Below are 72,089 nucleotides of genomic sequence, written 5' to 3'. Positions count from 1 at the left end.
GTAGTGTTTATCTTTTTGTTATGATCATATAATACTAAAATATTTTTATTTGTTTCTTATATAGGTTTTCACAATTTCAGTGGGCAATGCATCAGCAAATGATTCTTGTATTAAGCTATTGAAGGAAATTTTGTAACAAATGGAAGACTGCTTTGCAATGGAAAATATTTTATGTTCGTTGTTGTGAGCATATTCTTAACATAATGGGTACAACATGGTCTCCAAAAAGTGCAAAGCATTATTGAGAAGGTTCATGACAGGGTTGATTTCTTGAATGCAAGGGATGTGCGACTCAAATGGTTTGGTGTGGTTGTTAATCAATACAATGTGCAAGATCGAAAATTGATTCTTGAATGCAAGACACATTCGAATGCAACATACGCCACGTTGGATTGTGCTATCAAGTTTAGAAATATATTTCTTAGATATGTTTTGCATGATCATTCTTATAAGCATTGTACTGATGATGATGATGAGTGGGAAAAAATTAAAACTGCTTGAAACTTTGAAAAAGTTTAAAAGTCACTACTAACATTATATCAGGATCTGAATAACCAACTTCTAACATGTTTCTTGGAGAGGTTTAAATAATTAAAGAGCTTTTGGATGCCAAATTTGAGTCTTATGATGATTTTGTTAAGAGTATGGTTGATAATATGAAAGAGAGATTTCACAAGTATTGAGGTGAATGCAATTTTTTAATCGCAGTCCTAGATTGAAAATAAAGGCATTGGAGATTGCATTTCCCAAAATATTTCCATAACCTTTAGTTAGGGAGAACATTAGTAAGGTCAAAGACATCATGTATCAACTTCTTGATGAATATTTGAGGATGTATTTTTCATATTGTAACGTGGAAGAAAACGGAGAATGTGTATTTTCTATAGATGTTCATGGAGGCGATGTTACATCTAGTGGTTTGTATGAGCTTTAAAGATGTTTTTAGTGGGAAAACATTTGTACCGTGTGTGAAATTTGAATTTGACTCGTATTTGGATGAGGGTGCGTCTTTAGTCAAGATGCTAAATTTGATTTGATTGCTTGGTGGATGGAGAAGTCAAGCAAATTTCGCATTTTATCTATGATGGCAGTAAATGTATTAGTTGTTCCTATTACTGTTGTGGTTTTTGAGCCCACATTTAGTGCTAGAAGTCGTGTTATATATCCTTATAGGTATTCTCTTACTCTAGAAAGAGTGCAAATGTTGATGTGTGCAGGTGATTGGTGTAGATCCCTTCATGGATTAAAAAGAAAGAATACAGTAAATGTATTTTCTTATAATAAAGTTTGTTTTTCTAAATATATTGAAAAATATTTGAGTTTTTTAATTATTTCATAATAAGGAAAAGCAACCGAAAAAACTATTATCCTAGTACCTTAAAAAAATCGATAATGTGACGAATTAAAATGTTTAATATTTGAATTTGTTAATCTTATATTTTTTTACTCCATAGTTATAATGATTTCATGCTCTTTTATAGAATAATTTATTATTACTCATTATCTTTTACTCTTTTTTAACAGGTGCTATGTATGGAATTGTGGTTTATGGACATATTGTCATCTTTTGTAAACTTGGACATATTGCTTCCATTTTTTTGTAAATTTGGGCATGTTGCTACCATCTTTTGTAAACTTGGATATGATGACATATTTTTAAAGTAAACTTGACATGTTGTCATCTTTTGTAAGTAAACTTAACATGCTGTTGTAATTTTTGTAAGTAAACTTAATTTGTTGCTGTCATTTTTTGTAAGTAAACTTAACATGCAACTGACATCTTTTGTAAGTAAACTTGATCATGACATTGTTATTTTTTGAAAGGAAAATGTTGTCATCTTCTGTAAATTTGGATATAGTGCCATATTTGTCATCTTTTATAAATTTATATGTGTTGCTATATTTTGTAAACTTTTAATACATTTGATGTTTTAAAAACTTCAAAACTTATATTAATATTCCTAAATGTCTTTTAATTCTATTTTTAATTTTTAGATTTTTTATAGCTCATGCATTCGTATTATAATCTATAATTTTTTGTTGATTAAAATAAAAAATATTTATATGTTTTTAAATGCAATATAAGCTTTTATGTAGGTTCATATTCGAGCTCGAGTTCGAGCTTGAAATGTGCTCAAAATTGAGCTTCACTCGAGTTCCTAATAAAGCTTCGAGTGCAAGCCTTTTAGAGTTTGAGTTCAAGTCGAGTTTTAATATTTTATTTGGAGTTGAGCTTGATAATTTTTAGCTAGCGAGTTTTCGAGTTGAGCCTAATTTTAAACTGTTTGAGTTCGAGTCAAGCTCAGCAATACTAGAGCTCGACTCAACTCGTTTACAACCCTAGTCATATTCTTTCTATTATAACACACTTTTGAGCTCATTGTCTATCTTGCTAAATGTGATTTGAGCGAGATATTATTGATTGCAAACATATTTCCCTTGTGAGTTTTTCTCCTTGTGAAAATATCTATTGTCGATTGCTTCCACACCACAAATTTTAAAGTCCAATTCACCCCCTCTCGACATATTTCAGTTGTTCGTTGGAGATAAGAATTTGTATCAAAGCGGGTCCCTATGGATTGTTTAAAAACCTTGAAAAGATCGTAGGAAATCACTATCAACTTCTACATTCAATCGAGAAAGATGGCTTCAACCTTTGGCTTTTACTACATTAAAGATTCACAATAGGTCAATAGGCCACCAATTTCATTGAGGCAAATTACGTCTATTAGAAGAATAAGATGAAGCTCTTCATTCAAACAAATGATCTAGAGATTGGAACTCTATCTTGAGGGGGGTTTTCTACCCCAACCAATGGTATGGACGATTGGAATGAAGAAGAAAAAAATAAGTTCCAACTCAATGTCAAGGTCATGCACATTTTGTTTTGTGCACTAGACTCGGATGAATATGAAAGAGTCTCTTCTTATTCCAAAGCCAAGGAAATTTGGGATAAAATTGAAGTTAGTCATTAAGAAACCAAAGAGGTTAGAAAAATTAAAATTAGTCTTCTCAATCATAATTACGAAAACTTCAATATGAGACTATATGAAGATATCAAAGTTATGGCCAATAGATTTTCGATTATCGTCAATGATCTCATGGTATTTGGAGAGGTAATCTCAAATGAAAATATTTTTGATAAGATGGTTTATAGTTTTCCTAAATCATGGCAATCCAAGAAGATTGTCATTTTTGAAGGAAAAATCTAAATACTCTTACTCTAGATGAGCCTATTGGGTCTTTTCTTACTCGTGAAATGAAGGGTGAAGGTGAAGGAAGAAGAAGAAGAAAGAAAAAGGTAGAAGGAAAGAAGGAAACTAAGAAGAAAAATGACGTTGTAATTGCCCTTATGTTCACCAATAACATTGAAGATGGTTCTAGTGAAGAGGTGAATGATGAAGAAGACATGGACAAACTTTTCATGAGATTCAAGAAATTCATGTCATCTAAACAGAAAGATGTGAAACATGAATCAAATAAGAATCCCGCATATGCTATAATTTCCAAAAACTAGGATATGTCAAGTATGATTGTCAATTATTGAAAAAGAATGGATCAAGAAAGTCAAAGAAAAAGACATTTGTTTCTACTTGGGGTGATGAGGGCATCACCAATGATGATGAAGATGATGAACTAGCCAATCTTTTTCTCATGACCACCCAAGATGATTCGAATGTATCTTCTAACTCAAATGAATTAAATTCATATTCTTTTGATGAGTTACATGATGCTTATGATGAATTGATTTTTGAATTTGAGACCATGAATTCCAAATATAAGAAAATAATTTATAAGTTTAAAATTGAAAATGACTCTTTTTTAAAAGAAAAATTAGATTTTGAAAATCAAAATGAAACTTTGAAAAGGGATTTAGATTTTTCAAAAATGAGAATTGAAGAATTGGAAAAAAGAAAATCTTGATTTGAAAAACAAGCTTGAAAGTTTAAGAAAAGAAAAAGAAATTATTTATAATGATTCATCAAATTCAATAATGAAAATGTTCACATTATCATTATCATGGTCGTAATTCTAATACTTATCCTATAAAGAAAATTAATTTTATAAAATAAGACAATTATGAGTTTCTAAGGGAACTATAGACATTGAAATTAACACTCAGAGACTCAAAGTATTTTGGGTAACAAAATTCAAGTAAGTGGCTCTTGTAGGTGTGTAGGGGAAATAGTCAGCAACGACAATCAATTTGGAAGCTCTAGACACACTAAGGAAGGACACTTGAAGAAAGAAATACTTAATCACTCAACCTTTATTCAAGTGGTAAAAAAATTTTGTTTCATGCAATTTCATGTTGATGTGGTCTTATATCTTGATATGCATGATTGAGTTTCCCCACATAGTGTTAAATTGAAATTAGTTAGGGGGAGTTAATATTGCACGACTTGCATATTTTTAGCCTAATATGCTTATGTTGATGATTTTTTTCCCTTAAATTGCATTTTTTTCGGTATATTGATAAAACTTATGTTCCTTTCCAAATTGTAGTTTTCTTGATATAAAATATGATATATCTTTTAATAGGTATGATTTGGACCTTGCTTGATCAAGCTTGTTAACTCTATTCAAAAAGTCTATAATATATACTTTAGTAAAGTACCTAGTAAAATACACTAAAATAGTACAACTTCTTAATATTTAGTGTCTTAATATGTTTCCAGTGCAAGCCACAGTCATAGAATCGATAGGGACTTTTTTTTTCAAGTGTTTGAGGGTTTAATACGAAAAAATTGTAATTTCCAGGCGTTTGGTTTCAATATCGCTTGGTTGGTATCAAAATAAAAAAAATTCTAGTAGTCATTTTCATTATCAATAATGTTTCCCAGTATTGATATCGATTATTGGGTTTCAATACTAGATGTCTCGATATCGAGGCCAAGGTCATGTTCTATGTCAAAATGGGCTGTTTTAACCATAATATGTCATTCTATCATTTTATTTCAAACCCTAACTGACCCTTTAAAACACACTCTCAACTCAACCTCGTTTTCACTCAAAAATCGCATGAAAATCCTTCCCCTTTCTTCATCTATTGTGGGTTTTCATCACGATTTCTTCAACATTCATTGTCATTTTATAAAATGTCAAGGTAAATTTAGTATGAACCATAATCCTTAATTTTCAAAATTTTTGTTCTTAATTGGGTTGAATCATGTTTACTAAAATTATTTCTATATCTTTTAAACACTTAATTATAACTTTTAGCCCATGATTCCTCTAAAAAAATCAAAAAAAAAATTATATAGGGTTTCAAAAAAAATTAAAATTTTTAGAAAATTCGAACATATGTGATGCAATTGGGTTGAATGTTTGTGTTGAATTTATATGTGTTTTTTTTTGTAGGAGGTTAGCCTATTCGTCAATTTTTCTTAGAACTTTCATTTTTAGGTTTACCCACCACATGTTTGAAAATAATTCTCAAACAAAAAATGTTATTCCTTAGACAAAAAATGTTATTCCTTAGACATTTTTTTTGCACTCAAAATGCATCCTAGAACAAACCTTAAGCGTCTTAGAACTGGTAGTTAAAAGTAGAATTTAATAATATCCATTAATAAAACAGGTTTCATACTCGGATATAAAAACAGAATACAACCTACATGCCTCCTAATCACTTGTACCGTACTCTACAAGCAACAAAGGTGGAACTCCTTTATTGATGTCGGTAGTTGCACTGGTTCGATTCTTTTAACCTGAAACGGTGAGTACAAATGTGAGCTTTGGGAAGCTCAGTAATACAGAACTACCAAGTGATGTTGAAGGACATGTAGATAATACGCAAGCATAAAAAATTCATCATCGATTCAGACGTCTACATGTTATCGGGATGAGTTATGGTTCCACTGATATTTCTTCGATTAAAAGACATGAAGATTTCAGTTAAGAGGAAACATTCAAATAACCAAGTTCAAAAGATCGAAATAGGATGTCTAGTGTATTCCAAAAAAATAGGGTAATGTATATATATCCTTTAAAAATGTTAGTAGTTTAAAACATATTTTAAAACCACAATAATACCCTCCAACCAATATGACGCCAGACAGAATAGTGATTATCCTGTAGGCTAGCTCCGACAGACGATTCACAAGAGAAAATTCGCCCAAAAACCAGAGAAAAAAGTCTCTAGGGTTTAATAAAATATTATAAAATCAAACAATGCCAAAAAGCAGTCCACAAGCCTGACTGTTATAGCCAAAAATCGTCTTTATTCAAATTTTGCCAAAAATAGAAAAATCCCGAAAATCACTCTAAATTGAAATTCGAAATAAAATAAGCAATCTCCCAAAAATCCGGCCTAAATCGGATTTAAATTGACTTCATAATTAATAATCGAAATATTACCATAAATAGTAAAAAATAACTAAATCTAGTGATCCGGAGGGGAAAACGGTAGAATTTGAGGTTGAAAAAAAGGTCACATGGATATTAGGATCATTATTGATCAGTTATTGATAAGACGAATAGGTATTCCATTGGTATTTATTTCATTTCTATATTGTAATAGTATAAAACATTGTCCGACGACTTGGGTCGTGCTCCATAACCTTTAGGGGCAGTACATCATTTAGGTTCATTGGTGTTCCCATATTCTATCCAAAGACATTCACTTAATCCAAGCCATAAAGGTATTTAGGTCGTCTCGATATTCGAGGTTATTTTAGTCATTTTAGGGTTCAAGTACATTAGTTATTTCAAAACTTGAGGATAATCCATCATTTAAATGTTTCAGTGATATGTTGCACTTCTAGTAATCTAGTCTTCAAATGATTATTAAAAAAAAGGAGATCACCGTATTAAGAATTCCAAATGTAGAAGTTTATTTTTTTGGGGTTTCAAATAGGTTGAGAATTTAATCAGTGATTTCAAGGTTCAAGTGGATCAAAATATGAGTTCTCAGGTAGTCTTCATTATCATAGCCATCCATAGTCCTTTTTACACTTTAAGGGTATTATCATCATTCTATTCAATTCTGTCAGTGGCAATACTTTCGATAATTAGGCTTTAAGTATTTATTCAAGAATCATAATTTATAGGTCTTGTGTTTTTTCGGAGGTTAAATACTGATTATAAGTTATTTTCCCAATAAATTAGGAATTAATAGGTGCGTCATTAATTTTGTCGGGTCAAAATACATATTCTCAGGGTAATTCCACTATCATGGTCAATACATACCATTTTTACAACTTAAGGGTATTTTTGTAAGTTCTTATGTATGTATATACGACATTTAACCTTTAACGAAAATAATCAAAGTTTAAGGATATTAATTTCAATTGATTTACTGATTAATCATTGAACTTGAATTTACTTCTTATCTATCTTCTAATTTCTTATCTGAGTCATGCGAGGCTTATATGATTTACTAATTTCTTATCATAATCATACCGGGTATCCTTCATTTAACGGTATCTATAAGATCAATCGAACTCATTCATGCATTTACCAACTATCAATATGTACCATACAACATACAAAGGTAGTAGAGTATTACCTTGATTTTTGTGCTCTACTGATCAAACATTTAAACTCTATTCGATCACTCTCAATCTTGAATCCAATGTCCAATAATATCTTAGTACATATAAACAAATATTACATCAGAAACGTGGCCTAATTGCAGAAAACATATCAAATTGGAAGGTAAAATACTGAAAAACAACTTACCGGGTTGGAATTTGGATAAACAAACTTCAGATTCGGACTCAGGATGTCTAAAAACATAAAATATGACTTTTCAAAAAAATTAACTTTTTGGGTCAATGTTAACTATCAGATCGGTCAACACTCAGACCGGTTTGGGTTGAGCATACCCAATTCAGACGGGGTCAGACCGATTCTGTCTACCTGAATTGGTTTTAGAAGGTTTCCTTAGCTGGGAAAGAGCACCACACGCATGTGGCGGTGCGTGGTGGCATGTGGAGGCCGTGACAGTTTAGGGGACGACTGGCGATTACTCCCTGTTCAAGCACTCACCATAATCAACCAAAAACATATAAAAAAACCTAGCCAAACCACAGTAAATCGGATGAAGGAAATAGTCGGAGCACTTACCACGATGAACTACGAATAAATGATGATCGGGGAATGGGGCCAATTGGGTTTTTCTCAGAACTGATCAGAGAACATAGTGGTTGAGAATGTGAGGTCAACAGAGCTCGAGTTTGGTTGGAATTCATGAAGAACATAGGTGTATGGTATGTTTACGCTGAAGCTTCGATCGATGATTTGTGACGAATGATGAGGCTTTACGATGATAGGCCGGCTAGGTTCTGGTCGCGGGATCATGGCAGTCACAGTGGTACTGGCGATGTACTACACGGTGGTCGGGGAAGGGTGGCGATGAGCGATGGACGACAATGAGAAAATGGTTCAAGTGATCTGGGGACTTGGGGATTCAAATTTATAGGGATTTCGATTTAATTCAGGGGTTTAATATTTATATTTTGTATAAAAAATGAATAGTGCCCTAACCTAAATGGCTAAGGCATGCTCACCCTTATCCCTAGGTCACGGGTTCAATTCACTATAGTGACCTGATTCTAATTTTTTTCTACAGACCTATCATGGTCAAATCAGGGAATGAGTCCCTGAACTCTCAAGATTTCCGAAAACTACCTTAGAATTTTTTTAAGATCTTATAAAATGGTCCTCAAAAATTATTAAATTAAAATTAATAAAAATAATAATTAAAAAAAATCAAGGTGTGATAGAAAATGATTTTTAAATCGTATTTACTATATTTCATATTATTTTGCTAAATGATATTTAATGATGTAGGGTGTGAACTACCCAATGCAATACTATATGATATTTTGATATATTTGTATCTATGTATACTTTGATATGTGAATGGTACATGGATTTAAATATAAAGCTCATTGTATGTGCATTGAGAGTTATTGGTACAATTGGCATGCCATAAGGTGGAGTGTTTATTGATCTATCATATATTGATACATTCGTGTATATCATAGTGACATGACACATTTTATGACATGTATATGATATTTGTACCTACACATATATGATGTTGGTGCGATGTATTCATGATTATAAGTACAATGATGTTGTGTTCTACAGTACTTGTACACCCATATGACACACCTATGGTGAAAATGAGTTATATGGCACTAAAAGTGCAATTTGTTCACAAGGTAGTTAAATTGCATATAGTATACTCGTATATGACTCACGTTCTATGTATTCTCATTCATCATACAATTGGGCTATGAAATAAAATGATATGGAAACATACAGGTTTGATTGAATTGAAAGTAAAGTTTTCATTTAGAACTTGAGATTGGCTTTGAATGCCTTATATGTGAATTTTTTATTTATAGATAAATTTTATATGGTGATTTGTTACACATATGTTTTATTATTTTATTATTTTATTATCATTGTTATTATTATTATTAGTAATTTAGTGCATCACTAAGTATATAGTTAGCGTGTGATGATTTTCACGCATAGGTACAAGAAATCGAGTGGAGTAAGGAGCTTAGTTTGGTATCATGTATAAAGAAGTATCTATTGGTATTAGTAATGACATCCTACTGTTGTTTTGATTTTCTAGTTGATATGTATTTTTATATATCGTGATGCTCTGATATGTCTATGATATAAAAAGGTTTGTATAAGTTATATGTGTGGATTTCAATAAGTAAAATATGATGTGAATATGTTTGAAACTAGTTTAAAATGGATAATACTTGTTATAATTACCAGTTATAAAAATAGTATACTACATAGTATTTTAGTAAATTTGAATTTATTTTCTATCAAAGTAAATTTTGTTTTAGGCAATTTTACTCTTTGTATAAAACAGTATTGAACTACCATGTTGATGTTTAAAAATGAACTTTAATTAAATATTAAAATATAATATTTTAATGTTACACGATTCAATAATTTTTTATTCTTTGACATTATTTAAATGATTTTAGAAAAAAAACAAATTTCACTTATTTTCGAATAAGGAATGATTTAAAAATATCATGTAACATCTCGGACTCGTATTCGACAATGTATACGGGAAATGGATATTACATTTATTGGTATCAGAGCTGCAGGTTTAGTCAATTCTATGCCTAAACCGAGTCTATTTCGAATATAAAAATGTGTACATGCCACTCGGATGTCAATATTATTGATCTAATATTTATATGATTTGATTGATGCCACTTCTTACTAATGTAAGTTGAGATGAATATGTGTTTGTATTAGATATTGGAAGAAGAAAGATCATCCCAAACGATCAATTCTGAGCTTCAGGGTGAAGCTAAGAGGAAAGATAAGGAAGTTGAAAACTTTAACAAGAAAATCAAGATTTTTATTGACCCAAACAGACCAGAAAAGACTTTAGTATTTCGCCCTAGAAAGGTTAATGTGATAAGAGATTTTCCTCCATTTTGTGGAATGAATGCCCCACCTCTTAATGAAGAAGAAGCTGAGATGTGGTAACAACTTACTCATGAGAAATTCAAGGATATCATTTCAAAGAAATTTATTATTATGTCTCAAGAATATGCAAATGACCTTGAGAGTGAAAATGATCCTAAGATAGAGGATGACCCAAACAGTTTTTAATATGTAGATGATCCAGAGATCACTGCAGATACATGTTATTTTTTTAATAAACTTGTATCTATATTGATTGAACTTAGTTCTACTAACTTATATATATAGGCACTAAGTTAATTCGAGAGAAAAGAATCTTGTTAGAATCGATCACAAGTGATATAGTTGTGAATAACCCTTTAGGATAGAGTGCGAAAGTGGATCATATTTGTAGAAACTTTCCATTAAAGATTTAAAGAGTTTAGTTTCCAGCTAATCTGATGGAATTATCTTTGAAGAAATTGAGAGAATCTTGGGTATGTATTGGTTATTTCCCTACCATGTCATTGTGAATTATCGCTTAAAGCAATTGATTTTGAAGGACTCGAAAGGTTCCGAGATCCTAGTGATTAGTAAAAGAGTAAATCTATTATTTAATGTGATTTAAGCAATAACTGCTAAGAAATTATTCTACAAGGTTGTCAAGCTTTCCTAACTAATGTGGTAGATTCTCAAACCTTGAAGACTAAGTTGGAAAATATCCTGGCTATCTGTGAAAATCCAATCCAAATGTAATTCTTGAGAATTACTAGGTTTATCTCTAGATCGAGAGGTAGAATTTAAAATTTTAATTATTATCGGGTACTGTACCTATATCCATAGCCTCGTATAGAATGGCTCCTACTAAACTTAGAGAGTTAAAGGGAAAAATACATGAATTATTAAATCCAAGTTTTATAAAACCAAATGTGTCATCTTGGGGAACACCAGTATTTTTGTGAAAAGGAAAGATGAATATATGCGATTATGCATATACAATCGTTAGTTGAATAAAGTGACATGAAAGAATAAGTATCCTCTCCTAAGGATCGATGATATTTTGCTCTATTCTAAAACAAAAGAAAAATTCGATCATGATGCACATCTTCACATTGTTCTTCAGATTCTTTGGGAGAAAAAACTATATGTTAAGCTATTAAAGTGTGAATTTTGGTTGTCCGAAGTTGCTTTTCTTGGCCATGTAGTTTCAGTAAAGGGGACTAGAGTGGATCCCAAGAGAGTTCAAGTTTTTTTTGAATGGAAAACTCATAAGAATGTCTTTGAAGTACGGAGTGTATCATTTGTTGGTGATAAATACCAAGAAATGCTTTGAGCACTTAAAAGATATTAATGGAAGCCATTGTGCTAATGCAATCAGAATCGAGAAAGGACTATGTGGTCTATAGCGATGCATCATATAATCATTTAGGGTGTATATTAATGCAAAAAGGAAGATTCGTGGCTTATTCTTTGAGGCAACATAAGACAGATGAATGGAATTATCCTACTTATGATTTAAAATTTGCAGCAGTCGTGTTTACTTTGAAAATATGGCACCATTATCAATATAGTCAAAGATATTATGTATATACTGATAATAAAAGTTTGAAGTATTTGTTAACACGACTGTAGTTGAACTTGAGACAAAGAATATGGATTGAGCTCCTTAAGGATTATGATGTGATCATTAATTACCATCCATTAAAAGATGGCGTAGTAGCTAATTCTTTAAAAAGAAAAACATCTTCAGCCTTACGAGCTTTGGATGCATGATTTTCATTAAAAGAGAATTGTGTGTTAATTTCGGAGTTGAGATTAAAGCCTACTTTATTGGAGTGAATAAAGGATCTTCAAAGAAAGGATGAAAGATGCATGTCAAGAATCAAGAAAGTAGAAAAAGGTGAAACCAAAGACTTCAAAGTTAAGTCTAATGGATGCTTGTATTATCGAGGAAGAGTTTGTATTACAAACGATGAGGAATTGAAATAATAACTCATCTCTGAGGTGCACTATAGTTCTTTGACGATGTATCCTAGATGAAACAAGATGTATCATGACTTGAAGAGTCGATATTGGTGGCCAGTATGAAAAGGGCTATAACTAAGTTTGTTTCTAAATATTTGACCTGCAAACAAGTGAAAGCAGAACAAAATGTGCCATCTGGATAGTTGCATCCTATTTCCATTCCTCAATGGAAATGGTAAAGAGTTACAATGGACTTCGTGATGAGACAACCTTTTTCACCCAATAAAAAGGATTCAATCTGAGTGATTATGGATAAATTGACTAAGTCAGCATACTTAATTCTATTTCAAGTTGAATACTCTATGGATACGTATGTTGAATTGTATGTTAAGGAAATTGTTCGGCTACATGGTGTACGTGTCTCGATCGTGTCTGATAGAGATCCATGGTTCACTTCAAGATTTTGGAAGTCTTTACATAAGGCCTTGGGAACTCAACTTAACTTTAGCAATGTTTTTCATCCTCAGACTGATGGATAGTTAGAGTGAACTATTTAAATTTTGGAAGATATTTTGAGGGCGTGCATAATTGAATTTAAAGGATCATGGGCAAGGTATCTATCTTTAGCAGAGTTTACTTATAATAATAGTTATCATTCAAGTATTAAGATTGCTCCTTATGAAGCCTTATATGAAAGAAAATGTTGAATGCTTTTGAACTGGTATGAACTCAAGGATCGAGATATGGTTGGACCTGATCTAATTAAGAAAGTAGAAGACAAAGTAAAGATTATATAAGATAATCTTAAGATTGTGGCCGATCGAAAGAAATCTTATTCAGATTTAAAAAGAAAAGAAATTGAGTAGCAGGTCAGTGCCAATGTATTTCTCAAAGTATCACCTTGGAAAAAGGATTCTATAATTGGATGAAAAGGAAAACTAAGTATAAGATTCTTTGGTCCATATTAAATTATGGAAAGAGTTGTCCCAGTGGCTTATCAACTAGTGTTAGCTCTAGAAATGGAATAAAATTCATAATGTATTTCATGTATTGATACTTTGAAGATATCATTTGGATCCTTCACATATTATTACTCCAAATGAGATCGAGATTCAATCGGATTTAACTTATGAGGAAGAACCAGTAAAGATACTAGAACATGGAACTAGAGAATTAAGGAATTAAACAATTCCACTTGTCAAGGTTCCTTGGAGAAATCATAAAGTTGAGGAAGCTAAGTGGGAAATAGAAGAAGAGACGGGCAAGCAGTATTCTTATCTTTTTGTATCATGTACGTAATGAAAATTCGAGGACGAATTTTTTAAGGGGGATAATTGTAATACCCCAAAATTTTGCTGGTAACCAAATTGAATAAATTGAAAATTTAGTGGCCAAATTATAAATATGGGAAAAGTTTAGGGATTAAAATGTTTTTTATAAAAAGTTATGTAATCTGGTCCCGTAAATGAATACTTTAACCCCAAGAATGACATTCTCGTGGGTTTTAATTTTTTTGTACGGAGTTTGTATTAAAAGCTCTGGAGCGATAAAGTTCGGGGAAAATTCGGATAATCGGATTGAATCATATTTTTGAGATATTTTGGAGGATGGTAAGGCAAGGTTAATAATTTCATTTCCATGTCTTAATTTGGAAGGTTTTAATATAGGTCATTAGATTTAAGTTAATTTTCCATGTTAAATCTAAGTCATTGGATGAAAAATAGCAAGATTGTAATTTTAGAAATTTTCAAGGGAAAAGTTGTAACTACTAACTTATTGTTTTAATTTTGACCATTGGATGAAAAAATTGACATCTGACAAGTTTTGGAGCTTTAGATTTCAAGGGAAAAATGGCCATTTAGCATTAAATAAATGTTTAATTCATTTTATCATTAAAAATATGACAAATAAGCCTAACATTTTTGTTTAGAAAAATCAAGAACTTGTTCATCTTCTCCAAGCTTGGTTTGAGCCTCCAAGGTAAGGGGTAAATATTTTCTTCTAAGTTTTCAAGCCAATTTATTAGGAATTCGGATGAAAAAATGAAATACAAAATTGATCTACATGAAATTTCTATCATTTGGTACCATTAGTTCATGTTTTTCATGCTTGAAACCTTAAGTTCTTGAATTGGATGGATGAAGAGGATGTTAGTTTTTTCATGTATTAAGGATGGATTATGATGTAGTTGATGTTGTAGAATTATTTCCATGCTTGATTGGTGATTGAAACCACTTGGAAATGATTATGTAAGATTCGACCATGACTAGGGTTTATGTTGAAATTAGAAGTTTGAATTGGTTTTGATATGGGATTGATTGTAAATGTCTAGAAATGATGTTTCTAAGTGGAATTCATGCTTGAATCAATTTGGCAATCATGCCTAATTTACTATATTAGGTTCGACCACAAGGAGGAAAATAGGGAAATATTTGGAAAATTATTTTGAGGTTAGGCATGATGAATGGATGGTTATGCAAGCTTTACAATGTTGTTTGGACCAATTTGGAAGTTTATAAAGGTAAAGGGACAAAATCATATAAAGTAGGAAATGTGAGTTTGAAATGGAAATTGGTATGAAGCTGGTGAGTAAGGTTTAAATATATTGTTGGGATGCTTGATCATGTCATTAGATGCTTGAATTTGAAGTTAAATGGAAAGGGAACATTTTGAATATTTTGGAAATCTTAGGATGAATTCTAAAAGAATTCATTTTGATGATATGATTGTGAAATTTGGAAATAATAATGTGAATTATTCATTGAGTGGAATATTATGAGAATTAAAGTTGTATTTTGAAGTGTTAAGGTCGATATGAATTATATGAAATGGATTTAGTATTGATTAAGTATCGAAATAATTATTTTAGAAATTTTTATGCTAATGTGTGCCTATGTTCATGTTAGTAAGATACTAACATGTACATTAAAAATATATGTGTTGTATAAATGATGTACATGTAGACCGTGATCAAAATCGAGATCAAAGAAAGCTTAAAGCTAAAGAAAAAGTTCAGAAGTGAAGCTTGAATCGCTAAGTAAGGTTTACTAGTGAGGCATTACCAGGTGAATGCATTCTTACTTATACTATTATTAATATGATATGATGAAGACTTGTGATGAGTCAACCTCGAATGATTTGAAAAGAAAATCATTTTTAAATCGCATTTACTATATTTCATATTATTTTGCTAAATGATATTTATTGATTTAGGGCGTGAATTGCCCAATGCAATATTATATAATATTTTTCTATATTCGTATCCGTGGTTACTTTGATATGTGAATGGTACATGGATTTAAATATAAAGCCCATTGTATGTTCATTGAGAGTTATTGGTACAATTGGCATGCCATGAGGTGGAGTGTTTATTGATCAATCATATATTGGTACATTTGTGTACATCATAGTGACATTATAAATTTTATGGCACATATATGGCATTGATACCTGCATGTATATGATGTTCGTGTGATGTATTCTTTATTATAGGTACAGTGATTGACAACTGTCGTTTTGATGTCAAATAAATTCCTTTTTCTCAATTAATAAATAAGGAAATACGTAGTATAGAGAAATAAGAGCCGAATCCTCAAAGACTTAGAAAATCACAATTTTTATGTTTGAATAGTTCTAACTAGGCATGAATAGTAAAAAAGGGTGTTTGTAATATGAGATTTAAATAGTAAAAAAATGATTAAATAAATAAAAGCAATTTAAGTAAAACTAACAGAGTAAAGATTGCGAATAAATACGATAAAAATAGCCTCAAGCTTTGCTTTGACTCAATTTACTTTAGATCATCGAATAAGATTTTCCCTCCGGGATTCATGTCGGTTACTTTGTCTACAAGGGCTATCCCCGTGACTCTATCTTGTATATCGAATACCCAAGGAAATCTTTGATTTCAGCTTTGGGAATTGATTCTATCATCATCAATTGTCGTAGATCAATTACCGTTTAAGTTCGTGGCGACCGACTCGGGTTGTTGCTTCAATAACCGTTAATTCCGATCTCAATTCCCTCTTGGCGAAGCTATCTCACCAAGTGTGTTCCTAGGAGGTCGAATTTACTTTCTATAAGCCGAATCTTCCTCCCACACATTTAATCACAATAACCTCTTGACCAAAGTCAATATTTGATTTTGAAAACTGTTTTGATTTTGAAAAATAAGAGCAGAGATTGAGAGAGATATTCCGAAGATATTAAGGGCATGTTTCAATTCTCCCGTTGGAATTGAGTCATCGCTTCAGCTCTCGGCTTATGAAAATTTTAGCTAAGCATGACAAAAGTCATACTTAGCATATTTAAAACAAACTTGAAAATAAAAGAAAAATGAAAAGAACTTGATAAGTAAAAAGAGAAAGCTTTTAATAAAACTAGAGAGAAAAGAAGATTGTAATTTGAGTAATGAGTTTAGGCTTACCCCAAGTGGGTATTTATAGCCTCTCAAAGCCTAAGGATAAACAAATAAAAATAAAATAAAATAATCCTAAAGATAATTGTTTAATTTAAAATCAAACTTAAAACTAGTCTCCAAATATAACTCTGCTTGTCCATCTTCCAGAAGGCGTGAGGAGGAAGTCTTCTAGAAACCGTTGCTGATTGGACCTTCTAGAAAGTGCCATGTTAGACCACGTCGTGCCCATGTCTCCAGCCGTGACCAAATAATAAAAAAATATAGAATGCACCCGTTTTCTCACTAATTCTGGAAAGTAAGGACCTGCGCAAAAAACAAGAATAACATGGCCAATTAAACAACAATAATTCCACAAAATCGAAGAAATAATGAGCAAAGATTTACGATTCTGAACACTCATCAAATTCCCCCTCACTTATCTCATGCTTTTCCTTAAGTATAATACAATCAAATTTGTCAAAAACACCATTTATTGTTCTTTGTCAAGTTTCACATTCAAAGAAAGCAAGGTAGAGACCACAATAACCATTCAAGTCAAGAAATCAATCAATTGAACATCATCAATTGGAACAAGTCAAGTGCAATTGTAATATCCATTCATTCATTAATCTCAATGCTTATAACTCAACACCTTACCGGGATTCACTCAATGTGTTTGGAGTAAAGAAACACTCTATGTCAGAATTGACACGATATTACCATAGACCTACAAGAAAATAAAATCTCCACTACTAATAAGAACAAGATGCATAAATCAAAGGGTCTTTTATTGGTTGTAACAAGGCTCGGGTAAAGGTGGGGGAAAAGGCTAAATATTCAAGGCAAGGAACTAGCAAATAATGATCTCAACTCCATCAAAACATTAAGCACAACAAGATAAAAAAACAACATGTCAAACAACAAATTTCTTTTCGAAGTGCATTTTTTCTTCTCTTTGTTGTTGTTCCATTTTTTTCACGTCTTTTTTTTCTTTTTTTTTCCTTTCGAACAACATCCCTTTTTTTCTTTTTTTGAACTACTATTTTTTTTCGATAGAGCATATAATGGATTAACGATTCACTTTCCCTGAAAATAGGTAGAAAAGAGGGATAAAATAAAAGGCTCGGGTTTATAAATCTGGTGAGAAAAAAGAAGCGGGAAAAGTCTCAAAAGTGGTTAACTAGGGGAAAATATATGGTAGGCAATTTAGTGGGGAAACAGAATGGTTAATCCTAAGGTGCCCAAATCATCTTTAAACATCATGTTCATGTGTAATCTCGATAGTATTTAACATGCAGGTTCTAGAATACCAATGCCAAATTCGACACACTCAATCCAACAAAATGAGAGCGAAAATGATATGCTCATAAAGGCTCAAATCTCACCAAATTGTTTCATGCATTGAGCTAATCACATTTCAACCAACGAAATCATGGAATATCACAAAAACACCAACTTATCACAATTCATACTATTCGGCATCAAGAACATCGTAACTTAAAAATTTATGTGTTCCCAAACAAGCATAGCATTCCAAAAAAAATCAACAAGACAAAGACAATGAAATTTCCGACAAATCCAACCAACACATACATGCATCGAAACATAAAGATAAGCAAAGGGAAATTCAATCCTACACTCTACTCCCTAGATGTAATGTCGATCCTGATAATGGCCTCGGTCGCGGTGGGATGCGCTAGGACGTAGATAGGAGAGAATCTCAGTGATGTTCGTCTCTATGGAATGGAGGCGATTGTGGACGTTATCCATATGAGATTGCATATCCGGGCGGAGAATTGCAGGTGGCGGTGCCGGTGTATTACGATGCATGAAGACTCGCTCGCTATGAGCAGTGAGGACACCCGATGGAATGAAGTATGGTACGCTCGGGGTTCCAACAAGTAGGCCCATCGAATCCAAGCATCGCTCATCTAAGGCATCTGTAGAAAAAACATAAGTAAATCATGTTACATCAAAATTAGCTATGCGATAAGCTAAATGAGTAATGTAAGGGCCAAGGATAAGTGGGTGATTAGATCGAATAATGATCTCAAAGGCTCGAACAAACCAAAATCCCAAGTTCATACGTTCGCCGACAAATATGCACCATAAAAAGATAGCTCAACTTGGTTTAAGGAGGAGGACGAGTCGTTCCAGCCGGAATAGTTGTAGGAGAGGAAGTGATGGATGTAGCGCAAGGATGGGTCATGGATAAGATGGGCTCGAGTCGAGCGAGCGTTGAACATGTGGCCGGCTAAACCGGTAAGCGCCTCATAGGCCATGCTGGCATCAAAATTCTCTAAAATCTCAAGTAAAACAGTTAAATACGTATGATTTGTGACATCCGTCATGAACCCCATAACAAGATTAAATTCCGATATAGACATTGAAAAATAACTTCCACATAGTCGAAATGTAATAACATCAGGCGAATTAACATTAAGAAGATGTTACTGGGAAAAATTAAAAGTGGCATAGAATTCAAACACAAGTTCATAAAATGTTCCACAGTTAATCATCGGGTATAAATTCAAGCCAATGTCAGCGAAATGTGCGTGAACAGACTCATGTAAATGCAATGTTTCTAAAGTACGAGTCGGAATGTACTTAGCTACACGAAAAGGACGATGTCTTACCGACTTGAAACGTACCAGTTCATCATTAGAAAATTGCAAATACCCATACATTGTCTCCTTGGGAGGGACAACGTATGACCGACCCCTTCAGTTGCGCTCCGTGTTTTCATGGGCGGGCGGTGGGCTGTCAGGAGCATCACCCGGGCTATGCGAACGATTCGATGAAGCATCACGTGGGGGTTGCTGCCGTGAGCTCGATATTTCAAGCAATGGATCCGGAGGCTGAAAAGCAGCAGTGAGGTCCTCTATAAAACCATAGATAGGGTGGTACATTAGCAAAGGTTGAATTGAAATAGGACTAGAGTTTACCTCGGCAGTGTTGTCCAATGCCGCCGAATGCATTGAGTATGACGGGAATGTCGTCCGTCTTGAGCGTGATGACGTTGCTTTGGTCGACATTGAGTGGAAAGACGGAGTTAGAGATCGTGAAGGTGACGGACGTCGAGATGTGCTCGGCCTGGGGTGGAAGGAGGTGGTCGGCACAAATACCAAATGATACAGCGATGTTGGGGCTTGGGCACAACCTTGCGTCGGTTGAACTGGGGGAGGTGGTGGAATAGAGTCGGAGTCGTTTGGCAGCTCGATGAACGCCAGCACATTTGAGCAGCGACGTCCTCCTATGACGGTGGGCGGAGGAGCATTGGTGTTGTTGGGTCGGTTTCGTATGTGCACTATAATCGATTAGGGAGAAGCGGGTGGTCGTGAACACGTTGAAGCGAGTAAAGTTTACTGGTGATGTTGCTGGTGGTGAGGAGAAGAAGGGGCATCGGTTTTGCGTTTGTTTGGGGACGGCTATCGAGTTAGAGAAGATGAAAGGGGGTGGGTTTAAGTTTGGTTTCTGCCGTGGGGTGTTATAATTGGAAGTAAATAGGGATTTTTTGTAGATAAAGGTGAGTTTAAAATTGAAAAGTGGATTGATAGAGATTTGGGTTTGATTTTTTTTATGATAATAGGTGTTGAAAATTGAAAAAGTATAGTGATAATAGGGTTGGGGTCCATGGCAAAGTAAAGAAGAGAGGATTGGGGAGTATGGGTGGTAGAAAAGAAACAAAAGGTGGGAAATTTTTTTTAGGTTTTGCTAACGTCCGTCGTTAATGAAATGGTGCACACAGCTAGGCTTCTCCCTTTTTTCTTCTTTGTTTGATTGTGTACTGTACTGTAGGTACCAAAATTGGCAATGTTCGAAAGAAATTTCTGCAATTCTTTGTCGTTTAAGTTTGAATAAAAATAATCAGTTCCTGTAAAATAAAAGTATAAATTAAATTAAACATGCTCGATGAAACAAAAACAAAATAAAAATAAAAAATATAGCGGAATCGAAAACAATGGGTTGCCTCCCATGAAGTACTTTTGTTTAACGGAGTTAGCTCGACGACCTGATTCAGACTACAGGTTCTTCTAAGTCGAGATCTTCAATTAAGCAAGCTTCGCTATTCACATAATACGTTTAATTATGTGTCCATTGACTTTAAATCGAATGTCCGAATCATCTTCAATTTCGACTGCGCCATGAGAAAATATTTCAGTTACTATATAAGGTCCACTCCACTTTGATCGAAGTTTACCTGCAAAAAGTTTTAATTTTGAATTAAAAAGAACTTTTTGTCCGAAAGAAAAAGATTTAAAAACAATTTTTCGATCATGGAATTCTTTTGTTTTTTCCTTATATATTTTAGCGTTGTCGTAAGCATCTCTTCGGATTTCCTCAAGTTCCTGTATATGCAATTTTTGTGTTTCGCCAACCGCTTCTAACTCCATATTGCATTGTTTTATGGCTCAATATGCCTTGTGTTCCAGCTCAACATGTAAATGGCATGGCTTACCGAATATAAGGTGATATGGCGACATACCGATAGGTCCTTTATATGCAGTTTGATAAGTCCACAAAGTGCCAATTAACTTCAAGCTCCAATCCATGAGATTTGGCTTAACTATTTTCTCAAGAATAGTCTTTACTTTATGGTTTGAAATTTCTGCTTGTCCGTTCGTTTGCGGATGATAAGCCGTGGTAATTCTGTGATTCACTCCATGCTTTTTCATAAGTACGTCAATTACCCAATCGATGAAGTGTGTGATGCGGTCACTTATTATAGCTCTTGGTGTACTAAACCTAGAAAAATACAATTCTATAAGAATTGAATAGTAGTTTTGGCATCATTGTTTCGAGTGGCTTTAGCTTCTACCCACTTCGAAACATAATCAACCGCAAGAATTATATAACAATTGCCAAAAGAAGAAACAAAAAGACCCATATAGTCAAGTCCTCAAACATCAAATATTTCGCATATATGTATAGGATTAAGGGGTATTTCGTTTCTTCGACTCAAATTACTAGCACGTTGACAATTATCACAAGACTTATAAAATAAGTAAGCATTACGGAAAATATGAGGCCAAAAGAATCCGCATTCCAAAATTTTATAAGTTGTTCTCTTCGGTCCAAGGTGTCCACCACATGAATAATAATGAAAAAAATTTTAAATTGAGCTTACCTCGTTTTCAGGAACACATCGTCGAATTATCTTGTCTAAACAATGCTTCCAAAGATACGTATCATCCCAAATAAAGAAACGAGATTCTCTTTTAATGCGGTTTACTTCAGAACTCGTTAAATCAGATGGCAATTTACCTGTAACTAAGTAATTAACTATATCTGCGAACTAAGGTATTGACTTTTGCGCCATCATCAAGCTTTCATCCGGGAATTCTTCATGAACGGGAGGATCAACTGTAGTGATTGGAAGCTGGCTTAAGTGATCGGCTACTAATTTCTCATATCCTTTTTTATCCTTGATTTCCAAATCAAACTCTTGGAGGAGTAAGATCCAATGGATTAGTTGTGGTTTCGCTTCTTTTTTGCTGAGCAAGTACTTCAAGGCTGCATGATCAGAGAAAACAACATCTTTAGTACCGAAAAGATATGATCTAAATTTATCTAATGCAAAAATAATAGCGAATAATTCTTTTTCAGTTGTTGAATAATTTCGTTGTGCGGAGTCTAAGGTACGGGATGCATAAGCAATAACGTGAGGTTCTTTCCCAATTTTATTTCCGAGCAGAGCTCCAACACTTCCATCCAAAGCATCATACATAACTTCAAAAGGAAAGTCCAAATTTGGAGGTTGGACTATGGGTGTCGAAACCAACTTTTCCTTTAATATGTCAAATGATTCTTGGCATTATTGATCAAAATTTAGAGAAATCCTTAATGAATTTACGGTAAAAACCTGCATGACCAAGGAAAGAACGAATTTCCTCACTGTAGTGGGGTAAGGAAGTGAACGTATTATATCGGTTTTCACCTTATCTACCGCAATTCCATTAGATGAAACAATATGTCCTAGAATTAAACCTTTATCAACTATAAAGTGACACTTTTCATAATTCAAAACAAGGTTAAATTCTAGGCACCGACGTAACACATTTTTCAAGTTTAATAGACACTCATTGAATGAATTACTGTAAACAGTGAAGTCGTCCATGAAGACTTCAATACCTTCCTCAATAAAATCAAAAAAATACTAATCATACCCTTTGGAATATGGCGGGTGCATTACAAAGTCCGAAAGGTATACGTCAGTAAGCGAAGGTGCTGAAGGGGCATGTGAATGTCGTCTTTTCTTGATCTTCATGTGCTATTGGAATCTGGAAGAAACCTGAAAATCCATCAAGAAAACAATAGTGAGATTTATCGGCTAATCGTTCTATCATCTGATCTATGAATGGAAGAGGAAAATGGTCTTTTCGAGTTAAAGAATTCAACTTCCTGTAATCGATGTAGACTTTTCATCCATTCTGAACTCGTGTTGGTACAAGTTCTCTTTTATAATTTTCGATCACAGTAACTCCTATTTTTTAGAAACTACATGTATCAGACTTACCATTTGTTATCCAAAATTGGATATAATATATGCATCTAGAAGTTTTTGCATATCCTTTTTTACCACTTCCATCATTGATGGATTTAGCCAGTGTTGACCTTCCCGTGTTGGTTTTACGCCTTCTTTGGTTTTAATTTTATGCATACAAGTAGACGGACTCAACCCTTTTATGTCAGCGACGGTCCATCCTATAGGCTCTTTGTATTGGCGCAAAACAGTGATGAAGTCCTTTTTCTCCTCCTCGGATAATTCTTTTGATATGATTACTGGCAGAGTGTTATTTGCTTCGAGGAAGGCGTAATTCAAGTGATCAGACAACGATTTAAGTTCAATTTCGGGCGCTTGCAAAATAGAAGGTAAGAATTTAGTCTTAGAAGAAATCAAATTCAATTCGATATTATCAGAATTCACGTTTTCATCATGATCCTCTAGTTCCCTGCATAGATCAAAGAAAAAATTAGTCCTTAAAAATCCATCAGCCAAATGATCAATTAAATCGATAGAATTTAAACTTTCCACTTTATCAGGATATCTCATTACCTTATATACGTCAAATTTAACGATCTCACTGTCAAATTCCATTGTTAAAATTATGCTTCTCACATCAATTTTTGTGTGTGCAGTGCTTAGGAAAGGTGCCCTAGTAGGATATCAGATGATGTGCTTGTGCGATCATTCTCCATGTCGATTATATAAAAATCGGCGGGAAATATCAAGTCGTTTACCTCCACTAATACATTCTCTAAGAGTTCTTCTCGATAGATCATTGACCCTGTCAGCAAGCTATATCGAAATCTTTGTATCCTTTAAAGGATCGTTAGTAATCAATTTATAAATAGATAGAGGCATTACAACAATTGATACGACAAGATCGCACATGGCTCATTTTATCTCAACCTTACCAATTTTACAAGGGATTGTGAACATACCTTGGTCTTTTAGTTTAGGTGGTAACTTCCGTTGGAAAACGGCTGAGACGTGCTCTCCTAAGTTTACTTTCTCGATCCCAGTAAGCTTCCTTTTAGTCGTACAGAGATCTTTCAAAAATCGGGCATACCTTGGAACCTTCCAAATAACCTCAAGGAGAGGTATGTTAACTTCCACTTTCTGAAGTACGTATAATATTTCCTTTTCTCAACTTTTTTTATCCTTTTTCACTAACCTCGATGGAATTGGTGGTGCCACGTCATAGGGAGATGGCATCGGGTCATCTATTTGGTTTTTGTTATTCTCTTTCTTGGATCTTGAATCATCAGTCTTCTTATCTTTTTGGACTGCTTCGTCTGATGGAACAAGTGGCGCCACTACCGTACCGCTCTGAAGAGTGATGGCGCTAACGTTCTCCCTCAAGTTTACTTCAATTTGAAATGGAAGCTTACCTTGTGATTCCAAGCGGCCTACGGTTTGAGCTAGTTGGCTCATCTGATTGTCTATCTCTTGTAAGTGGGCTTCAGTACGATTCTAGAATTTTTCCTAGGAAAGTGTTAACCTCTAGACAATCGACTCTAATGATGTCTTCTGCGGCTGTTGTGGTGGTGGAGGTGGCCTCGCTTGATAACCTTGATTCGGTCTTGAGTTCTGAACATAACTGAAGTTCGGATGATCCCTCCATCCTGGGTTGTAAGTATTGCCGTAGGGATTATAAGCTCTTTGGGGAAGTCCCAAAAAATTCCCGACTGCATTGACTTGAGTTGTTGTGTCATCTTGAATCAGTGGACAACCGTCTGTCGGATGATCAAATAATGCACATATTCCACATAATCGGTTTTGTCCCGTCTTTCCTGCAACAAGAGAGTTTATGACTTCAATTAACTTATCTATTTTATTTTCTAAGGGATATGAACTTATCTCATGAACCCTTCGAGAAGGTTCATTATTTGTGCGGAACTGTTGGGAATTTGCGGCCATCGTGGATTTCCAGGGGAGATAATCCTTCATAAAAGTATTGAAGGAGTGTTTGTTCAGTTAACCCGTGTTGTGGGTAACTAGAACATAACTTTTTAAACCGCTCCCAGTAGTTGTAAAGTGACTCTCCATCAAGCTGCTTGATTCCAAGTATTCTCCTTCATAGTTCACTTACTTTTGCCGCAGGGAAAAACCTGTCAAGAAAAATACGAGTCATTTGAGCCCATGTAGTGATAGAATTAGGAGGAAGATAAAATAACCACTTCATAGCCGAATCGGCTAAGGAAAAGCTCTAAGTTTGATTTGGTCCTCGGTTACTCCCTGTGGTCTCATGCTGGAGCAGACCATGTGAAATTCCTTGAGATGTTTGTGTGGGTCCTCTTTTAGCAATCCGCGGAATGTAGGGAGGATATGAATAAGGCAAGTTTTCAACTGATACGGAGTTTCGCCTTGGGGAAAAGCAATGCACATAGGCCCTTCTTCAGTGGGTGCTACGGCTAACTCCCGGATAGTAGGATCGGTCATTGGAATTGTATTAACGGATTCACCTGAATTTGATTCTTCTTCTAGATTTAATTGTTGTCTACTTCTTTCCCGAAGCGTTTGTGCGTGCAGTCTCCTAGCTTTGGATTCGATCTCCGGGTCATACTCCACTAATGTACCCGGATTAGTCCTAGTCATAAATCAAAAGCAAACAAAAAAATTAGTAACTTTGGCGAAGTCCCCGGCAACGATGCCAATTTGACAACTGTCGTTTCAATGTCAAATAAATTCATTTTTCTCAATTAATAAATAAGGAAATGCGTAGTATAGAGAAATAAGGGTCGAATCCTCAGGGACTTAGAAAATCACAATTTTATGTTTGAATGGTTCTAACCAGGCGAAAATAGTAAAAAATAGGGTTTTTAATGTGAGATTTAAATAGTAAAAAAATGATTAAATAAATAAAATCAATTTAAGTAAAAATAAGAGAATAAAGATTGTGAATAAATACAGTAAAAATAGCCTCAAGCTTCGCTTTGACTCAATTTTCTTTAGATCATCGAATAAGATTTTCCCTCCGGGATTCACGTCAGTTACTTTGTCTACAAGGCCTATCCCCGTGACTCTATCTTGTATACCGAATACCCAAGGCAATCTTTGATTCCGGCTTCGGGAATTGATTCTATCAACATCAATTGTCGTAGATCAATTAACATTTAAGTTCGCGGCGACCAACTCAAATTGTTGCTTCAATAACCGCCAATTCCGATCTCAATTCCCTTTTGACGAAGCCATCTCACCAAGTGTGTTCCCAAGAAGTTGAATTTGTTTACTATAAGTCGAATCTTCCTCCCACACATTTAATCGCAAAAGAGTCATTCTTTGATTTTGAAAACTGTTTTGATTTTGAAAAATAAGCGCATATATTGAGAGAGATATTCTGAAGATATTAAGGGATTGTATCAATTCTCCCGTTGGAATTGAGTCATTGCTTCAGCTCTCGGCTTATAAAAAAATTTAGCTAAGCATGACAAAAGTCATACTTAGCATATTTAAAACAAAACTTGAAAATAAAAGAAAAATGAAAAGAACTTGAAAAGTAAAAAGAGAAAGTTTTTAATAAAACTAGAGAGAAAAGAAGATTGTAATTTGAGTGATGAGTTTAGGCTTACCCCAAGTGGGTATTTATAGCCTCTCAAAGCCTAAGGATAAACAAAGAAAAATAAATTAAAATAATCCTAAAGATAATTCTTAAATTTAAAATAAAACTTAAAACTAGTCTTCTAATGCAACTATGCTCGTCCATCTTCCAGAAGGTGTGCATAGGAAGTCTTCTAGAAACCGTTACTGACTGGACCTTCTAGAAAGCGCCACATCAGACCGCGTCGTGCCCATGTCTCTAGCCGTGACCAAATAATAAAAAATGCAGAATGCACCTGTTTTGTCACTAATTCTGGAAAGTAAGGACTTGCACAAAAACAAGCATAACACGACCAATTCAGCAGCAATAATTCCACAAAATCGAAGAAATAACGAGAAAAGATTAATAATTATGAACTCTCATCAGTGATGCTATGTTCTACAGTACATGTACACTCATATGGCACCAATGGTGCAAATGAGTTATATGGCACTAAAAGCAATTTATTCACAAGGCATTTAAATTGCATATAGTACACTCGTATATGACTCACGTATCATGCATTCTCATTCATCATACAATTGAGTTGTGAAATGAAATGATATGGAAATATATAGGTTTGATTAAATTGAAAGTCAAGTTTTCATCGGGAACATTAGTTTGGCGTTGAATGCCTTATATGTGAATTGTCGAGTTATAGATAAATTTTATATGGTGATTTGTTACACATATGTTTTATTATTTTTATTACTATTATTAGTAACTTAATGTCTCATTAAGTATATACTTAGTGTGTGATGATTTTCACGCGTAGTTATAGAAAATCGAGTAGATTAAGGAGCTTAGTTTGGCATCACTTATCAAGAAATCTTTATCGGTATCAGTAATGACATCCTACTGTTGTTTTAATTTTATAGTTGGCATGTATTTTTATATGTCATGATGCTCTGATATGTCTATGATATAAAAAGGTTTGTAAAAGTTATATGTGTGGATTTCAGTAAGTAAAATATGATATTAATACGTTTGAAACTAGTATAAAATGGATAATACTTGTTATAATTACCAGTTATAAAAATAGTATACTAGATAGTATTTTAGTAAATTTGATTTTATTTGCTATCAAATTAAATTTTGTTTTAGGCCGTTTTACTCTTTGTATAAAACAATATTGAACTGTCATATTGATGTCTGAAAAATGGACATGTATTAAATACACGATTTAGTAATTTTGGATTCTTTGACATTATTTAAATGATTTTAGAAAGAAACAAATTTCATTGATTTTTTGAATAAAGAATGTTTTAAAAGTATCATGTAACATCTTGGACTCGTATTCGACAACGTATACGGGAAATGGGTGTTACAGTCACCCCGATAAGAAATGTTGAGGTTTACAAAGAGTTCACAGCTAGGGGTGTTCTCGATCAATTAACCATAAAATTTAACATAAACAATTTGGTTAACCATTATAATGGTTTTTCAATTTTACTAATTGTAACCTAACTGTTAAGAAACAATTAAAAAAGAAACTACCTCTACAATAAATATTATATCAAAATTTTTAGGAATAAATATTATATATATATATATAATATATATATATATATATATATATATATATATATATATATATATATATATAATAAATTATCCGCATCTTCAATTAAAAAAATTATATCTATAAAAAATGAAAAATACTTTAATCCATTTTAATAAATTTCTGATTTTGCCCCTGGACACGAGTTTGCAATTGGATTTTGTTGTTGGGTAATGCATCATCGTAGCAGGCTTTGTTGAGTAATAGATCATTGTAGTGGGTTTTGTTGGATAAAATATAATTTTATAAATGTTTTTTTTGGGTTAATTTAGATTTGGACTTTTAATTGGATTGTGATTTGGGACAATTATTTTTCAGAATTGTTCTCTCTTTTCTTAACATATGTGGTTTTATAACAATTTTTTGAATTATGTGAAATCAAACATATTTATTTGTGGAATTTTAAATGACTTCATTAGTAAAAAAGAATATTGTTCTTCTTAAAAATTTTGGATGTATGTTGTGAGCAACTAAGAAAAAATTATAAACAAATACTACTTTACAATCATTTCTAACTATTAGAAAATATATTTATTTATGTAAGAAAATTTAAGATAAATTCAAAATTAATTAAGAATATTAATCTAATTAAAATACAATTAACTATTTGTCTTAGTAAACGAATCTTTATCCTGTTTTTTTATTATTGAATCTTTTATCGTTTGTATCAAATAATTATTTAGGTAAAGTACATAAATGATCTCCAATTATAGGATACGATTTTGTTAAGTTAACGATTATTAAAAGTTATAAAATATTTCTTCAACTATAGAGTGTTGTTTTATTGAGTCCCTCGACTATTAAAAGTTACAAAATGGTCACCTATGTTTCAAACTCATCCTTTTTCATTAAAAGATTGAAGACAATCTAAACTGGATGTTAACATGCTGATTAGGATATGATAAAATCTGATCCCAAAATCTAAACGACTATCATATTTCAATTAGCATGTTAAAATCTAACTCAGACGATCGTCAAGTTTTAAACGAAAAAAGATGAGTTTGAAAAATATAAATAATCGAGTAATCATTCTGTAACTTTTAACAATAAATAGATTCAATAAAACAACACCATGTAATAGAAGGATGATCTTGGTCGGGCATGATTGGGGTGCGAGCATCGCTTGGTATTTTTGCCAGTTGAGGCCTGATAAAGTCAAAGCTCTGGTCAACATGAGCGTCGCTTATCGTCCTCGGCACCCCAAGGTGAAGCCAGTGGACGGAATGAGAGCTCTGTTTGGTGATGATTTTTACATTTGCAGGTTTCAGGTAATCTTTTAATTCCCTTTCTGAATTGATGAGGGAATTGCTTGAATTATTGGGAATTTGGTCTTCTTGTTGGCAGTTAAGAAGCATTGAATTTCTGATTTTGGAATAATTGGGCTCCCCAATCTGTTTCTGGGTAATGGAGTTTTTAGCATTTAAGTGATCCTACGCAGCTCCAATTAATTTTGCCTACCAACTTGAGTTTTCGGAATAATTGCTTAATTTAACATGATATCAACAACTTTCAGTTAACTGAATCTTGGTTCAGTTGACGATTGGTGTCATTTTCGTTGTAATAATTTGGAAGTGATTGCTTGCATTTGTTAGGGGACTTGCTGAAACTTGAATATGAATGTAAAGAAACGATCCACCGTTGTTTAAATGATTCAAAACCACCCTTAGTAAAAGTGATAACAGTTTGGTTCGGATCAACTTTGGGAAAAAAAAATGCAGTTCGAATGCTGTACTTTGGTTTTAGGAAACCTATCTGAATCGAATCGAATTCCATAAAGCCAAACTAACACTGTGGTTCGAACCAGTTTTCGATGTTCTAGCACTGCTCTGATGGATACTGCAAAACTTTTCCAGTTAACCCTCGGATCTCGCGATCATCTTCCGCCTTGTATACCTAAAGAAATAGGGTTTAGAGGGATTCCTGTTCCTCCATTGCCCTCTTGGCTTTCAGAAGATGACATCAATTACTTTGCCTCCAAATTTAATTACAAGGGATTTACGGGACCACTGAACTACTATCGAGCTTTGAATCTGTACGTGCAAATTGTGCAGCCTATGATTGTTGAACTCTTTTACTTCTGTTTCTTTTCCTTTTAATCTATACTTGAAGGTAGCGAAGATAATCTGATATTTGTTGTGGAAACTGGGAACTGATGGCACCATGGAGTGGAGTACAAATCCAAGTACCGGTTAAGTTCATTGTGGCAACCTGGACATCACCTACCACCTCCCCGGCATGAAGGAATACATACTCAACGGTGGGTTCAAGCAAGATGTGCCTTTCTTGCATGAAGTAGTTGTGATGGAAGGAGTAGCCCATTTTATCAACCAATAAAAACCTGAGGAGATTAGCATGCACATTTATGACTTCTTTAAGAAATTCTGACTACTATACGGTAGAGTAAGGAGAAGTTATTTCATGAACACTGTTTATTACGTCATCCATGGTCTCAATTAGTAAAAATCACCTCCCATTATTTTTCCTTCAAATAACTAATCTACTCATAATTAACTTTCAAATAACCATCCTCTTCCATATTTACTTGGAAAAAAGTGAAGACCTTATGAAAAAATGGCATAAAGGGGAAAAATGATGAGGTGAGTGATTTTTAGTGGTTGAGACTATGGACGACGTTATGAGGAAGTTGAGGAAGTTTCCTATAATAATTTATTTTTCCATTGCAGGGGACTACTTTAGCTACATTTGATGCTTTCCATGCTTTCCTTGAATTAACATTTCTGCAATGCTTTGTTTATGCTTATGGAACCCAATGTTTAGTACTTCAACTATTACTTTTATTCTATTTTTGTTACTCAACTAATTTTTTTATTTAAAATCATACCAACATTATGTTTTGGTCTCATTTTAGTCAATTGTCGTTAAAAAACTAACAACAGTGTTAACACGTCACCGTAAGATAATACCACATCTTCAATAGATAATAATAATAATTAAGTAATCGAAATGAAATAAAATTGATAATTGAAGTCGTATAGTTTACCCAAAAAGATCTAGCTTTAGTTTATAAAATATGAAAATCGTTCTTCCCAAAATTAAATTCTCCGGAAAATAGTCATTTCCCATCTTTCCAAGCATTCCTAGATTGAAAGTGTAGTAGTGACAAACCATGCATAGATACATCAACTCATCATTACATGATTCAGTGCAGTAATGAGGCAATTCAATCCCTTTGATATTTAATCTTCATAGATATCCAACAACAAAAACCCACGTCCAATCACTCACTCTAAATATCCTAAAATTACAAAAGTTTATACATATAATATATATAATACATAATTTTTGAAAACATAGTTTAAAAGCATTTTTCGAAAATATGTATAACATATAGTTTTGAAAACTTTTTTTTGAAAACATATATGATATATAGTTTTAATATATATATATATATTAAAAAATGTTTTTTGTGAAAATATATATAATATATAATTTTAAAAACATTTTTCGAAAACATATATAATATATATTTTTTGAAAAACATATTATATAGCTTTTGAAAATATGATACATGTATATATGTTAACATATTATATATTATATTGTACATATATTATATTATATATATTATATATTATATTATAATATGTTTTCATTTTATTTATTATATTTTTATATTTTCCCTTTTTGTGTTATTCGGTCCAACAGGGAGTCCAAGTCCAGAACAAGGGTATGTTGGGGCCTAAAGCGTAGTACCCAATAAGCAAACCCACCCATGTGCGCCCAGACGCGTTTAGGGTTCTACCCTTTTGATATCAGCGATGTATCATCAGATCCGTTAAATCTGAACCAATCCTATGGTCTACATGTGCAAGATCCGAGGGTTTTACCCTTTTGATATAAGTGTCGCATCATCAGATCAGTTGGATCTGAACCAATCTAACGGTCTAAATGTGTAAGATTTTAGGGTTTTAATGTCGTACGTCTCTCATTCAAGGATGAACAGTCGGTCAGTTTGAGGACACTTGAGGATTCCTCATTCCAGAAACAACAACCCACCTCCCCGAATTATCCGGCGCACAATAGAAGTCAAGCCAAAAACAGGAAAAACAAATTAGTTATTCAGTCCAGCTAGGATTCTAAATCTAAATCTATAAATCCATGCAAAGAAAAATGTAAACACACTATACGAAAGCAAGAGATGTTAGATCAAAGCCAAAAGCACTTGTAAACTTTGAAAAGAAATGCAATAAAAAGGTAAAAAAAAATTACCTTTCTCGATAGCTCACTTGCATGTTGGTATTAGGTTTGTTTTGTTTTCTTTCTAACTCGAAAAAACCACAAAAGAAGACAAGTCAATGATCGAGGGGAGGGTTTTCGATAAGTCTTTCTCAGATCTAGCTCTCCCCGAGGCTTTTTTTGAAAACAAATGGGATTTTCGAAGAGATAAGATCAATGGCTTTCGAAAGGTACAAGTTTTTTTAGGTTTCACCGTCGATGAACGGCGGCCGATGCCGTTTTACGACGGCCGGTGAGGTAGAGCACGGTCAGATTCTGGATTTTCTATGAACACTCGTCGTGTGTTCTTTATCTGCGAAGAACATTGCAGAGCTTTTTCTAAAAACTGTTTTGATTGATTTTGAGGGAGGGAGGAGAAATGAATTGTGTTTATGATTTTTAAGGTTTTTATAGTGAACCGATGACCCGACCGGATCCCCTAGGATCCGCGTGTTTTCTCGAGGATAATGGTCCAATTATCTGGTTAGTCCCCAAGGTTTTATTGCAACTCAATTTCATGATTTTATTTAATTCTTAGCCATGATTTTCCTTTTAATTAATTTTACCCTAATCTTTATTTTATTTTTAATTTGGTCCTTGTTTTTATATTCCACTTTTCATCTAATTATATTTAAAATACTACCACGCCTTACGAGTTATGGATCCGAAAATAATCATTTTTTATTTTTTATTTTTTTTAATTTAATTAATTTTTGTCTTCATTTGTACTGAATCTTGCAATTGGTAATTTTTTCTTTTTAGTTCAATTGACCTTTTTTCTTTACATAACATTTTTTATCACTTTGTGTTTTCAATATGTGTTATCTGTAGTTGTTCTATTTATTTCTATTTCTCATTCTGTTAACTTTATTTCTATTTATTTTTCAGCATGTATGTATGTATTTCTTTTTTCTGTTTAAAGTATTATAATTTGACCTTTGTTTTTTTCTTTTGATCAATTCAATACTTTTATTTTACAAATCTAACATCTTTTTTACCTTTTAGGGGTACTTTTTAATCGATCGGAGGTAAGTAATTTGGATCAAATTTTTACTTCTAATTTAACTTGCAAATTTCCTAATTAAGACAACTATAAATTAAATTAGTACCGAAAGGGCAGTACAAGGGTGCTAATCCTTCCTTGAATGTAACCAACTTCCGAACCCGACATACTTTTGGTAAGTCGCAGATCAAGTAAGAGAATAAACCGAGGTGTCCGATCAACCTAAATTTTTATAAATGATCAGTGGCATCTCTAGCACATTTATTTAAGTCGAAGCCCGATTCTGAGCCCACCCGAAGGACGGTAAGGACAGTTTGGCGACTCCGATAGGGAAAGGTAAGTGAGTCAGACTAAGGCTAATTTCCGGTTGTCTTCTTAAGTGAAAATTGTAAGTTTAAATTTTAATTTAATTTTTTGATCTTTATTACTTACCTTTGATTATTTTTTAAATAAATAGTTGTATTGACGTTTTTTTAATGATTTCAGCTTATTAAACATTTTCATCTCAGGCTCTATACCCGAGATCCAAACCTTTTTTAAGTGGAGATAAAAATGATGCCTTCGTGGGAATTTATTCTCCGTATAGGCCTAGCAAGTAACCTTCGGGATTCATATACCTTATGTCTTCGTGTGAATTTATTCTCTTTATAGACATAAGGGAATGTATCATCTCGAGTTTAACTTGGTCCACATAGGCTTGTAATGGGCTTAGGACTGAGGGTCTAGCAAGCCCAAGGGGGCACCAGCAAGGATAACTCATGTACCTTCTTTAGAACTTAAACCGATAGACTACAGAGAATTAGAGCCCACCCCGAAACTCTATTTCAAAACCTAGGATGTTTGAATTATTTTTTGTTTTACTTCCTGTTCAAAGCATGCAGTTTATGTGATCATTTTTTTACTTTTAATATTATTATATTATTTATATCTTACTAATTGGTTTTTCTTTCATGTTTGTTCTTTTTTTATCATTTGCATCATAAAAAGAGGTGATTGATCCATATAAAAGTGTTCGTTACACACAAATAATATGCATTAACGGACAAAGGGGTTGTAATGTAAGAGGTGAAAAACACCGAGGTCCGACTGTGGGTCCAAAAAGACTCAGAATGATAAGAGAGACAGTCTGCAAGGAAAATTGAGATCTGGTTGGCTATGCTTCTATCAGCCTAAAGCAGAATGATGTTCAATAACTACGGAGCACTTGGGACAGCTGAAAAGGTGACCATAAATAGAGGTTCTGCTAACGGTATGGTGATATTGCACTTCTACTCTATGTCAAGACAGATAAGTCCCTAATTCGAGCCCTAGTACAATTCTAGAATCTGGGGTACAATTGTTTCACATTTAACCAAGAGGACATGGTACCCACAATTGAAGAATATACCACTTTGCTGCATTACGAAGGAATAAGAATGGATCATGTTTACATCAAGCACATCAAAAGTCAGCATTTCAAGAACATGCTGGCAAAACCTACGGGGGTAGATGAGAAATGGGTAATTAACCGAATTCAGCACAAAGGTAATGGGGAAGGAATTGCTTGGACCCATATCAAGCAACTAATGAAGAATCATCCCGATGAATAGAAGACGATAGACCTTTTTCTCGCTGGGCCTTTATGGTTTGTTTATCTTCCCAAAGACTTTGGGATACATTAAGGCGGATGTGGTGGAACTGTTCGAACAACTCCCGAAGCGAGTAAATCCAGCACCGACGATATTAGCTGAAACTTTTAGCTCTCTCAACCACTGCAGAAAGACTGACGGAGGAATATTTATAAGGTGCACATAGCTTCTTTAGGTTTGGATCCATAGCCATTTCTGGAAGACTAACGAGATCTCTTACCGCCGATTTAGAACCATTTATTCTCTTTTAGGGGTATTCCTTACCGTGAAATGGCAAGAAGGCGTCCCAAAAAGAAAAGTGGATAAAAGTATTCACACACCTTCAGGATATGAATATTGTCTAGAGAGGCCCTTGGTTAACCTATAGTGACATTTTTTTCCAATATGGAGACTCTGAAACCATAACATTACTTGGGTTATGGGGCAGAGTCAGGTATTCTCCTCTTTTTGCATTTCGGTAGTATGGGGCATGCCGGTTTGTCCCAACTACACACAGAATATTTGGATCGAAATTTGCGTACCACGGGGATAACTACAAGAAAAAGGTTAAAGAGATGGCTGAGTCATGGAAGAAAATATTTTGTATGGATGTTGTGGTTGATAAAGACATCTTTACTCTAGATTATTTGGAATAATAGACGTTAAGAAAATATGACACCATCCCCATGCAGATCATGAAGACACTCAGACCATGGACGAATATCTTAAGTCTGTTCCCTCTGAGCTAGAAATACAAAAGAAGGAATTTGAAGCTGAAAAAAAAAGTTGAAATATAGGTTAAGGGAACTTGAGGGTAAAAGATTCCAGGGGAAGTTAGACGTCGATACTCAGACGGATCGAGCATACAAGTTAGAGAGGGAACAAAAGAAAATATGTTTTGAGCTCGAAGACTTGAGAAAAGGATATCAAGAACAAATCCATAGCAATTCCAATCTGAAAAAATCTTCTGAGTACTAGAAAAGTGAAGCTAGTAGCATGAAAAGGAAGTTTGAGGGACAGGATGAAAGAGAGTCCCTGAAAGAACAGCTAAAGACTTTCTAGAGATGTTTGTTATATAACAAGCACCAGAACAAGCATTTGAGGATCCAGATAACTGATTTAGATAAGTCTCTTCACAAACATCAAGAACGGGATGACAAAACCATAGCTGAGTTGGAGGCCATTGTGGACGGGTTCAAGAAACAAGCAAGTGAGCTTCAGATAGTTCCCTTCGATGGAGGATTTTAGTGGCGTTTTTGTTAGGAATAGGGCTCAGCAAAGGGTGAAAGCTAGAGATGCAGTCATCCGAGATTTCTTGGAACAAGTACAAAAAGTAGCTCGTCACTTGTAGGTTTAGCAAAAGAAGTCGGAGTAGTCTGATAGGGTATTCAACCTGTAACAGATGAAGGAAGAAGACTTGTCAACTTGATAGATACGGTTTGGGGTTTAGAGGACTTAGTCAGAATGTACCTTTAAGATATTTTTGTCTCTTAAAAAAATAAAACACTTTTGTCTAAATAAAGATTATTTATAATAACAGACACGTTTCTAGATCAATGCCTCTAATTCTCATGCATTGTTTTTCATACCTTGCATTTTATTTTTATTTTCCATGTTTTTATATTCACATTAACTAACAAAAAAATGTCTCATCAGAAGAGGGAACAAACACCGGGTTTACCTCCACAAGCTTTGGACACACATCATCCTCAGAACACCCGCACAAAGAAAAGAAAAATTGAAGCCAAAATTGCTCAACTCGAAGAGAACATGTTGAGGCTGTAAAGGGAGTTGGAAGAAAAAAATAAGTCAGAATAATCAAAGTACTCTAAAAACGATCACTAAGAGCCAAAAGTCTTTGGTCGATCAAATTTTTTCCAAAGTATCTTGCTTAAATCAAGCAAGTGCGCCTGGGGTAGGTTCATTTGAAGGGGTAGTTATGCCACCTACCCCGCAGGTGGTTATCTCACCCAGAATCTTACCAGGACTTCAAGGGGACTCGTCCGCTGTAAAAGTGAAGGCCTCATCTACTGTAATGGTACAAACTTCTATATCCAATCTTGAGAATAATCCGGATGATTACCATATACCGGATTTTGATGAAGAAGACAATGCAAAGAAAATGGAAGAAAAACTCAAGCTACTAGAAGACCAAATGAAGGTGGTTAAGAGGAACCATGATTACTATGGAGACGATGCCTTAAAGCTAAGCCTAGTCCAGGATTTGGTGCTTCTACAAAAATTCAAAGTGCTAGAGTTCGAGAAATTCGATGGGAACAGTTGCCCTTCAGCTCACATTACCATGTTCTATCAAAAGATGACATGATATGTAGGAAATGATCAACTTCTGATTCATTGCTTCCAGGAGAGTTTATCTGGTTTAACCATCCGATGGTACAACCAGCTGAACCGATCTCATATCAAGACTTGGAAAGATCTAGCCAAGTCATTCTCATAACAATACAAGCATATAAACGATATGAGACCAGATCGAGTATGGAGAAGAAGCATAACGAAAGTTTTAGACAATATGTACATAGATGAAGGGATTTAGTTGTGCAAGTTCATCTACCCTTGGATGAGAAGGAAACCATGAAACTCTTCGTGCAAACCCTGAAGGCTCCTTACTTCAGGAACCTGGTTACAATCACATCTGGAAATTTTTTTGACTTAGTTATGGCTAGGGATATGATAGAAATGTCCATAAAACAAGGCAAGATCTAGTGAAGGGAATCAAGCAAGAAACCTCCTATGAAGAAGAGGGATGTAGAGATTAATAACATCAACACCTACAACACCAATAAAGGTGTTACAATCTCTAACTCAAAAACAATTGCACCTATACCATCAGGTACTTCTAGACAAAATCTGAGGGAACCTAGGAAAGAAAGAGAAAATGAGCATTTCGATCCTATTCCCATGACGTACAAAGAATTTTATCAATAACTCTTTGACACTCATATAGTGTCATCATACTTGGTGGAACCTATGAAGCCCCCATACCGCAGGTGGTATGATGAGAATGCTCACTGCGAATATCATGGTGGTGTGTCGGGCCACACTATTTAAAATTGCCTCGCATTGAAGAGGATCGTGCAAAGAATGCGCAAAAAAAATTAGATCCACTTCAAATCAAGACCACCAAATATTTCACAAAATCCTTTCCCTAATCATCAAGAGACTGGATTAATGCAGTCACTAAAGATAAAGGCAGGAAAGTTAAAACTGGTGTTTCTGAAATAAAGTTTCCTTTGGCTTGGTTATGAAGACAGATGGTGAAAGCAGGATTCCTTACACCACATTATAATGCATCAAGGTGTGAAGCTGGTAACAACTGTTGTTACCACAATGAAGAAGTGTATGATGTGCAAGATTGCTCAGAGTTTAAAGCTTTGATTCAACTCATTATGGATAGGAAGGAGCTAGAATTCTATAAAGAAGTCCGACTCTCTAGAAGCAGATGTTTGTGCTACTGGAGAATCATCTAAAATTGGATATGGCAGGGGTCGTCCTTTGGTAATTACCCCTAATTTAAGGATAACAGATAAAACAAAGGTGATAATCACAACACCCCGACCTTTTTCCTACAAGGACAACAAGCAGGTGCCTTGGAAGTAAGAACACCAAGTAAGCACAAATATGACAACAAAGTGGAGCATGTCGTGGGGAAACACTACTCACAAGAGGCTAAGCCCCCCCAGAGACTACTTGAACCCTTCTAAGGGGATGCACTGGAGATAAATGAAGCAATAAAGGAGGAAGAAGATATAAAGTTTTTAAAATTTTTAAAGCATAGTGAGTACAACATCGTGGAACAATTACATAGCCTGATGACATGTATTTCAATGTTGGCACTGCTGCTAAGTTCAGAGGCATACAGAAAGGCACTTTTGAAGGTCCTAAATCAGACGTTTGTGACACAAGACATACTGTCAGCAAGATGGACTAAATGGTTAACAACATTCAAGATGGTAATCACATCTCATTTTCTAATGATGAGATTCTATCTGTAGGAAGAGTTAGAGCTAAGATATTACACATCACCACACATTGTAAGGGGCACGCCTTACTGAGTGTGTTAATTGATAATGGTTCATCCCTTAATTTGATGCATTTGGTTACATTAAAAAGGCTTCCAATGGATATTTCCCACATGAGAACGTGTAAGTGTGATTCGAGCATTTGACGGGACCAACAGGGAGATAATCGGCAAGATTGAGGTGCATTTAACCATTGGACCTGCTACTTAAAATATTGAATTCTTGGTAATGGACATCATACCTTCCTACAAATGCCTTTTAGGAAAGCCTTGGATCCATCAAGCTGGAGCAATACCATCTACGTTGCACCAAAAAGTCAAGTTTGTCATTGACGGGGCTCTTGTAATTGTTAATGCTGAGGAAGATATCGTGGCGAGTGTGACCAGCGATGCCCCTTACATAGAAGTAAATGATGAAGTGGTAAAATGTTCGTTCCACTCATTAGAATTTGTGAATGTCATCTTCGTGGCTGAAGGAGGAAATATTGCCAAACTCAAGCTCTCTGAATGCACTAAAATGGAGATCAAACAGACCTTGGGAAGAGGTGACAAGGTAGGAAGAGGATTTGAGAGTCTGTTGCAAGGAATGATCAACCCCGTCCTTCCTATAACAAAGTTAGACCAATTTGAGTTTGGTTTTCAACCCAGTCAACAATAGAAGAGGAAAGAAATTCAGAAAAGCCGAGAAAGAAGATTGACCAGATTAAACGAGAATAAATTTCAATAGGAACCCATGTTTTTCCGACCTCTTTACAACACATTCAAATCTGGTGGCTATGTGTTTGAGACCACCTTATCAGATTGTGAAGATGCTTTGAAAGATTTGAGTATCAATGCCATAATCACAGAGAATGTTGAAGATGCGGATAGATCCGAAATCTGCCAAATGCCACCCGAGTTTATGCTTAGCAACTGGACGGCTGAAGAACTACTTGTGATTTTCAAATGTCTTTCAGAGTAATACTCAAACTCTCCCTATTTTCCTATACCCGGGGTAATGGGTGATCTTTTGTAAGGGTGAATAAATGGTTTTTATTGTTATTCAATAAAAGATGCAGTATCTTTCACGATAAACATTTCTTCTTACTTCATTTCATTTGCTCGTGAATGTAACTTTCTATCATTTTGTACTTCGTTTCATCTCCTTTTGAATTTTATTTTATTTTGTGTGGGATGTTTACCGCTCGCATATACACATTTCTTTCTCCTTCCCCTTTCAGGTCCCAAGATATTAATGATGCGGTCATTGATGATCTTGACCCGGAGATGGATTTTGAACAATTCAATTATCTCGGGGAAATCGATGAATGTGACAATGAAGAAGAGTGCAACTTACCTTTCGGATTATTAAGGATGGTACAAACAAATATTGCCACATGACAAGAAAATTGAAGTCTTGAATCTTGGTACAGAAGATAAAATAAAGGAAGTTAAAATTGGTACAACTCTTTCGGCTGAAGCAAGAGAAAGCTTGATAAGCTTACTTCAAGAATACAAAGATGTGTTTGCATGGTCGTATAAAGATATGCCTAGGCTAGATACGAATATGGTTGTCCACAAACTACCTATCAAGACATAATGCAAACCCCTGCAAAAAAAATGTGACAATGAAGAAGAGTGCAACTTACCTTTCGGATTATTAAGGATGGTACAAACAAATATTGCCACATGACAAGAAAATTGAAGTCTTGAATCTTGGTACAGAAGATAAAATAAAGGAAGTTAAAATTGGTACAACTCTTTCGGCTGAAGCAAGAGAAAGCTTGTAAGCTTACTTCAAGAATACAAAGATGGTTTGCATGGTCGTATAAAGATATGCCTAGGCTAGATACGAATATGGTTGTCCACAAACTACCTATCAAGACATAATGCAAACCCCTGCAAAAAAATCTAAGAAGAATGAGACATGACATGATTCTCAAAATAAAAGAAGAAATTAGAAGCAGTTCGATGTTGGCTTCCTTCAAGTGGCTAAGTATTCGGAGTGGGTGGCTACCATAGTGACAATTCGAAAGAAGGACGGGAAAGTGTGCATGTGTGTCGACTACCGAGACCTTAATAGAGCAAGTCTTAAAGATAACTTTCTCTTGCCGTACATAGACACTTTGGGGGATAATACTGCAGGGAACACTTTCTTCTCGTTCATGGACGGATTTTCAGGATATAACCAGATTAAGATGCATCCTAACAACATGGAAAAGACCACATTCATCACAATGTGGGGAGTTTTATGCTACAAGGTGATGTCCTTTGGATTAAAGAATGCTGGGGTAACGTACAAAAGAGCTATGGTGGCCTTGTTTCATGACATGATGCACAAAGAAATTGAAGTTTATATCAAAGACATGATTGTCAGTGAACAAAACAAAAATGAACATGTTGAGAATTTAAGAAAGCTCTTTCAAGAAAGTTTCAGTTGAAACTAAACCCCGCAAGTTTACCTTCGGAGTAACATCTAGAAAGTTTAGGCTTCGTGGTCAGTAAGAAAGACATCGAAGTTGATCCCGATAAAGTTAAGGCCATCCAGATTTTACCTCCCCCATGAACACAAAATGAAAATCGAGGTTTTATGGGCATATTGAATTACATAGCGCGGTTCATATCTCAGTTGACCGACAAGTGCGACCCAATTTTCCGCCTTCTTCAAAAAACCAATTATGTAATATGGGATGAGGACTGCCACAATACATTAGAGAAAATATAAGAGTATTTATCTCACACCCCTATCTTGATGTCCCTCATCCCGGGCTAACCTTTATTCTTGTATTTTTCCATATTTGAGAATTCAATAGAATGTGTTCTGGGCCAACATGATAAATCCAGGAAGAAATACAGAGCCATTTACTATATGAGCAAGAAGTTCACTGATTACGAAGTTAGATATTCACCCATTGAAAATGTTTGATGCGTTTTAGTCTGGGCTACGCAAAGAGTCAGACAATACATGTTGTACCACACCATTTGGTTGATTTCCAAGTTAGATCCACTAAAGTACATGATGGGTGTTCATGCTCTCTTTGAAAGGTTAGCCCGATGACAGATGTTGTTATCTGAATTTGACATCGAGTACGTGAGCCAAAAAGCTATAAAAGGGAAGTATCATATCTGGTTTATTGGCAAGCAGAACTGCTGAAACTTACGAGCCGCTGGACTTCGACTTCCCAGACGAAGACTTGATAGCCATATCCTTAGAAGAAGCAAGTACTTCCACATATGATTCCTGGAAAATGCATTTTGATGGTGCATCAAATGCATTAGGAGATAGTATTGGGGAAATATTGGTGACCCCTGAAGGAAATCACTACCCGCTCACTAGCAGATTGAATTTCGATTGCACCAATAACATGGCAGAGTATGAGGCTTGTGTTTTGGGGATTCGAGCTGCTATCAGACAAAATATAAAGACCTTGCGGGTATATGTAGATTCAGCCTTAGTGATCTATCAGATCCAGGGAGAATGGGAGACGAAGGATACAAAGCTGGTGGAGTACCGAAAACTAATATTGGATCTACTCGAAGAGTTTGATGAAGTCACCTTCCATTATGTGCCTAGAGAGGAAAATCAAATGGCTAATGCTTTAGCTACATTGGCATCCATATTCAAGGCTGTTGGAGAGTCTGACATGATGCCAATTGACATGCAGTCATATGAGTACCCATCTCATTGTTACCAAATCGAAGAGGTAAAAGACACTAAGCCCTGGTACCACGATATTCTATAATACATCAAAAACCAAAGTTATCAAGAGGAAGCTACCGAGACTGATAAAAGAATTATTAGAAGAATAGAAGATGTATATGTTCTTAATGGGGACGTTTTATACAAGAAAAGCCCTGATCAAGTCCTGTTGAGATGTGTAGATGCAGAAGAGGCAAAGATGATATTAGAAGATGTACATGATGGAGTTTGTGGAACGCATGCGAATGGACATATGATGTCGAGGCAAATTATGAGATGTGGATATTTCTGGTCCATATTGAAAGGCGACTGCATCAATTATGCTAGAAGATTTCACAAATGTCAAATATACGGGGATAAAATAAATGTTCCACCTCAACCTCTTCATATGATTATGACACCATGACCCTTCTCTATGTGGGGCATGGATGTTATCGGGTAAATTCATCTAAAGGCTTCAAATGGTCATCGATTTAATCTTGTAGCAATTGACTATTTTACAAAGGGGTGGAAGTTTCATCATATTCCAGTGTCACTCAGTCCACTAATTACAAGTTTTTGAATATAGATATTTTATGTCGGTATGGTATACCCGAAATAATCATTATCGATAATGCTATGAACCTGAACAATAAAATGATGGATGTTGCTTCTGAACAATTTAACATAAAACATCACAAATCTACTGCTTATAGACCAAAGATGAATGGAGCAGTAGAAGCAGAGAACAAAAACATCAAGAGAAAAGTGGAGAAAACAACTGAGACATACAAGGATTGGCACGAGAAATTGTCTTTTGGTTTGTTTGCTTACCGAACTTCGGTACGAACTTCGACTGGGACAACCCCATTTTAATTAGAATATGGGATAGAGGTAGTACTGCCCATTGAGATGGAGATTCCATCACTCATAGTTTTGTCAAAAGTTAAACTAGATGATGCATAATGGGTACAGACTTGATATGAGCAGTTGAACCTAATAGAGGAAAAGAGGTTGAAAGCTATTCATCATGGTCAACTCTGCCAAAAACGAATGATTCATGCACATAACAAGAAGGTGCACCCAAGGGTATTCTGTGAAGGAGATCTTGTGCTAAAGAGGATTTGGCCAATTCAAAAAGACATCAAAGGAAAATGGATGCCAAAATGGGAGGGACCCTACATAGTGAAAAAGGCTTTCTCCGGAGGAGCACTTATCCTGACTGAAATGGATTGGTCGAAACTGCCTAATCTAGTTAATTCGAATGCAATCAAAAAAATACTTCACTTAGGATGAAAATCCAAAAGGGCACCCTATGTTGAACTAAAAAAGTAAAAAAAAAAAACAAAAAGAAAAAAATAAGAGGAAAAAAGAAAAGAAAAACGTTTAGGGTGAAAACCCGAAAAGGCACCCTAAATTGAAAAAAAATAAGGTGGGTCCAAGATGAAAACCCGCAAAGGGCGTATTGAAACCAATGATGGATCCAAGTTGAAAACCCAAAAGGGCAGTTTGGATAATGATTCAAGAAAGGTCCCAGATTAAGACAGTAAAGCATCTCGGCATCCAAATCTTCCTATTACTTTAATGACCCAGAGAAATATTGCACCTTCCCAAACATTGTCACATTCTCGAAGTTCCTTTTACAAAGGATGTACTCAAAAGTCATCTAATGGTGCATTAGTTCAAAAGCACCTCCATTGTTAAGATATAAGGCATCTACTTGTATTTCCTTTATATTAACTTTCTAGAATGTTTGTCATGTATTATTTGTTCCTTTTTCCCTTATAAATAACTATGGTCAGTTCTCTAAGTCAATTTTTTCAGACATCTTATATTGAATTTAAATAAGAATGACTTATTCACTTTTAAAAAGATAATCACGTATTATTGTACAAAGATTTTTTTAGAAAGTAAGGTGGCCGGAAGCCGATAAAGGTTGTTATACCACATTCGAGATAATGAATTACAGTTAAGTGATACAACGTTGATCAAGTCAAGACTAGAGATAAAGCTTCTTTCACAAAACTCCGAGAGTATATGTCAAATCAAAGATCAGAAATCAAGATTCAGAAAATAAGTTTGTCAAAGTCAAAAGTCATCAAAACCGACATCAGGAGATGGAGATTTCCCTCTAAAATAACATGTTGCATATGAATTTTAGGCATATATAAGGACATTGCATCCATAAAAACGTATAAGTGCATAATTTTGCAGATACCTGTCAAAGTCAAGAATAATGGACTTAAAGGAAGCCCAAAATTAATACAGCCTACACAAGTTAAGATTTCACCTTCACAAGGAATGATATCTGAAGCAAGGAAAATTCATCTGGACTCAACTTGTAACACCCCCACCCCGTACCTGACCCGGATACGAGTCTGAGGTGTAACATTGACTTTTCAAAACTTTAATTTTTACATAAGAATGAAAAGAATTTCAAATTCACATTTAAATCAAAACTGAATAATTTACATGCAATAAAAACAATTGGTTTTACAAAACATCTCAGTGCACAATAACCTCAACTCTCTTATTACATGCCAACTATATTCAATATAACAAAATACAAATAGTTCAAATTCTTTTCTGATCTAATCTTTTGGAAAGAAGAGGCTGACATGTCTTGTCTATCTTTCCTCCTCTTGCTTCTCGGAACCTACGTGTAAAACACTCACATGCTAAGTTGATGACATATTGAGAGATAAATTAACTTAAATATAATATCTCATTACTAACTTCTACTATGCACACTTCATACAATCATTTTAAACTATAAAACACATTATGCATCAAAACATAAATACATAAATATATATAACCTCATTATCCTTATTGTTATTCTTATCATTATTAGCATTATTATCATGATCCCTGAATCATATCATTAAACTATTTAATGCATACAATCTTGCAATTAATATTTATAAAACCTCGAACCATACCTTTTACAAGCAAAGCAAATATCATTAATTCCCTATTATCATATGATCTTGTACTTATCATTTATACACATTAACACATATATTACTTCACCAAGTAACACATATAACATGATACCAAGTTTATTTATTTTATCTCTTTATTAGCCCATGTATACTTCTGAGAACTAAAGATATGTGAGTACATAGAGGTTGTGCAATATGCTGTCACCATAGCTCGTATAGGGTTCTACTAGGGGAACATAAAATTATCCCGAAAGACCTTGTAGATGTCCCAAAGGACCACATATAACATAAATGTCTTGAAGGACCACATAAAACCCTCGACTCTTAGCATGCCAACTTTACCCCTAGCTCTCATAACACATAACATGGATATTATCATTTGTGATAGTTCATATTACTTATATCGCATAGACATATTAACATGTACATGTAATCACATAGCTTATATCACTTCTCATGTGTTCATGTAAACATGTATGTCATATCTTATTCAAATATATTCCCATATATCATATAACATATAGAATAACATATAAACTTATACATGTACTAATGTTCATATTTCCACATAGTCGCATAGACAATATTATATAACATTTAAATCATATAGTTCACATTACATATCTTATATATTATTCTTGTATCTTCTTATATATATATAAACACCTAGATCAACATTCCCTAATTTATATTACATGTTCATATAATCATTTATATATATACTGCATAGCTTATATTTTGTTCTCTTATGTTCATATAGATCACGTAACATATATCATAACATACCAACATCTATCACTTATATAACTTCATATATATTTACTAGTTTTCTATATTTCCTTATTTCAGTTTCACATTGCTCTTATAACCTTCTCTTATGACTTCATAGATTTTTGCCATATAATTCATATTTTATAGTTTCATCTAAGCACATGAATTTTTCCCATATAGCTCATCCTACATATTCGTATCATCCTTTATGTACCTGTCTTCTGGTTGATATAATATTTTCATATTATCTTATAGGTCCATACTACTTATCCCATCTCACTTCTCATTTAATCATATAATTTCATTATACTAGTTCTCATAGATTATTACACAATCATATACTTGTTTAGTTCATGTTCATATTGTTTATATCCCATTTTCATATACTTACCTAGATCATATCACCTTAATCAGTATCATTGAACTTATTTCATTGTCTTTTGTTATTACATATGCATATAATCTCATATGGTCACATAGATCATCACATCACGTATATTGCATACAAGACGTATTCACACCATACAATCATAAATCGTTACTCTACTCATATTATCTTATATTTAAAATATCAAAGATAGACTTATCGCAAGTCAAATTTCTATCAAATCATATTTCATTTTAATATGCACTCACCTGGCCTCACTAGTCCATTCAAATATGTACAACTCTTGTGCACTCTATCACTTCGAACCATCTTGGACTTGTCTTCGATCGATATCTACACGATCATACATTTGATATTCATATCAGAATTCTAAGAATTATAATTTGATCCTTAATAATCCAAACTAAAAGAAAGGCTTATTACAATTTTCCCTTTCGAATAGTATTGGTACCCAAGGTATGGTACCGATACATCCTTATTTGTGGTATCGATACCGAGTCTGGGTATCGATACCCTTTTTTGATTATGTAATCCTTATTTCAAAATGCTACTGATATTTACTTAATGGTATTGATACCCCCAGTATCGATACTACTCCTTTGATATCGATACTTTTTAACAATTTATAAATTTTTTCCTTATGGTATCGATACTCTCATTCAACCAGTATCGATACCCATACCCCAATCATCATTTATTTTCTCTTTGAAGTATCGATACTGAATGAATAATACTGATACGCCTTGCCTAGAATTTATTTGTCTTACCCAAAAATTTACTAAACTTACTTAAATCTTCTACTAAAACTTCCTTTTAACCCTTTAAGCTTAACTACACTTATTCTAATCAACTTAGATCACTTTAATTCCTCCTAATATCCAATATCCCATATACACACTTGGATTCAATAATCAAGCCAATAAATTAACATGTTCCAAATTCATTTCTAGCACTTTGAATTTCTCATTTCAACTTATGACAAGTCAAATTCAACTTTAAAATACATATACTCCTTGTTTTTCAATAATTCACTTAAAAACTCCTCTTAATCTCTCATAACTTGTTCATCTTTGAGTTTTAAGCCACTTAAAGTTTCCCTTAAGCTTTCTTATCACTCTAAGAATCAAAAGAAACTTTAAAATGAAAGAAATAACTAACTTGAGATCATTTACGTTATTCATGATGATACGCAAAGAAAAGAAGAAGATAGTTGAACACCCAACTCTCCAGACTTTTCTTTTCCTTTTTCCCTCTCATTTCCACGTATTTTATAACCCAAAAAAGAAAGATAAAAATCTTTCTTATGAAAAAAACATAATGCCCTTTATACTTCAGAACTTTGCTATTCAACCCCTTACACAAAGATATTCCAATTAAGTCCTTAAACTTTCAATTTTTTTGAAATTGAGCACTAAGTTTTCAAAACCTTCATTTTGACCACTAACCCAATTTTTGGGATGTTACAAATCTCCCATCCTTTAAGAAAATTTGTCCTCGAATTTTCACAGCACAAATTGATAAGAACACTGCCAACATATATCTTCTAATATTCTCATGTTGCTTCCCTTACTTAATTTTTCATGTTGCCGTCAATAAACTTGCCTTTTATTCATTTAGTTCTTCAACTACCTTTTTCCTTTATGCATCCATATAATGTCACTTATCATATAGACAGTAACCTCAATATTTTCCATTCAAAATCATTAGTCAATTGCTTCATTCATTAATCTCTAATTACCTTAAAATAATAACCAAACCTTTTGTTCTTGTAACATCTTCATCCAAATTACAATACTCATATTTTTTTATCATCTAAAAGATAACACTCTTATCTTTAACAATTTAATCAAAGAGAAATATAATCCTTCAACTATATTTCAAACTTCCTTCATACCTATAAATAAATTATTATCTCTTTGATTACACTTACTTGACTAAGAAACACATCCTTGAACAAATACAGGTCACACTTAACTAACTTCTTTTAAGCATCTTTCTGTCTATCTTTTTTAAACTCCAATCCACTCAAAGTTACATAACCTTTGTAATACCAACATAATCTGCAAAAACTAACTATATGTCTAAGCGTGGAGATAAACGTTACAGTGAATTCGACTTCTTGAGACCTCATTCAAAGGTTTTCATAGCTTTAAGGTAACCTTAAACCTTCATCAAATATGATTAAAACATACACTTTTACAAAATCCAACAATCTTTATAAAACCTTACATACTTTCTTACTTCTATATTAAACTTATAATATACACCTCAATATAATCATTGTCATACTTGATATTTTAAACTCCATCTTTTAGTTTCCTTATCCATTATTTCTTCAAAAATAAAAATCTCACTGTAACATAATTCATATCTTTTCTTTCTTACCCACATACACTTTTCATATCACTAATACTTATCTCTTATTACAAATCTTTATCACCTCCTAATAATCTTAATAATCAACACTTCTTACACAAAATCATTATTCTTTATCATTGTTTATACTTGTATTTTCTCCCCTTAACTTATCAAGTACCAAATCCAAATAATCACATGATCCATTTTAATTACTTTTCTTATTCAATTTACAAAATTTCTAACAGAAATTTTAATCCAATTTACCAATTTCATTTCTAAACTTAACTTCATATCCACTTTTAGCTCCTTATTTAATCTTTCAATACCAGACCCCACTACTTAAATGTGTCTGGCTTTCACGGATTTGATCTTTTGACAAGGAATACAGCTAATTCAAACCAAGTCTGTAGTTGAAAAACATAATCTTTGTCTCTCTTTAATCATATTGATATCTATGAAATACTAATTTTCTTAATATTTCTAAGCTCTCTCTAGAGCTTTAGCACAATTAAACACTTCTTGAAAAGGGAACAATTTCAACACCAATAACATTCTTTTAACCTAGGCACAAGCCCCCCACAAACCAAGTGCGTACATCATTTTCATTTGAAATTAACTTAACAACAATTCAATCAACTTATCAAACTAAACTCTTACCCATACACTTTATGATTCCCCTGTTTCAAACTCAAAAACTCTAATTTCTTATATCTTATAAACTTGTCACCGAGATACTTATTTTTTAACTCTTTTATAAATTCTAACCACATCATTTGATCTTTTATCGTTCTCATGGTAACACTTGTCCACCATATTCTATCTTATCCACATAATAATGGAACTACTACATATCACTTTTTCGATTCAAAGCAGTGGAGACCCTATAATATTATTCTATCATGTTTTCAACTTTCTGAAAACAACCTTTGATCTTAGAAGGCACTTCCTGAGGTGTCCGCTCTTTATCCTACCTAGCCATGGCAGGTGAATTACTACCACCATCAAATCTATTACCTCTTACTTCATTTCGGAACTCTCATGATTAAACATATAATATACATATCAGTTCAATTCTATTAGCAAGACAACATACTTCTTACACTATTATATCAGAAAATTTTCACTTTGTGTTTGCATGTATACATTTTAAAACTCTTTTGACCTCAGTTTAAGCCTAAAATCGGCTAAACCTTAGCTCTGATACCATTAAATGTAACACACAAACCCGTACCAGACCCGGATACGAGTCCAATGTGTCACATTAACTTTTCGAAACATTTATTTTTACAAAAAAAAATGAAAAGAATTTAAAATTCACATTTAAATCAAAACTGAATAATTTACAAGCAATAAAAACAATTGGTTTTACAAAAACATCTCATAGCACAATCAACTCAACTCTCTTATTACATGTCAACTATATTCAATATAACAAAATACATATAGTTCAAATTCTTTTCTGATATGATCTTTTAGAAATGAGAGGCTGACATGTCTTGTCTATCTTTGCTCCTCTTGCTTCTCAGAACCTACGTGTGAAACACTCACACGCTAAGTCGATGACTTAGTGAGGCATAAATTAACTTAAATATAACATCTCATTACTAACTTCTACTATGCACACTTCATACAATCATTTTAAACTATAAAACACATTATGCATCAAAACATAAATACCTATATATATATATAACCTCATTATTCTTATTTTTATTCTTATCATTATTAGCATTATTATCATGATCCCTGTTTCATATCATTAAACTATTTAATGCAAACAATATTGCAATTAACATTTATAAAACCTCAAACCATAATTTTCATAAGCAAAACAAATATCATTAATTCCCTGTTATCATATGATCTTGTACTTATCATTTATACACATTATGTAACACATGTATCATTTCACCAAGTAACACATATAACATGATACCAAGTTTATTTATTTTATCTCTTTATTAGCCCATATATACTTCTGAGAACTAAAGATATGTGAGTACATAGAGGTTGTGCACATATGTTGTCACCATAGTTTGTATAGCGTCCCACTAGGGGCATATAAAATTTTCCCGAATGACCACATATAACATATATATCCCGAAGGACCACATATAACCCTTGACTCTTGGCATGCTAACTATACCCCTAGCTCTCATAACACATAACATGGGCATTATCATTTATGATAGTTCATATTACTTATATCGCATAGACATATTAACATGTACATGTAATCACTTAGCTTATATCACTTCTCATGTGTTCATGTAAACATGTATATCTTATTCAAAAATATTCCCATATATTATACAACACATAGAATAACATATAAACTTATACATGTACTAATGTACATGTTTTCATATAGTCACGTAGACAATATTACATAACATTTAAATCATATAGTTCATATTACATAGCTTATATATTATTCTTGTATCTTCTTATAGATATATAAACACCTAGATCAACATTCTCTAATTTATATTACATGTTCATATAATCATTTATATCTATACTACATAGCTTATATTTTGTTCTCTTATGTTCATCTAGATCACGTAACATATGTTATAACATACCAACTTATATCACTTATATAACTTCATATATATATACTAGTTTTCTATATTTCCTTAGTTCAGTTTCACATTGCTCCTATAACCTTATATTATGACTTCATAGATTTTTACCATACAATTCATATGTTATAGTTTCATCTAAGCACATGAATTTTTCCCATAGAGCTCATCTTACATATTTGTATCATCCTTTATATAAAAGGTCTTCCAGTTGATATAATATTTTCATATTATCCTATAGGTCCATACTACTTATCCTATATCACTTCTCATTTAATCATATAATTTCATTATACTAGTTCTCATAGATTATTATACAATCATATACTTGCCTAGTTCATGTTCATATTGTTTATATCCCTTTTTCATATAGTTACCTAGATCATATCACCTTAATCAATGTCATTGAACTTATTTCATTGTCTATTGTTATTATATATTCATATAATCTCATATGGTCAAATAGATCATCACATCACATATATTGCATACGATGCATATTCACACCGTACAATCATAAATCGTTACTTTACTCATATCATCCTATATTTAAAATATCAGAGATAGACTTATCGCAAGTCAAATTTCTATCAAATCATATTTCATCTTAATTTGCACTCACCTGGCCTCACTAGTCTATTCATATATATACAACTCTTTTGCACTTTTATCACTTATAACCATCTTGGACTTGTCTTCGATCGATATCTATACGATCATACATTTGATATTCATATTAGAATTCTAAGTATTATAATTCGATCCTTAATAATCCAAACTAAAAGAAAGGCTTATTACAATTTTTCCCTTTCGAATAGTATCGGTACCCAATGTATGGTAACGATACTTCCTTATCTATGGTATCGATACCGAGTCTAGGTATCGATACCCTTTTTCGATTCTGTAATTCTTTTTTCAAAATGGTACCGATACTTGCTTAATGGTATCGATACCCCAGTATCGATACTACTCCTTTGATATCTATACTTTTTGAACAATTTATAAATTTTTACCTTATGGTATCGATACTCATTCAACCAGTATCGATACCCATACCCAAATTATCATTTATTTTCTCTTTGAAGTATCAGTACTGAATGAATAATACTGATACGCCTTGCCCAGAATTTATTTGTCTTACCCGAAAATTTACTAAACTTACTTAAATCTTCTACTAGAACTTCCTTTTAACCCTTTAAGCTTAACTACACTTATTCTAATCAACTTAGATCACTTTAATTCCTCCTAATATCCAATATCCCATATACACACTTGGATTCAATAATCAAGCCAATAAATTAACATGTTCCAAATTCATTTCTAACACTTTGAATTTCTCATTTCAACTTATGACAAGTCAAATTCAACTTTAAAATACATATACTGCTTGTTTTTCAATAATTCACTTAAAAACTCCTCTTAATCTCTCATAACTTGTTCATCTTTGAGTTTTAAGCCACTTAAAGTTTCCCTTAAGCTTTTCTTATCACTCTAAGAATTAAAAGAAACTTTAAAATGAAAGAAATAACTAACTTGAGACCACTTACCTTATTCATGGTGATACGGGAAGAAAAGAACAAGATAACTGAACACCCAACTCTCCAGACTTTTCTTTTCCTTTTTCCCTCTCATTTCCATGTGTTTTATAACCCAAAAATGAAAGATAAAAATCTTCCTTATAAAAAGACCATAATGCCCTTTATACTTCAAAACTTTTCTATTTAGCCCATACACAAAGATATTCCAATTAAGTCCTTAAACTTTCAAATTTTTTAAAATTGAGCACTAAGTTTTCAAAACATTCATTTTGGTCACTAACCTGATTTTTGGGATGTTACACAACATCACAATGAATGATTCACCCACGATTTCGACTTCACAATGAAGGATATCGTACCTAAAAGATTAACCCAACTTCACGACGAAGAAGTCATATGTAACACAATAATGAAAAACCATTTTCATACAAAGTCTTCAGCTTCACGACGAAGAGTATTGGACTAGAAGACGATTCAGGAGTTATAATCCAATACTTTGTGCTCAATTTCAACTTCACAACGAAGGTTTTCGCACTCAAGAGGTCCACGATTTCAACTTCACAAGGAAGGATATCGTACTTTAGATTTCTCATTTCAATTATTTGATTTCACATCGAATGAGTCAACCACGATTTCAATGTTATGAAAATGGATATCGTGCAAGTCATCATTTCAAGATCGACTTAACTTCACGGTGAGGGAGTCATCCATAATTCAGTCCAATCATAACATCGAATTTCAACACTGCAACAGAGGATATCCGATAAGATGGGAATCGACCCCCATAACGGTTGATGTTAGACTTGGTGATCCAGTCATGATGGACGAAAACAGTGTCTCTTAGTCTTTGCCTTATTTCCATTATACGGCTATGGGCAAAGAGGGGCAACTATAGTTACTCATTTTCATCCAGGGTTTATACATATAATATATATTATACATAGTTTTTGAAAACATAGTTTTGAAAGCATTTTTCGAAAATATGTATAATATATAGTTTTGAAAACCTTTTTTTGAAAACATATATGATATATAGTTTTAAAACATATATATATAGTTTTAAAAAAACATTTTTTGAAAATATATATAATATATAATTTTGAAAACATTTTTCAAAAACATATATAATATATATTTTTTGAAAAACATATTATATAGAATTTGAAAATATGATACATGTATATATGTTATATATTATATATTATATTGTACATATATTATATTATATTATATATATTATTTTATATTATGTTTTTATTTTATTTATTTTATTTTTTCCCTTTTGTGTTATTTGGTCCAACAGGGAGTCCAAGGGGCAAGTCCAAGTCCAAAATGAGGGTATGTTGAGGCCTAAAGCACAGGAGCCCAATAAGCAAAGCAACCCATGTGAGCCCATATGTGTTTAGGGTTTTACCCTTTTGATATCAACGCTGCATCATTAGATCCGTTGGATATGAACCAATCCAACGGTCTACATGTGCAAGATCATAGGGTTTTACCCTTTTGATATTAGCGCTGCATCATCAGATCCGTTGGATCTGAACCAATCTAATGGTTTATATGTGCAAGATTTTAGGGTTTTAGTGTCACACGTATCTCATTCAAGGATGATTCGTCGGTCAGTTTGAGGACTCTTGGGGAGTCGTCATTCCAGTGGCAACAACCCACCTTCCCGAAATATCCGGCCACAATGGAAGTCAAGCCAAAAACTGAAAACAAATTAGTTATTCAGTCCAACTAGGAGCTTAAATCTAAATCTATAAATCCATGAAAAGAAAAATGTAAACACACGATACGAAAGCAAGAGAAGTTAGATCAAAACCAAAAGCACTTGTAAACTTCGAAAAGAAACGTAATAAAAAGGTAAAAAATTTTACCGTACAAGTTTTTTTGGGTTTCACCGCCGATGAACGGCGGTCGGCGAGGCAGAGCACAACCGGATTCTGGGTTCTCTATGAACACCGGCCATGTGTTCTTCATCTGCGAAGAACATTTTAAAGATTTTTCTAAAAGCTGTTTTGATCGATTTTGAGGGAGGGAGAAGAAATGAATTGTGTTTCTAATTTTTGGGGTTTTTATAACGACCCAATGACCCGATCGGATCCCCTAGGATCCACGTGTTTTCTCGTAGATAATGGTACAATTACCTGGTTAGTCCCCAAGATTTTATTGCAACTCAATTTCATGCTTTTATTTAATTCTTAGCTATGATTTTTCTTTTAATTTTACCCTAATCTTTATTTTTTTTATTTGGTCCTTTTTTTATATTCCATGTTTTCATCTAATTATATTTAAAATACTACCACACCTTACGAGTTATGGATCCCACAATAATAATTTTTTTATTTTTTATTATTTCTTTTATTTTTATTTTTTTAATTAATTTTTGTCTTTGTTTATATTGAATCTTGCAATTGACATTTTTTTCTTTTTAGTTCAATTGACCTTTTTCTTTACATCATCTTTTTTTATCTCTTTGTGTTTTCAATATGTATGATATGTGGTTGTTCTAATTATTTCTATTTCTCATTTTGTTAACTTTATTTCTATTTATTTCTCAGCATGTATGTATGTATGTATGTATTTCTTTTTTCTGTTTAAAGTATTATAATTTGACCTTTGTTTTTTTCTTTTGATCAATTTAGTAATTTTATTTTACAAATATAACATCTTTTTGACCTTTTAGTGATACTTTTTAATCGATCGGAGGTAAGTAATTTGGATCAAATTTTTACTTCTAATTTAACTTGCAATTTTCCTAATTAAGACAACTAGAAAATAAATTAGTACCGAAAGGGCAACACAAGGGTGCTAATACTTCCTTGACTGTAACCGACTCTCGAACCCGACATACTTTTGGTAAGACGCAGATCAGGTAAGAGAATAAGCCGAGGTGTCCGATCAACCTAAATTTTTATAAATGATCAGTGGCGGCTCTAGCACATTTATTTAAGTCGAAGCTCGATTCCAGGCTCACCCGAATAACGGTAACGACAAGGTTTCGGAATATCAAACCCTAAAGCCTTTGTTGTTCCTTCTTCCTCTAGCCCTCTCGAACTTCCTCCCCTTTGCCCACACATAGGGCTTGGTGTGGATGTGTGGCGCCCCGGCTGCTGGTCTGAAGAGCTTCAAAGCCTCACGAGCATTCTTAGGACCTCAGAGGAGAACCTGCAGATTTTCAGCATACAATTGAAGTCAATTTTCACCATTCTAGTATGTTTATCAGTAATTGAAAGCAGTTTTTTTTTTTCTCAAAACCTCAATGAAAATGTTAAGCCAAAAGAGAAACAGAGAAATGGTATCAAAGACCTAATTCAAAGGGTATAGTCCTGAAAAACACATAGCCTGTGATAAAGGAGGATTGCATATATATTAGTTCCCAAAATAGTTCTTCAACCTAACCAATATGGTCTATGCCTCTATGACCATAATTATAAAGCACAGATCAGTTAAAAATAGCTGGTAAAAGAAAAATTAATATAGATAGAGTGCCAAGCTTCAGTTCAATACCAATCATATTTTACCAGCAAAGAAGAAAAGTGCCTTTACAACTGAATTGTCATAGAGTTTGAATGTATGAAGATAACAACAAATGACAGAATGAGAAAAGCAAAAAACAGTTGCTGTAGCATATGCTTATATGTTCCTGTCACCTTAAAACACAATAAGACGTCTATTCTAGTTAGTCACGTCTCGAGTGAAGTGTATAACAGGAAAAAGGATGGTAACACAAGATGAAAACAACAATCATTTAAAGATTTGTAACACCCCATAGCTATGTAAAATGCATCATTAATGCTAACCCTCAACCGCATTTCAGAATAGCCATAATCATACAGTGATCTACTCAAAAACCGAATCTCGAAACTTGAATGATGTGAACCATCAGAACTTTGCCAATTCATACAATTTAAACTAGAACTTTTGTTTGCTCACCTACCTATTCCTACCAAAAATAAATAAAGCATTCCAAAGCAAGCAAAAACAAGTTAACAATTCCAACAGAAAAACCAGATATTTTCAGTTTCAAGATAAGAGGTAAACAATTGCACAATCCGGGCAACTGAAGTTTAAAGATTTGTGTCATAGAACATACAATGCTCTGTCCAAGAGGTGCTCGAAGTGAAAGTTGGTCAAATGTTAAACATTCCCCACCTATTATGTTAAACTACCTATCGGTTTATTTGAAGATTACTAATAATGTAAACGGTGAAATAAAATAGACTTATCGGTTTGTTTAAAAATTACTAATAATGTAAACGGTAAAATAAAATAGGCGCTACCTATTATGTTAAATATGCGCTACCTATTATGTTAAATATGCACTACCTATTACGTTAAACTAGCTACTAGTTTGTTTAAAGGTTAATAATAATGTAAACAGTAAAATAAAATAGGCGTTACCTATTACGTTAAAAATATCTACCAGTTTGTTTAAAGGTTACTAATAATGTAAACGGTAAAATAAAATAGACGCTGCTTATTATGTATGTTAAATAGCCACTACCTATTACGTTAAATAAGTGTTACCTATTACGTTAAACTAGCTACCGGTTTATTTAAAGGTTAGTAATAATGTAAACGATAAAATATATACAACTTAACCGATTGAAATATATATTTTTTAAATTAGAAAGTATGAATACTTACTCTAAAAGTATGGATACTCTAAAGGTTAATAATAATGTATCCATAATAATAATGTATTCATACTTACTCTAAAAGTATTGATATTTAATAAAGTATCGACCATCAGATCATAGTAGTATCGATATTTATTTTTAAAAAAATTGTCATCAAAAGATACGTAATATATTAAATCCTACCGATATCATTAAACACAACTTTAATATTATAGATTGCAAGATACTTCTTTATTCAAAATAACTTTATTAGGCTCAACCTAGTATGTTAATATTTATTTATAATAAAATAAGAAATTAACCTATTTTGTTGTTGTGGGATTTCGAAGACATTATCAGCTTAAACTTTGTTAACATTTTAGGCGCTACCTAATATGTTGATAATGTTAATAAAAAAATAAGTAATTAACCTATTTTGTTATCGTCGGATTTCTTTGATAATATTTTAGGTGTTACAAAATATGTTGATAATATTATAACAAATTAAGTAATTAACTTATTTTGTTATCGTCAGATTTCTAATGCTCCATCAGCTTTAAAAAGACGCTACATATTACATTAAATAAGCGCTACTTATTATGTTATTATGATTGATAATGTTTCTAGTAATTAACCTATTTGTTATCGTCGGATTTCTAATACTCCATCAACTTAAACTTTGGTAACATTTTATACACTACCTAATATGTTAATAATATTGATAACAAATCAAGTAATTAACCTATTTTGATAATGTTGATAATATTGATAACAAATCAAGATGCTATCTATTACGTTACATAAGCGCTACCTATTATGTTTCTATGCTTGATAATATTTTCAGTAATTAACTAATTATGTTAAAGTCAATATTTATTTTATGCATTTTACATACGATAATAATATTTTCAATTATTACTATTATTATTACTAACACAAATAATATTTTCAATAAAATATATATAACATTTATGATAGTACTTTTAACTGATATCGTATTTAACTAGTCACACCGTCTTTCAACCTCCACCTCACAGCAGAACCTCCAATCGTTTTCAATGGCTCCCGTAATTGAATAATCTGTCCCGTCAGGTCTCATTGGGGGCAAGAAGCGGATAAAAAGCGAATTTCAACCTCAAATCATTAATTAACAGTCAATATATGTTATTGAGTGATCACATATTATTGACCGATCACATATGCTCAATTACAGACGTAATATATATCACGTCATTTAAAATGATGATATAATATTTATCATGTCAATAATTAAATGCATCTAAAAATATCATGTTAATATCACATGTTAATTATTAATCAACTAACGATTTTTATCTAATAAAAATATTTTGACCAAAAATTAAAATATTAAAAATTAAAATATTTTATAAAAAATAAACTAACCACTTATACAAACGTCAAAGTTTATTTTATCATTATAATTTCGTTTTGGTTTATCCGTTTTAGTAGGATATTCGAAGAGTGTCAATCGAAGTATGTCATCAAGTAGTGGTGATAAAAAGAATTCGAATTTAAAAATTTAATATGAAAGATTTAAGTTTGAATTTGTTTAAATTTGATTTGAAATGAAAATTAAAAGTTAATTCGAAATGGATTAAATCTGACAAAATTGAACTCCAAAGAACCTAAAAGCTATCAAGTTCAAATTCAGTGCCTAACTTTTGATATTTTTTCTATTTTTTATTGCATTTCGTTCACATTATTTATTTCATTTTTTGGCACTTGAAACAGTTTATGATTCTAGAAGTATAAATTTATATTGGATAATTTTATTTTTTTTGTTTAGATCATTCAAATATAAGATATATTTATAAATCTCAAACTGCAATTATTATTAAAAAACAAATTACAGAATTATAAAAACAACAGAAATAGGTTTTCAAAAGAAAACTAAACAATATAACCTAAGAAAAAATATTAGATAACAAATTTATATATAGTTTGTTAAAATTTATAGATTAATTAAATAAAAGCATAAAATGATAAATCTTTCATGAAGGTTTAGAACTTAAAAGATATTTAGTGCATATTATCTAATTAATCTATAAATTGTGTATCATAAAAGATTTATCCTAAAAAAATTCTTTGAAAAAATAGATTTTTCTTTTCTTTTTTTTAATAATTTTATGATACACGATCATATAACTATATTGTATAATAATTCTCTTTAAAAGTTTTGAGTTTGAGCAGTTGTGCCTATAAGATGTGCATATAAAATGATTAGGAATATAAGACTGAGATTAACAATAGGAAATGAGAAGATATTCAATGAAAGTTTATCTTAACCCATCAACTTAAAAAATCAATAATCATCAAGTGGCCTTAGTGGTAAAAGGGAAAGTTATTTTCCCTAGAAGCCCTCAACTTGAACAGTTGTGTTGTAGGATGTGTGCGCATTGTCAATAGATTAAGAAAGTTTCGAACATATATTACATTGTAATCATCCTTGACTATTTAAAAAAATTCAATCATTATCCTTAATGTGGATGGTTTAAATAAGGTTTAATATAAAAATAAGTGCTCAAACTATATTTTTTTCCCATTTAGGTGTTTAAACTATTTTGTGATAAAAAATTAAATATAATAATTTTTTTTGAGTTTTTTAAAAATAAAATCTTTAAAATTACCAGAATACGACATGTGTCACTTAACGAGATTTTTTAATGGTTGTTATGATCGGGACACATAAATGATAACGTTTGTAACGTTAAGAACCTGGGTTGATCGAAAAACAATTTAGGAACCTTAATGGGAAAATGGAATAATTTGGACATTTGTTTTTATATTAAGCCTTTGAATAATTAGTGTTTTATGGATTCACTATTATTAGATAGATTAATGAAAAATAAGTATCAAAATTATATTCTTTGTTCACTTTAGATGTCTAACATATTTTCCATTCAAAGTAAGTGTCTAACGTTTTCGATATTATTCTTTTAAGTGCCTACGTCATAGTTGCCATTAAAAAAATTATTATCTGATACATGTCGTGTTTATATTTTTAAAACTTTTATTTAAAAGAAAAACTTAAAAATATTTTTATTTTAATAAATATTTATAAAATTAAAAAAAGAAAAATTGGAAATACCCAGTACCCAAACCTTAAACCACTTACTACCGTTGATCATTGGTGGTGTCGTCCTTACCATCAACAGAAAGAAAATCCATTAAACTTAGTTATAGTAGATGCTACCACTTGAGGATTCACTACAACAAAATAAGTATATAGCGACGTTTGTCACTGCGTTTCCATAGCAAACACCATTAAATTTATACATATCGCAACGTTTATATTCAAAATACCACAAAATGGTAACATTAACGGCGTTTTTCAACAAACGCCGTTAAACTCGTACTTTAGTGGCTTTTATTTGATAAACACTGCTACATATAATACTTTAGTGGTGTTTTTAAACAAATGTGATGTAAGACTATCCAAGCTTTTTCAATGACGGAGAAGTTGGCAGCCTTATTGTTTCCCGATCTAGGAGAGACACCAAATGCTACACTTTGAATTGATAAGTAATCTACACAATATAAGAAAGAAAATGATTAAGGGATTGATAATTGGACAAGGTAGTAAATGAGACAAGATGAAAGAAAAGGAAATGAAATAATGAGAAAATGAAGATAATTTACAACTCAAGTTGCAACACTTATTATCTTCCTTCACAAGAAACAACAAGGATACCTCCTTCAAGTTTAATGTTGGGGCAGATTGTAGTGTGCTTCTCTTTGAGTGTATTTTGCAACTTGCTTCACTTTTCTTTTTCTTTAAATTTCTTCTTTTTCTTTTCCTTTTGTACTCCAAATTTGATGTAGGAGTATTTTCTTTTCTTTTTTTGTTTTTCTTCTTTCTTTTCCTTTTTGTTGCAGCACTTGATTGTCTATCCAACTTAGCTTTGAATACTGCTTGATGTAAGACTATCCAAGCTTCTTCAATGATGGAGAAGTTGGAAGCCTTGTTGTTTCCCGATCTATGAGAGACACCAAATGCTACACTTTGAATTGATAAGTAATCTACACAATTAAAGAAAGAAAATGATTAAGGGATTGATAATTAAGAATGGAAAGAAATGATAGTGATAGAAATGTTATCAAATGTTGGTTGCGGAAGTGTTGTTGAATTGTCCTTCAAATTCAATAGGATTCGTCCTCCAATGGTGATGATGGACAATTTCCTTAATGAAGGTTGAATGATGGTTTTATGGTGAAGGAATGGTGATGGAAGTGAAGATGTTGTAGGCGTGAAGGTAATGGAAGATGGTGATGGTTAGATAGTATCTTAAAGAAGACTCAAAGAAGAACCAATATTAAAGAACAAAGATCCAGACTTTATATTGCTTCTTTAAGGGGTGGTAAACAAGGACTTGAACCCACTAGTTATAAGAACTAGGAACTCGAAGTATCTATGGAATGAATGATGCCACAAACTTAAGAAAGCTTGCTTAATCGATATAGTTCTAAAAAGAACTTGAAGAGATAATAATCTCACAAAGAGTTTGTATTATCAAAAAGGTTGAGTTTACAAATGAATGACAAAGCCTATTTATAGGCTTGCATGGGTTTGGCCGAATAATTACATGTCCATTCGACTAGATACATGACTTTTAAAAGGAAATGCATGATGTTTTAATGAAGGGAGATGCCCTTGGCTGAATAGTCTCTTTGTGGTTCATCTTGGCACTAATTTTGAAGCAATACCTTGCTTGGGCCGATTAGGGAGAAGCCCCTTCACTTTGGCGCCCAATTTTTTCCACAAGCATGGAACATGGGTGGCTGGTCATGAGGAACTCACATGGGTGGCATAGGATGCTTATGGTGTGGCTCCTCCATAGCATGAAGATAAGCAACAAGTTAGGTGTGACTTGACATCCAACATGTGTCTAAATGACATGTCATCAATGGGGCAGCAACTTGTTATGAAAGGTCACATTTGTGGAAGGTAATCTTTCCTCATTTGAGCTACTTTCCATGTGTTTGAGCTGAAGATGAGCTGGCCATAGATGAAGTATATGAAGATGAGTCTTTGGCCAGCTCCTTGTGAAAAGGCACCTTTTGGAATGACAACTCTTTGTGAAAAGGTACGAATCCACAAAAATTAACCTTGACCATATTTGAAGTACTCTGTGTGGTGGTGATGATGGTACAACTCTCCAACTGAAATGAGACCTTTAGCTAGCTCAAAAGTCCAGCTCAAGCCAGCTATGAGCTCGGGGGTTAGCTGGCAACTTTGTCCCAAAATGTTCTTGAGCTTTGTCGGAGTTGTCCTAGTCATGTTTTCTTAGCTCGTGGACTCCAATGCTAGCTTTATGTTAGCTCCCATCATGTGGTTGAATATGCGCCTACAAAAGAAAGCTTAATATAAGCTAAGTAATAAACATATAAAGATGTGAAAACATATGTTATGCATGAAAATCATATAGTATGCAAATGAATGAGAACATATGATTATTCAAGCATAGTCTAATATGCATATGTATGCTCAAAATAATACATACTACATAAATAAGTAAATATAAGATAAAGTAAGATAAACTCCCTTAGATTGAGCTTGATGGATCTTTAATGATGTGAGTATGTTATTAAGGAAGTTTGTGCTAGACAGGATCACATCAAAACGCCGCCAGAGAATCTTACTCTAGTGGCGTTTCTAAATAAACGCCGACAGATAATCTTACTTTAGTGGTGTTTCTAAACAAATGCCTCAACAAAATAGTTCTTTAGTGGCGTTTTTAAACAAACACCGTAATAGGGTACATATGTCGTGGCATTTTTAGAGAAACGCCGCTATAAATATGACGTGATGTATTGGCGTTTGTGTAATAAATGTTGTAATTACAGTGTGCATTAGTGGTATTTGTTCTCACAAACGCCGCAATAGAGTTAACGTTTAGTGGCATTTTTATAAAATGCCACAATTGGCAACACATTAGTGGCGTTTGAAATTGAAAACGCCACAAAGTTTGAGTTTTTATCTCCTAAAACCCCCTAGCCCTTTTTCATCTTCTTTTCACTACGACTGAACTGGCTTTTTATGGCATTTTTTTTTGACCTATAGTGGCGTTTTTAAAAGCCGCAAAAAGCACGTGCGACGTCATTACAAACGCCGCAAAAAGCGGCGCTGAAAATAGCGTCGCTAAAGTTTGCGGCGTTTGTGAACCAAAAACACCGCAATATTGTCGCAAACGTCTTTCGGTTGGGCCCCGAAATTGGGCTTCGACTTGAAAAATGTCTATTTGAGTCGCCACCGATCATTTATTTAAAACAAATGGGTTGATCGGATACCCTATTTCTTACCTAATTTGCGTCTTACTAGAAATATGTCGGGCCCGGGAGTCGGTTACGGTCAAGGAAGGATTAGCACCCTTGAACCGCTCTTTCGGTACTACGTAATTTCCATTTGTCTTAATTAAGAAAATTGTAATTTTAAATTAAAAGGTAAAATTTGATCATGAATTACTTACCTCTGATTAATTGACGAAAATACCCTTAAAAAGTCATAAGATGTGTTAGAGGGAAAAATGAATAAATGAAAAAATGAAGAATAAAAATAAGTAAAAAAAATAAAAGGAAAAATAAATAAATAAATGAAATATTAATATATATATATATATATATATATATATATATATGAGTAAAATAGAAAAATAATAATCATAACAATAATAATAGTAATATGAAAATATAATAATATAAAAAAAACCAAAACCAAAATAAATAAATATAAACCAAATATAAAAGTACACATATAATGATAATTGGCTTAAAAAAACTATTAAAAAACATACATATATACGTATAATGATAAAGTAAAAAAAACTAAATAAAGATAATTATATATATATAGTAATAATACGCTTATAAGTAAAATATTTAAAAAAATTATATATATATATAAAAATAATAAATATAGTATTAAAAAATAACCAAATGAATATAAATAAATAAAAAATATATGTATATATAATAATATATAGTGTAAAAAATAAATTGAAAATCATTTAAAAAACATATGTATATATATTTATATAATGACAATAATGTAAATAATAAATAAATAAAAATATCTATACAATAAATAAAAGGACTAATATAAAGAAAAATAAGGATTGGGGCCCAATTTGAAAGACAATTAACGTTGATATTACGTATTAGGGGGATAAAAAATGAACACGCCTCAGGGTAGATCTAGTATCGAAACTTCGAAGCACATGCGAGAAATGAACGAATAAAAAAATGCTACCTTTTATTTCCTTTTCGAATCGTTTACAATAGCTTTGCCTTTGTATTTTCCGTGTTTTCCTCTGTATTTTTTTTGTAAATCGTGTGTTACAATAGTGAGTTAAAATGGCTATTTATAGTGCTTGTGGATCCTATCTTTAGGAGTTTAAATCATAGTAGAACTCTATCCTATTTTTAGGAGTTTGAATCCTAGCAAAATTCTATCCTATTTTTAGGAGTTTGAATCCTAGTAGGACGAAAAGGTGTGTTGACAGCTGCCCCTCTTTGCCCATAGTCGTGTAACGGGGATAGGGCAAAGATTAAAAGACACACTTTTCGTTCGGTGGAGTTGAAAATTGACTCTGATGTTTCAATAACTCCCTGTCGAATTGAGTTACGGATGACTCCTCCGTCGTGAAGTCGAGTTAATCTTGAAATGATATGAAATTGAAGCTGTAGTTCAGAATTTGAATCAACACGTAGCTTCTAGTTGCCCTTCGGTCTTCTTCTCGGTTTAATGACCTTGGATTGGAATCGAACTAAGAAATCTTCATTGATAGATAGCTTTTGCTTGAAAATGGTTGCTTGTCACTAAAGCACGGTTAACCCAGGTCCTCTTCTCGACTTGAAAACCTCGACTGCAACCGGAAAGTAGTGCGATTGATGTCATCGAGCTGAATGGAATCGAACTCGACAATTTGATGGCATAACCCTTCTAGCCTTGAGTTATGCTGTAAATGATGTGCCTTGGAGCTGAGCGTAGTCGAACTCAAAGGTCTTTGTTGACAGATACTCCTTCTTTGAGTTGGATATCCTTCGTCGTAAAGTTAAAATCCAATCTAAAGATGGATGATGCTTGTGTGCACGATTCCCTTCGTCGTGAAGTTTGAAACGCGGGTGGCCCTTCGTCGTGAAGTTGAGCCTAAACTTGGATATCCTTCGTGGAGTTGAAATCCAAGTAAGTAGCATTGTTCTGAGTCCAATATCCTCCGTCGTGCAGTTGAAATTGGCTCTGGAACCGGGAAATTATTTGTTGACAACCAGTCATCCCTTCGTTGTGAAGTTGAACTTGTGTTGTCTCGAGTCCAATATCCTTCGATGTGAAGTTGAAATTGACTCTGAATAAAATTTTATTGACAATCAGTCGTCCCTTCGTCGTGAAGTTGAGCTTGTGTTGCCTTGGGTTCAAGATCCTTCGCTGAGAAGTTGAAATTGGCTCTGAAATTGGGAAGTTGTTTATTGAAAACCAGCGGTCCCTTCGTCGTGAAGTTGAACTTGCGTTGTCTTGAGTCCAATATCCTACGCTGTGAAGTTGAAATTGGCTCTGAAATTGGGAAATTGTTTATTGACAACCAGCGGTCCCTTCGTCGTGAAGTTGAACTTGCGTTGTCTGGAGTCCAATATCCTTCGTTGTGAAGTTGAAATTGGCTCTAAAATTGAGAAGTTGTTTGTTGACAACCAGCGGTTCCCTTCATCGTGAAGTTGAACTTGCGTTGTCTGGAGTCCAATATCCTTCGCTGTGAGTTGAAATTGGCTCTGAAATTGGGAATTGTTATTGACAACCAGCGGTCCCTTCGTCGTGAAGTTGAACTTGCGTTGTCTTGAGTCCAATATCCTTCGCTGTGAAGTTGAAATTGGCTCTAAAATTGGGAAATTGTTTGTGACAACCAGCGGTCCTTCGTCGTGAAGTTGAACTTGCGTTTTCTGGAGTCCAATCCTTCGTTGTGAAGTGAAATTGGCTCTGAAATTGAGAAGTTGTTTGTTGACAACCAGCGGTCCCTTCGTCGTGAAGTTGAACTAGCGGTTGTCTGGAGTCCATATCCTTCGTGTGAAGTTGAAATTGGCTCTGAAATTGAGAAGTTTGTTGACAACAGCGGTCCCTTCGTTGTGAAGTTGAACTTGCGTTGTCTGGAGTCCAATATCCTTCGCTGTGAAGTTGAAATTGGCTCTGAAATTGGGAAGTTGTTTATTGACAACCAGCGGTCCCTTCGTCGTGAAGTTGAACTTGCGTTGTCTGGAGTCCAATATCCTTCGTTGTGAAGTTGAAATTGGCTCTGAAATTGAGAAGTTGTTTGTTGACAACCAGCGGTCCCTTCGTCGTGAAGTTGAACTTGCGTTGTCTGGAGTCCAATATCCTTCGCTGTGAAGTTGAAATTGGCTCTGAAATTGGAAAGTTGTTTATTGACAACCAGCGGTCCCTTCGTCGTGAAGTTGAACTTGCGTTGTCTGGAGTCCAATATCCTTCGCTGTAAAGTTGAAATTGGCTCCGAAATTGGAAAATTGTCGTTGACAACCTGTCGTCCCTTCGTTGTGAAGTTGAACTTGTGTTGTCTTGAGTGGCACGATATCCTCCGTCGTTGATTTGAAATCGTGGATGTTTGGCTTCGAGCTAGATATCATTCGTTGTGAAGTTGAAATCTACTCTCGAGCAAATTGTGAGTTTCGAGAGAAACTTTCAATCTGTCGAGTTGGTCGAGTGTAGCTTCTTGCTGCTGAGTTAAGCAACCAACATGAATCTTTAAAGGTGCTTTTGAGTCGAGTATCCTTCGTCTTGAAGTCGAAACTGACTCTAAAAGTTGCAAAAATTATGTATGTGGAAAATGATAAATATGATGCTCTAAAATGTATGCATAAGATGCATGTAACATGAATTGGTTATATTTTATCTCCTGAAAAATGTCTGATAATTTGCATTAGGATGTTGAATCCCCAAATGATGCCCCAATATCCAAAACTGCCTCAATATTTGATGTTGAATCTTCAAAGATGCCCCAAATGTTCCTCATTTCTTGCTTCAGCATTGATTCTGAGCATGAGTTTTGTGTCTAAAAGTCACATGTCATTTACCAAGATCCACTCTAGAGAGACTGTCTTGTTTGAAAAAAAATGTTTTTCTTTCTCTTTTATTTCAAAGTTATGAAATATCAATTAAAAGAGTTTGAAAAGTTTGATCCAAAGTTTGAAAAATTTTCACTTTTCGTTTGACACTTTTTGAGAGACGAATCATAAACTAGAGTTCATCGGATATCAAAGAATTAATTATAATGTTAATCCTTTAATGAATTATAGTTATTTGACAAGTTCCAAGATCAAAGCTATTTTTGGGAAGTGGTTAAGTAAGGAAAAAAAATCTCAGGTTATTATGTTTGGTCAAAGTTTTGGCATTTGATGCTCAAAGGTTTGGCATTTGATGCTCATAGGTTTGGCATTTGATGCTCAACGGTTTGATGGGGTAGCTTGCATGCTCCTCTACTGGAAGTGTTCTCTGACTCCCAACCTTCGTGGTCACACTCGGGTTGTGTGATGCCGTATCAAGGAATTTGTGTGATCGCCTCAGTTGCACAATTTTTATATTCTAGCCGCCTTTTCAGGTTTTCAACTCGAACTCTCCTTTGGTTTCAAGATGTTATTCAGGATTTACGTCTTGAACCCCCTTTGTTATTTTTCTCTACCATGCATTAATTACATTTTTTTTTGCAAACAAAGATTAATCCTGATGGGCGGGATGAAATCTGAAGATAGTCTTTTCTGTTTAGAAAATCATGTTATTTAGAAGGGACTTTTAAGGCACGTAATGTAAGCCATGGTTCATGGTTATGAAAGAAAAGGATAAATAGGCCCAAACAAGAGTTTCAGGGTGTTGAACCAAGGATCAATTCATTCTGATGCCTTCAATCATAACTTGCTCAAAATGTCTCTCTCTTGATGCTCTATGATCTTCGAGTGAAGTGATTCAGTGATTCGTAAATGTTTGTGATTGATCAATCTCATAGTTTGAAGTTTGATGTGCCTTTTGTCTTTAGGGAATCTTTGCATGTGCTTTTTGTCCCTTTTTCTTTTTGATTTTTTTTCTTTCTTTTTTTCTTTTGTTTCTCTTTTTTTTCTTTTTTTTTCTTTTTTTTTCTTTTTTTCTTTTTTTTTTTTTTTTTTTTTCTTTTTGTTCTTGATTGGATCTTCGTACTTGCCATTTGGTCCACCTTTGGATCGATGTCTTCTTTTTTGTTCTTGATGGATCTTCGTACTTGCCATTTGGTCCACCTTTGATCGATGTCTTCACTCATGTGAGCAGATTTCTTCCACCTTGCCCCCCAGTGTGGAGGGTGATCCTTGGTTAGGGTTGAATCAGAAGAAAAAAATACTATAGGCTCAAAAGGGGACACAAGGGATATATATTTTCTCCTGTTGTGAATGGATAAAGAAAAAAAGCCATTTATCATTTCATACATGTAAGTCTTCACAGAAGAGGTATCCCTAGGGGGATAGATTTTTAGGATTAGTTTTATTCACATGAAAACAATGTAGTTAATGCATGATAGAATTATTTCGGATGAATTCTTCTTCTTTTTTCCCCAGATGTCTCAATGTTCAAGCTCCCCGCGAGATGCCCCAAGTTGTGTCTTTAGAATAACGCTCATGTTCATATGAACAACTCAATGCCCTGGGTTTTAATGGTATTAAAATGTCAATTTTGAGTCCAAAAAGACAGTGGTGTGATTTTATTGACTCAAAGAAAGGTATGGGTGTATCAAAAAGATAAAGGCAATGTTCAAGAATTTTGGTCTTTTTGGTAATGACCATGAGTTATTTTTGGTAAAGAATCGAGGTATTTTATTTTGGGGTTTGAGATAAGATAAGAAAGGTCTAATCTTGTCATATGTCAAAAATTTGTAATTCTTGAAGAATTAAAAGAATCCTTAATTCATTTAATATTCGAAGAACTAAAGATTAAAATTTGTTTAATTTCTCCACCTTAGAAAGTAGCATAAATTCAATCCTTTAACAGATTAAGCAAACATGAAAGATCAAATACGTGTTCAAACAAAGCAATCCTCTAAGTGCAAATGGTATATGCCATGCCCCCTTCTTCGGCAAGTGCCTTACAATTTTCAGATGAATGTTTGGGGCTTCTTATGTGGCAACTGCAAACAGCTTCAACATCGTAGTCCTTAGGATATGTGGACTCTTTTTTCAGATCATCCTGGCAGGCTTTGTCCTACAATCAACTGATAAGGTTCCCACTGTATTGATTTCAGCTTTTTCTTTAATTGTTAAAATCTTGCTTCAATGTGGTGTCATGTGGTTAAGACCACTTCATCGAATCCTCCATGACCTAATTTCATGTTAGTGAAAATGCTTAAAAATGTAGATGAAGATGCAAAAATGCAAAATGCAAGAATGCATGAAATGTTCGAGGCATTGATCCAGAAAATTGTCTATTATTATAAATAATCTTTACTTAGACAAAAATGTTTTATCTTGTAAGAGACGTAAAAATAATCAAAGGTACATTCGGACTAAATCCTCTAGACCCCGAATAGCTTCTAGTAGGTTAACAAGTCTTCTGTCTTCATCTGTCACTGGTTGTATGCCTTGTCGGACCATTTCAGCTTCCCTTGCCAGGCCGTGTAGATGACGGCCTGCCTTCTGTACTTGATCCAGGAAGTCTCGGATGACTGCATCTCTGGCCTTCACCCTTTGTTGTGCTTGCTCCCAACGGAAATGCCACTGTAAACATCCGTCGAAGGGCACTATCTGAAGCTTGCTTGCTTGCTTCTTGAACCCATCTATAATAGCTTCTAACTCAGCTATTGTTTTGTCATCTCTCTCATGTTGTTTCTCCAGATCAGCCATCCGAATTCTCAAGCATTGGTTTTGATGCTGACTACCTGCTAAGCGCCTCTGGCCAGTCTTTATATGTTCCTTCCAAGCTCTCTCATTCCAGTATTTAGAAGCCACTTTCAATTTGGAGTTATCCTTGACTTTATCTTGATACCTCTTTCTCAAGTCTTCGAGCTCTAAACGGACTCTTTTTTATTCTCTTTCTAGTTTGTCTGCTCGATCTTTCTGAGAGTCGGCATCTAGATTCCACTGATAGTGCTCAGCCTCAAGTTCCTTTATCCTCTTCCCCAGCTCATTGTTCACAGCTTCAAACTCTGTTTTGGCTATCTCAAGTCCAGAAGGGACATGCCTGAGATGCTCCTCCATGGTCCATGTGTCCTCACAGTTTGGCACCGGGGTGTTTTCATTTTTTCGCAATCTTCGCCACTCTAAATAGTCTGGGGTAAGAATGTCTTTAGCAGCCACAATATCCATCCGTAACACTTTCATCCATGAATCGACAATCTCTTTGATCCTCTTCTTATAACTGACACCGTGATACTCAAACTCTAATTTAGCTAGTCCGCATGTTGCTGGGACAAAATGACGTGCCCCATAATGTCTAAGTGCTAACAATGGAGCATACCCAACTGCATCCCAAAGTTCAGATAAGGTCATAGTGTCAGAGTCCCCACATTAGAAAAGAACGTCACTGAGGAACAACCAGGGGGATCTCCAAGTAATATCTCGGTCATGATAGATGAGTGAAGACTTTCATCCACTTCTCTTTTGAAGTTCCTTCATGCCATTTCATGGTGATGAACTCTCTCAAAGGTGAATACGTAGTGCTAAATCGGTGGTAGGCAACCCCATTATTCTTCCAGAAGTGGCTGTGAATCCAGACTTGAAAGAGCTGAACACATCTAATGAATCTACCTCCACCAGCTCTTCGGCAATGGTTGAGAGACCGAAAGGTCTCGGCTAAGATGGTTGGTGCTGGGTTGACCCGTTTTGGAAGTTGCTCAAACAGTTCCACCACAGCTGCGTCAATGCATCCTAAAATCTTCGGAAAGATGATCAAGCCATAC

General features: G+C 33.6%; 1 protein-coding gene across 1 annotated transcript; it reads left to right on the top strand.

Annotated features, from left to right (window-relative positions):
• Window positions 1-29,493: 29,493 nt before the first annotated feature.
• Window positions 29,494-30,504, top strand: LOC120165404 (epoxide hydrolase A-like). The gene is made up of 2 exons (XM_039174932.1): window positions 29,494-29,676; window positions 30,262-30,504. The coding sequence occupies exons 1-2, from the start codon at window positions 29,494-29,496 to the stop codon at window positions 30,502-30,504; spliced, it is 426 nt and encodes a 141-aa protein (XP_039030863.1).
• The last annotated feature ends 41,585 nt before the right edge of the window (window positions 30,505-72,089 follow it).

This window comes from Hibiscus syriacus, unplaced genomic scaffold (assembly GCF_006381635.1).
Source record: "Hibiscus syriacus cultivar Baekdansim isolate YM2019G1 unplaced genomic scaffold, ASM638163v2 tig00111582_pilon, whole genome shotgun sequence".
Lineage (NCBI taxonomy): Eukaryota > Viridiplantae > Streptophyta > Magnoliopsida > Malvales > Malvaceae > Hibiscus > Hibiscus syriacus.
Note: the sequence above shows the minus strand (reverse complement) of the source record. Positions and strands in the feature narration are given on the sequence as shown.

Bases quoted from the DNA above. Each gene is read 5' to 3' on its own strand.
- LOC120165404 (XM_039174932.1), top strand. From the start codon at position 29,494: ATGATCTTGGTCGGGCATGATTGGGGTGCGAGCATCGCTTGGTATTTT. The intron at 29,677-30,261 runs GTAATCTTTTAA...AAACTTTTCCAG, and splicing joins TTTACATTTGCAGGTTTCAG to TTAACCCTCGGATCTCGCGA.